General features: G+C 46.2%; 1 protein-coding gene and 1 non-coding gene across 2 annotated transcripts; both read left to right on the top strand.

Annotated features, from left to right (window-relative positions):
- The first annotated feature begins 47,595 nt into the window (after positions 1-47,595).
- EIF5 (eukaryotic translation initiation factor 5) lies at positions 47,596-54,961 on the top strand. The gene is made up of 12 exons (XM_032188470.1): positions 47,596-47,624; positions 47,820-48,015; positions 50,033-50,312; positions 50,574-50,655; positions 50,913-51,085; positions 51,449-51,560; positions 52,135-52,274; positions 52,730-52,888; positions 53,102-53,263; positions 53,567-53,731; positions 53,967-54,101; positions 54,566-54,961. The coding sequence occupies exons 3-12, from the start codon at positions 50,241-50,243 to the stop codon at positions 54,656-54,658; spliced, it is 1,293 nt and encodes a 430-aa protein (XP_032044361.1). The 5' UTR covers positions 47,596-47,624; positions 47,820-48,015; positions 50,033-50,240; the 3' UTR covers positions 54,659-54,961.
- Positions 51,802-51,925, top strand: LOC116490412. Its single transcript, XR_004253369.1, has one exon. It is a non-coding gene; the product is annotated as a small nucleolar RNA SNORA28 (small nucleolar RNA).
- Positions 54,962-71,611: the final 16,650 nt, after the last annotated feature.

Raw genomic sequence — 71,611 nt, 5'->3', positions numbered from 1 at the left:
CTAGCAGAAGACATCAGAGCTCAAGATGGATGTGATAAACAACAGAATTTGAAAGAAATGCAGTTAGCTAAAATCTCATCTTCCTAATAAAAGTTGGCTTTCATTTCTGTTAACAGTTTCCTGAGAGAAATGGCAGTGTGTATTCTTGCTGAATGCACCTAGGATTATGTGGAAATAGTAATAGCTAGAAGAGGACTGGTGAAGTGTTCAACCAAAAGCCAAGTGCTTGGAAGTTACTAGTTAAGGATGGTCCTGAAATCTAGATTTGGCCCACACGTGCCAGTGCTGTAAAATGCACCAATGCAGCCTGCAAATTGTCCATTCAGCTAGCATTTTTCACAGTGTTCCTGCTTTGTTGATAGAAATTTCATCCATACTTCATCCATACTTTAAGGATGGACATTCCAACTGCAGTGGTTAATGTCTGGCAAAATTAAAAACCATGTTGTTGCATCTGCAAATAGGGAGCATTGAGCTCATTCAAAGGTAAGCATTGTGCCTGGCCCCAGCACTCTGCAAAGAGAAAATTTCACAGGACTGATATTGCTATAGATCTTCTGGTGGCAAATAATAATTCATAAACAAAATTAACCAACCTGTAAAACACCTTACCTTAGGTCGGGAAATTCTTTGAGAATGGGCAGCAGGGCTATTTTCATCCCCTCAGCATCGTAAGTTTGAATAAGTTCTAAAATTGCTTTTATGGGATCCTTGAGGGCACCAGCTGCGGGACCCTGGGGTGAGAAGCAGAGGTGGGTTCAGGACAAGGGAAGCAAAATACAGTGTTAAAAGGTGGCCTCACATCAGACTTGGGATCTCACTCCATGGATTAGGAGCTTTGCAGGACTGTCTGTGCATGTTTTCCCTCCTGGTTAAGAGAAAAGAAACCATGGGCTGCTTCCAGGGTGGCTCAGTGACTACCTGCAGCAGCACAGGATTCCCTTCTGCAGTTCCTTTTCCAAAGCAGGCCTTTCCCTACATCTCCTGTCTTCTCTAAGCCTCTCTCACTCTTTGGGAAATGGTTTCCCTCCACAGATAAGTACAGCCCTGTAGCTGCATGACAACAAGCTCTGCTGGCCACCATCTGACAGTATTTCTGCTGCCCTGGAACAAGCCCAGGGGCAGAAAGTGACCTTGGTGAGTAGGTGAGGGGACACAGATCCTGTAGCAGAAAAACAACAGGAAGCAAGGCTGGACCCTGTGAGGGGTGTGAGCATGGACGGTAGATGCTGCACCTGGCCAGCTCCCTCTAACGCAGAGCACATGGAAGAAGAAAAAAGCCTCATAAATCTAGCAAGAAATGCACATCATTTTTAGTAAAGCTGGAGAAAACAGAACGTGGATGAACTGCCGAGAGAGAGCTTCAGGTCTTGTTCACATTTTTCATTGGTGTGGTAATGCAATTAAATTGCTTCTCTGAATTATTGATGCCGTCACATCAACAGAGACTCCGTGACAAAGCAAACCTGGAGAACAGGCTGCCAAACTAGGACAGAAGCAGCCCGGGTTGCCCTGATCTCCATGGGGCGTTAGAAACAGCAGGCTGGATTCTCCGTGCAGCTCATCTCTGCATTGAACATAAATCAAAAAAAAAAAAAAGCAACAGTAATATGTGAAGACAGCCCTCTCTCTCTTCCTCCGCACTGCAGGCACACAGCATGTCTAGCTCTGCACAGTGCACAGGCTGTACTCAGCTCCTCATGCACCAGTACTGTAAGGCTTCATACTTGGCAAGCTCACTATTACAAAATGCTAATTAATTAGAAGGTGTCAGATTTTGTTAAGCATGATATAGACAGGAATGGTCCGAGGTAACCAGCGTGCAATCTAAAAAGACAAAGACGAAGTGTCTTGTCAGCAGCGTTTAGGTGCCTTTGACATGCACTGCTCTTAGGAAAGAAGCAAAGTGTTTCCTAATGTGTTCTGAGGACGGAGTGGAAGGAAGAGCCTGAAGAGAGGGCAGAGCAGGGCAGGGAGCAGGTGCAGCCTGTGCAGCAACTGCACAACAAATTCAGCCTGCAGAAGAGCACAGATTTTGCATGCATAACCATGTACCTCATTTGACTGAGTATCAGGCTGTCCCCTGCAAATTGCTTAGGAATTTCCTCCTCGAGATTTTTAGTGCTTCTACATCAAGTAAGAAATGGGACAGAGCAGGGACACAAGGGGAACAGCACTAATGGAAGCAGACTTTTTTCACCAAAGCAGAACACGGGGTTTTCTTAGATAATTAGATTTCTCATATCTCGTTTACATTATAAAACCAGCTGTCCTTGCACATATCAACGACAGCTGATGCTGAGCACAACATTACTGGTAAACTTCAGAGTTAACATTAAAAAAATCCTCCTGCTGTTCCCAATGCCCTGATATCTCAAGGCACTGACGTGTCTGTGCTTGATCGCTCTAGGAAAGGCAGATTTGCAGCTAACAGCACCGGCAGCTTCCAGCTTTCTGCCATGAAACTAATGGATTAATTGTAATTAGCCTGAGAGTTTTTCAGAGGAGCCTACAAATTATCATTTTTATTTTATTTTATTACTTGGACAAAGTCAGAGTTTCTGACAGCTGACTTGCAGCAGGTCTCATATGGGAGAAAATCGATTTCTAGTCCCTAGCACTTGAATTCATAAATCATCAGAATGAGTCAGAATTTGTGGAATTATTAAAACCAATATAGCCGTGAGTTATTATTGGCTCTGTTACAACTAAGTCCTGTTACCAGACTGCCTTTGCAACCGTTACTGCAGTGCACAGTTCAGCTTTCCTATGAAGTGCCCGGGCACTCGCAGCCTGCACTTGCAGAAGAGCTGTGCCAGCGGGGTGCAGCCAGTCCTCCTGCTGGAGCAGCCGCAGAGCAGGCTGTTGGTGTTGCAGTGCCTGCCCTTGGAGAAGCAGGCAAAGCATGTGACAGCACGGTGTGCCAGCTACACAGGATTGTGAATTAAGTGAGGAGGCTTTCTTAGGCTTCCAAAATTGCTTCTGCAATTCAGACCTAGCGTTTTTTCCACATTTTTTCTTCAAAGGTGTGGATATGCTTTACACCCTATCTATCCTTTTTGCAACACATCTTTACCTCGCAATGATGCGAGGTGTTCACCTCAACATGAAGATTCACTTCTCCCTGCAACCATGACCAACCACAACAGCATCGTGTTTCTACCCTTGTGGAAGAAAAAAAAACAAAAACACACAGAAATAGCCATGCACTGATCAGCCCAGCTCTGCGAGGCTGGGCCAGAGGCTTCCATGGAAGGGCCTGCAGGGAGGAAGAGGCCAGAGGGACAGATAACAACACACATATCCCGTGTCCGAGGAGGGGTAGCCATATGGGGCAATCCACAGAGAAGGTGAAGCCCCAGAAGCTGTGGAGCAGCTGATTCAGTTCATCATCGCAGGCTCGAGGGAAAGCATGAGGGGGGAGCACAGCTCTTGGGATGTGCAGGCACATTGCTCTCCTGCATACACACGGCAAGGCACAAAGAGCTTGCCTGGGGGAGCTGACAGCTTTGGAGCTATCTTACCAGCTTAGAGGAATGTGGCTCATTCTTATTTCAGTGTCAGGAGTGTGAATCTTGCCTGCTCCAGTCACACATTTCAAAACTATAAACTAACAGCTTCTGGCAGATCGGAAGGGCTGTCTTCCAGCACATCTGACTTTCATTTCTGTGAAGCTAAATGCCATTGTGGTAAGACCTCTTAAGATTTTCTTTTGCCTTCAGAGCCTTTTCCTCTTCTGGTACTGATCTGCATGACAGAGAGCATACCCATAACCATATCAAAGACTTACTAAGCACTCTTTAAAGATGGTTTGCAGTGTCCTGTGATCTTCTTCTATCTTGCTGACAATCCTCTTCCTCTGCTCAGAAGATGGTTTCCTGGAAGTGGTCAGGAGGGCTTGCACATATTCTGTAATAATGATGATGTTCACGGACTTGACGAGGGCCTGTTCCAGAGCAAAGAAGCCCAAATTAACTTCCCTGTACTGAGCAGGACAGCGAGCAAGCAGCAGACCATACCTATAGGATTCTGACTAATGTAGACAGGTTGCCCATGTAGACGGCTGTCCTGTTTCACTGCTTAAGTGTCCTTTCAAAAAGCCTGGTCTAACACATGCAGTATGTGGATGACACTGGTGAGTGTGGAGACATCCAAACAAAAGCAATGGGACCAGGTGGCAGAGCCAGAGGTCACACTCATGCTCCAGAGCAGCAAATAACACTTAGCTTGGCCCCGAGCTAACCACCACATAGCTTTGGGATGGACTGCAAAGCAAGATCCAGCCTCCCTGGAGCATCCCTGCTGGACACATCTCGGGGCCATACCCCTGGGCACACAGCTGTGGTTGGGCACAGAGAAGTCCTGGGAGCACTTCTGAGCCACACACAACCTGCTAAGAAACCTCATTGCTAAGGCCGTGCAGTAACTGAAGAGGGAGGCAGAGCAAATGTCTCTAAGGGGAGATGGGCTGCTGCACAGAAAAGCCATTTTCATTAGCAGTGGAAATCAGACCAGTTTTAGGCTGCGGTCCAAGGGTACAGGAAATCCCCAGCCCTGCCCAAAACAGACAAAGCAAGGGACAGACAGCTCTGGTGTAGCGCTCCACCACTGAGCTGCTGCTTACCGCAGCACTAATGTGACACAACGTCCAGGGACAGGCCCTGAGCAACATCAGAATGGCTCCCAATTTTTCTGTTCCATTACATTTTTCAGCATTTCAAAATGTTAATTAAAATCAGCACTAACAAAAAGCCTGCAGACCTCAGAGGATAAAAGAAGGGGAGCCAATGCCTAGTGCTCCATATACAGCACAGCAGCAGTGAATTCAAACTCTGTGCACAAGGAGATACTCCAGGTACCAATCTTCCTAAGGGCCAGACTCTAGCATGTTGTGAGACACTAGACAAATTGTTTAGGCTACCATAAAAGTGAAAAATGTAGGTACTCTGTGCAGTTGTACTTTGCTAACCCTGACTGATTTACATGTAACTCTACCCGAGAGACTACATCCTCTGGGGATGTGGACTTTTCACCAATCCATGGGACCCTTCTACCAAAGGGATAAATGTGCCTTACTACCAAAGTTGAAGCACATTAAAAACTGTCAGGATTCCCAATATAATGCTACTGGGGCAATGGCAGTGTCAGGCAACCCGATGTTCCCACATTCCGTTTCCCCCTTCCTTCATGTCTTGGTTTCTCTGCTGAGATTACAGGAATGTCCTAGCTGTCCTGGTGAAGTAGATATCCAACCCTGAGGAACTGGACTTAGGCCACTAGATCTTGAAAAGCCCTTTTAATGATAGACAAAATGGTAGTTTGGATTAATGTGGAAATACTGTGTAATTTGGAGGTTCATGGACTAGTTTTAGTAATTTGCTGAATATTATCTCATTCCTACTTTCTTACTTATTTCTTTATTGTTATTTCCTACCTCATATATGTCTGTTTTTTTCTTCCCAAATGCCAAAAAGCTTTGCTTTAAGGATTCAAGGATGTGGTTGAAACCACTGTCACATTTTTTGAAGTGATTCTTCAGTGTTTCCTGAGGAAAAGGGACAGACAGAGTCAAAGAGTGCACATGTGGAGACACCACACAGGCTACAGACGTGGATTACTCTGCTTCCGCTCTTTCTGCTCTCAGAAGCAGACTCCTCCACAAGCTGTGGCATCCTGTTCCTTCATGTCAAAGAAAAGCAAAAACATGAAAGACAGCAACAATTCAAAATCAGGAAAGATGTATTAAATTCTCAAACCCAAACCTAGAAGATATAAAATCATGAAAAATGGGTAGCAGTAGCTCTAATCCTGGGTAAAACGTATCTGTGTGATATTAGCTCTGAATTATCGCTGCTCCAGGAAGACACCCAGCTGCAGGGGATGAATAGGCAACAAGTGGAGCTCAATCCTTGGGGTCTGGGTCCCCAGGGGAAGCATGGGGTACCTATTTCTAGCACAACAGTAAATACTACAAACAAGTGGAACTGGAAAAGATGAAGCTGTCAATATGCAGCTTCAGACAAGGCAGAGGAGGGTATTGGCCTGAAGATCAAACCATGTTTTAATCCTTTCCAAATCAGGGCACGAAAGTGAAGGGGATGCTTGCCCAGCAGTATGAAAATATTCAGTGCTGATATGGGTCTCCCATACCTTGACTTTAGAAGTGACTGTCTGCAGAAAATGCTCTGTAACCTCATCTTCCATCCTGTATAGAAATCCTTTCACCTTAGCATCCTGACCAGTGCTGGCACTGCAAATGTATGTTAGCTTACACCAGGCAGTTCTGTAGCAAAAACAAAAAGGGATATGGAAACAATTGATTACATCACATCAGGCTGTTCTCTCAGATCAAAACTCTTCCCACTACAACCATCGTGACTGTCTGGATGTTTGGATATTTGGCATGTGCTGGGGTGTAGGGCAAGCACAGGGTCTCAGTGACCCACAGATACCTACACGTAGTTTGGACAGCCCACATTAAGATGCTGTCACAAGGACATGAAAGCTCAAGTGCATAAAAATGCCACTTGTACCCATCACTAGTGAGCTTAGATGAGTAAAAGTGCTGGGATTTTCAAAAAATGAGAAGGCGTTAAGTGGCCTTGACAAAGAGAGGGTTGGTGAGCATCCTGTATGCCTTTGACACCCTTCAAATACAAGACGAACAATTACATCCCATCAGAACAGTCTTCAAGTCAGCAAAACCTTGCTAAAATGATCACCAGTTTGAAACCAGACATTTTACTTTCTGGAAAAGCTCATCGTGTAACTTCATTTTCAGTATCTCTGTGAAGAATTACATAAAAGAGTCTCATCAGTACTCAGTTAGGGATCCAGCAGCAGCAATGTGCACATACATCAAACAAAACAGCTACCGAGGCTCAAGGCAGCGTTCCAGTGTCGAGGAAGCGCTGTGCATATGGTGGATCTGGGTGTTTTGCTGACTCCAGAGATCCTCAGATAATTTTACACAGGAAGAACAGAAGCAACCTTGTTTTCTCCATTGCTGCAAGCACTTCTGAAATTAGCTTGTAGGTGCAAACAGCCTCCCCCAGCCTTCTGTGCTTTATTGCTTCCCTCCTTCCTAACAGCCCCGGGGAAAGCCTGGTGCGTTCGGCAGGGTTTCATTCAGCAAAGCACTTAAGACTGGGCTTACCTTGAAGTACGTAAACACAAGTCTCAGCGCAACATTTACGAGGCTTTCCTAACGAGGGAGAATCGGGCATGGGAAGGGAACCACAGCACAGCACCCGGTGGGGCTGGCCAGAATGATGTCCTCACAGAAAATTCAGAAAATTAACTTTGCCTCCTGTGGCACTGGGGTCTGGTTTCTAACCTGAGAATGCAGCAGTTCTCAAGGATCCGTAAACTGCTGGAGATCCCAGGGCAGTCATCAATCTGGAGAAAGTTTCTTACTTCATTTTCATAGCTAAATTAAAAAAGAAAGACATCTTTTTAAGCTGGTATGCTCTGTAACACATCTGGCAGCCAACAGGAGAAGTATTCTGTGGTTACTTGTATTTTTGCTGCACATGGTTTCAGTCCCTGAGGGGGGACCTCGAGCAGGACAAAGATGGTCTCTGTCCTGCCCAGCTGGTGAGGAAAGAGAGCACAGAGATGGGATGGGGACAGCCCTTGAGCTGCCTGGGTGCCACTTCTATGGATTAAGAAGCAGGAGATTTGTCTTATCATTGCTGTTGCTGCAACACTTGCTTCTGGGAAGCAACTCGGGCTTTGCTGATAAAGCTGCAGAACAGTAAAAGCCTCAGCGTGCATGCACAACCCACATCTATTGACCACTTCCTCACAGCCTCAGGCTCACAAACGGCTCCTGGACAATTCTGATTTACAGGAATTTCCTTCCCATTATAATGTGCAGAGCAAAGATCTTAAATCTCATCTCCTTCTGAAACGCTTCACCTACTACCAGCAGCATTTATTAGCATTTACTGCCTGGCATGGTACAAAGGGAGGGAGATACCTAAAACTAAAATGCAGACGAAGGGAGCCAAAAGAAATGGTGAGAAGGCAAGGGATGAAAACAAGGCGTGTGTCTTCTGAGAGCACAGCTCTCCCCCTTACAGGGAGCCAGGAGAAAACACCATGCCTGGGAAGCACAGGCAGGGTAGGAAGGGCCATGCCTGGCCATCGGGCATGTAAATAGCACCCCCTTACCTCTGCAGGAAGCTCAGGCACTCCTCCAGGCACACAGCTTCCACCTTCTCGCTTAGGCTCTCGCTGATGTGCTGGGCAGCCTCCATCTTCTCTCTGAATATCTGTGGATTCAAGGCAGGAGAGGAGAACGGGCCAAAGCTATTTTTTCCTTATACAGTGAGCAGGAATGCATCCCATTCTTTGCTCTGCTGCAAATCCCTCTGTCTGCTAGGGAACAACTTCTTTTTCAGTTTTGTGTGACTGGAAGTATTTTTAGGAGCCTGCTTTTAACGCCTGATCCTACAACTTTGCTACCACTGCTTTTGCTGCAGGGAGCAGGGTGGTGTAAAGTCCTGTGCTCAAAAGAAAGTCTATCCCTACAAACACTCTCTGCCATGTCCAGCATTGCAGCTCACAGCACACCAAGATCTGCTGCCCGTGGGGACACCTGTGGGTCTGTGCACCTCTCCCTCACAGATAAATTTGGGTGCAGCCACCAGAAAAGGTTAGGCAGCCCAAACGGTGTGCCCAGGGCCTCTGTGGGGGATGTCTGAACAAGGCAGGTGCCAGGTGCCCAGCTCCAGCCCTCAGGCCTGGCACAGCGCCGTGCTTTAAGCCCCACGGTGCCTGTCTCACCCCTCTGGCCCCATCCGGTGGCCCAGGTGCCTGCAGCATTGGGGCTGTGCCAGACAGCCCCAAACCCATCCCACGGCGGGCAGGCTCTAGCAGGTGGCAGCTTAACGCCATCCATTAGTTGCTCCGTGGAAACAAAAGCTTGCAAGGGGAAGAGAGCCAGATGGATAAAGGCAGCCAGATGGACTTGTGTGCCGTGCTCTCCCGATGCTCTGGGAAGCATCAGCGAGAGACAAAGGGTGGCTCACATTGGGAATGTATTTTTCCACTGCTCACAACAGATGTAAAAGTTCACCAAAAGGGACGGGATAAAACACAGCTCCCCAAAGTGTCAGGAAACCACGGATGATGAGTTTCCACATCACCTTGTTCGTTTGCTATCTGATCTTTAGGTGTCAGCCTGAGAAAATTGAGGAGGCGGTAATTTCATAATGGTTGCCAATTTATCCAAGCTTTTTCATGACCAGCTCCAGATCATTCGAAACTGCCAGCTACGTACACAACACAGCAAAGCCACCTGTGCTGAGACATGGCCAGATGTTGGAGATAGGATGATATCCATATAGGATGATATCCACAACATATCAGCCGATACGAGGGCCGTGTCAGCTGGCCCCGACCTCCATCTAGCATCACTTGAGTCCACACGTAAACTCCAGGATTTATCTGAAGCCTCCTGCAGGTCTTGATCCAAATGCCCCCTGTTCATAAATCTGCAGTATGCTTCTGCGATGCCCTTTGAGCAGCCAATTTCGTTATGCTCTGGAGTCATCCCTCGCACTGCCTAACCAGTCGGGGCAGCAGGGAACACACTGCCTGCCTTTGCACTGCCAGATGAGGGGATCTGCCACAACCCAGCAGCTCTCTCTTGTTTTATAAGAGCACTCTGCTGCAGTGCAGAACTCACAGAGGGTGGACTGGCTAACTTACACCACCATTTTCCTTAGGGGTAAGTGGAAATCCAGGTGTAAATGTAGCTTCAGCATGAACCAGCTAATCTCAGGTTCATCCTTTCTTTAGTTAGTTTAGGTTTCCTTACACGTACACAAGAGAAAAACAGGTTTGGGGGTAAAGAGATGGAGTTTAAATATGGCAGCTAACTTGCAAGGTTGTTACACACTGAGCTAAACCAGGACAAGCAAAACTGGATCTTGCCAAATACCTACAGAGTTGTGAGCAACAACGTGACTGCCCCAAAGGGTGTGAGCTTTTCAATTACCCCCCAGCTTACCTGAACAACTGCAGCATCTGCACAAGGGGTTTTCCCAATCTCAAAAGCTTCTTCCAGGGCTTTCCCTACTTCCTTCTAGATACATATATATATTAAAAAAAAAAAAAAAGTAGTTGAGATGTTGAGATACAATGGTATTTATAAAGAGTTAGGTTTCCCAGCCTCTCGTTATGCATTTGGACTAGATGAATTTCTGCCTCCGTTTTTTGGCCGTCTCATTTAACCCAAAGCTTGGCGATTTTCCAGCTGACCTAATAACATTGTTCTGCTTTGTTCTGTGTTGTTTGTTTGAGTTTAAAAGATTTGCAGCTTCCTTTCATCCCTGTGTCAGCTCGGGTTATCTACAGCTTTCCCTAGTTAGCTTAGCTCAAATGAAGGCACCCACACAGCAAAACAACATTTAGACACAGCGCTGCGCTGCCAGCTACTGCAGCTGAGATTTTCCACCCTTCCTAGCTCCAGCCAGCACCCACATGAACCAGCCAGTACTAATTAAAAGCATTCCTTCACTTGAGCCAGGGACGTGTGAGTGCAAATAGGAGTCGGGTTAGTGTTTAGAGCTACTGTCACAGAGAGATGAGCTCCATGAGGCTGCAGGATGGGAAATTTCCCAAGACTTGGCTGGCTTGTGTTATTTTGAATAGACTATAAAAACAAAACTAATGCTGCAGAGAAAGGGCTCATTGCTTAAAACACGATCTGACCTTCATAGAAGCTTTAAACTCAAAAGCCAGGCTCATTTACTCATTCATTTCTGCATCTTTTGCCAAAGAAATAGAAAGAATGTAAAGTCTGACATTCCCCTTGCGTCTTTGTTCTTTTCTGGCTGATGAATTAGGAAATTTGTGACTGTCACTTAAGAATTTCATCAAAAGTATATTCAAAACAACTGCTCTGCCATATTCATTGAAAAAGCATTAAACAAAGGCAAACAAGCAGTTGTAAACAACCGAAGGAAAATTCCTTTCTTCCCGAGCGCTGCTATCACCTGACTGTGGGCAATTGTGTCAACGCGATGTGCTGAGATAACAGATACCAGCCGGGCTGCACAAACATTTCTAGCCTGCCCCACTGCAAAGCGAAATGCGTCAGTTAAAGTCAACACGGAGGTCTTGTTCCATAAGGGGACAAAGCACACATTTAGTTAATCTCTGCAAGGCAATGACTTGTTGAGACAGATCAGGCCATGTCAGAATTAGCACAAGGTTGCCCATTTTTAGCCCTTGTGGTGAAACTGGTAACCCAGAGCTCCAGCATGGAGGGGACCAAAACTTCTAATGTAACAAGCAGGCCCATAAATAACCTCCAGCTTCTTCCTCGTCCTCCCTTTCTGACCAAGATGTGGTACCTCGTGGCGTAAAAGCTTCAGGTCCACGGACGGCCAGCCCATCAGTGTTAAAGGCCCAGCCAGCTGCTGCCTCTCGGAAAACACATGGGACTGGGTTGTAATTTCAGCATCTCTCATTTGTCAAATCACTACTTTTTTAAAAACATGCAAGAATTTAACATCCTTGTGACCTATGCCTCGTTACCAAATGTCAGAATTGGCTAAGATGTTCAACACGTGTGGGAGCACACCACTGACGAACCAGCAGGCAGAACTACTGCACAGCCTTGTTCATTTGGTCCTGCCATCTCTGCTTTTAGGCAGAACCAGTTTTGAGCTGAGGCCACAGAAGCAGGGGACAGAAGTTCATTTTCCACCTCTCAGTATTAAAATGAACCCTGATGTCTCACTGGAAGGTTTGCCCCTTGCTCATGCCACATTCCCCAACACATAAGGATGGGGCTGAACATCAACCCCGTCTATGGCACCGTAATTTTGGGTTCACCAGCTTTGCACCCTCGAAGGCATGCAGGCCCCTTGCCATAGAGGTGTCACTGCTGAGGTGACGCTGCCTGTACCCAGAGCTGGCCACGTTCCCCACGAGGAGGTTTGGAAGTTGTTTGGAAACCCACATGGCATTTGAGCAGCCAGCACCCTCTGATGTGGTCACAGCTTTCATCACTTCTGCTGAAAATGCTTTTAGTTTGCACAGGTCCGGGGCTGGCACTCCCCGTGACAAAGCCAGGTATTCACAGGCAAAGTAGGCTATTTCTTATTCTGCTCAGACTCTTCCCATTTAGAAAAATGTCATCCATTGAAGTGGCAAGCCCAGCATTGTATGATTTACAGTCACAGTTACACATTATGATCACTCAGAGATAACTCAGGGTATTTGCTCAATGTCAGCTCCCTATGCATTTGGAGTAATGAGGTGTCGAACTATCCTGGAAAAAGAAATTGAGGAATAAAGAAGGCTTTATAAGCGATGCCGCTGAGCCGAGAGAAAAGACAAGCACTGTTTTTCCATATGAAGTGAGCTCAGGTCCACAAAAGACTGAAATTCTTCATCAGTGTTAGTCAGTAGCTTGGAGGCTTTGTCAGTGACTCAGTGGTATGCTCTGAGATAACCTCACCAGCACTACCCCAGTGTAGTCATTTCCTTCACTGAAATACGTGCTAAAAACAGCCCTTGAGAACATGCGGTCTTCCCCCGGGGTAATAATTTGAAACAGCTCATGGATGCTTAATGTCAAACACTGAAAGCAGTAGGTTTTAAGCATATTGTCACCAGCTGGCGCCTCTACTCCCATGTTTATGAAAACCTTAGTGGGAAATAGACTTGAGGAGAATCTCTGCAGCTTAGAGCCTTCCCCCTCAGGTGATTCAGCAGTTTGCCATGGAGTTTCCCTTCCTTTGCTCAGGGAGGGGGGGGCAGGGAGGAATAGAAAGGGAAAGTGAAAGAGAAGATGCCTGTGGTAACTTCTGGTGTTGCATTTGTAGGCTTTGAATCTAAAAGGCCCTGCTGAAATTTCCAGACACCATGGTTTCCTCTGGAACTCCCCACGGTTGTAACACATCTCCCCTGCTTTGCTGGTGCACCACGTGCCTAGAGGCTCCTCAGAGGGGGAGATTTGCTGAGAAAAGGAGATGCTGCAGCCCCTGAACTGGGGTCATCTGTGGGACTGCAAGGCAGGATGCCTGGCTCAGCCCTTACAGAAGGTCTGTGCCCCCTGTGCACCAGCTGCATGTTTTTTTCTTGTGCTGGGCTCGGGAGATAATCTTTGTTATAACCTCAGTGGTGCCAGTCTAGCAGGCTGGAGAGGGCTGCGAGGGGGTGAGTACAGGCAGAGTGGGGTAAAACTACTGAGCTCTTACCCGGGTGACTGCAAGTAACTTTTCCTCTGTCTTCAAAATGATCCACATGAGACTCTGTACATCAAGGGCAAGGCTGTGCTGGGAGGTCTGCCTGGGTCTCAGGCACGTCCCGCTGCCGCTGCGTGCAGAAAACAAGAGCTCAGCTTCCCAGTGACTCGCAGCCCTTCTCCCACCTGGCACCCTGCTCTGTGCCCCTGGCTCACCCTGCACACAGCAAACATCCAGCAGTGTTTGCAGCACTGGAGCAGCCCCAACATGGCCGAACATCTCTTTCATACCCTTTTGCTGACTATGATTTTTTTGCTGTTTCTTTTCCTTCTTCCTATATTTGCTGCCCAAATTATGCTTTTTACCCTCTGTTTCCCTCTCTCCTTCCCTCTCCCGCTGCTGAATTCCTTCTTGGGCTTGGGCAGAGCTATGCAAGCCCACTTCCAGACATGCACAAATTTACAAGTGTAAGATATTCCACTTGAATAGAAAGTGGTCTATAGTAAAAAGCACCTATAGATGAGGATAATTGCATCTACACATGAGCATTTACTAAGGTTGTAACTGTATTCAGGAGAAGAGTCCAAATTGTTAAGACTGTTGTTATTTTTCCTAAAGTCAGTCTGGCATCTCTTCTCATTTCCATTTTCTTCACTGTCTTCTGACCCTAACACACTCACAGGCTGCTCTTGCCTTTTTTTTTTTTTTTTTCTTGAAGAAATCCAGCATTTGCATAACACATTTTTTCCTGTCTCTGAACCTTTCTTTATATATTTAAATTAATTAGTTATTCACCTCCAATTTCATGTAAGTTTTTGATATTTCATCAATCTGTTAATCTTATCCAAAGCCAAAATTTTACCATTTTAAACCCGTAAAAGTAGCAGTAGAAGGGATGCATCCTGGCCTCATGTCTCCCATGTCTCTAAGGACAACAAGCACCAATGTGTACCCATCACCTGTCCCAATCCTGCAGAAGCTGATTAGGGGAAGAGCCCATCTGATGAACTGATTATCTGCTGCCCAGGTGTTTATGGTGCAATTAATACAAGGAACAGAGAAGCTCTAGGTGGGGATGGAAGCAGCCAAACAAGCCAAAGCACTGAAAACTAGTAGGGAATCAGTATATCAGAGCTGTTAAGTAGCAAAGTAACCATGAACACAGAGAATGAAACACCTCATCTACCATTGCAAAACAAAAAGAAGTCACAAGAAAGCAAAGTAGCTCCAGGCTTCAATGACACCTGCAGGAATTCTCGGTGGAAAGCTTTGAATTTGCATTGGGCCAGAAGGTCCCAGATATGCTGCTTTTCAGATCACGGAGTAAGCCACAACCATTTTCCCAAACTTGGGTACGAATTAAATGATCTGCTGTATTCTTTCCTGTGGCCTGAGTGCAGGAAATGTGGAAAGAACTGGTCAGACTACAAGCCAGATAAAACAGCGAGTGAGCCAAGGAGACAACAAAAGAAGCCCACAGAGCATAATGCTGACATCAAGGCAAAAGTAAATTATTCTGGAGTAAATGGAGCATTCTGGAGCTTGCTAAAAAAGGCTTAATAGGAGAAAAGAAATTCCTGTCAGCTTGCTCAGGAAAGGAGGTCTCTGTGCACATGTCCAACAGAAGTCCAGCAGAGAAATTGTATCTGCATACATCAGGGAAACCCCTGCGTCCAGTACAAGGGATTTAGACAGAGGCAGCAGTACAACTAAAAAGCTTCTGGTTCTGAAAAAAAAAACAGGAGAAAGAACAGGCACTGGGCAAATCTAAACCCAGCAAGATCTGTCTGGTTTTATGCCCTGAAAATCACTGCATTAACAGGAAACAGGGATTGTGCTCAGAACTGAAGAATAGAGAGACACAGAAAACCTGTAAAGGAAAGATAGTCCTTCAGACATACCTTTTGTACATCTTACGGCACCATTCATAAACCACAAGACATTGGCTGAAGGTGCAGTGCTTATTGTCAGTAAGGGTGGACAGGTGAGAGGACAGAGAGGCATGGCAGCACTGGGCATAGGTGACAAGCAGTCCTGCTTCCCTGAAGAAACCGCTTTTGTGTTCCAGGTTGGGAAGAAATGTTGTTTCCAGCTGACTCAGGTGCTGCTTTAGTGCAGCCTCATCAGTGTTACTCATGGGAACAAAGCGGGGAATCTGGGCTGCCATGTACTGCGTCAGTTTCTCCTCCAGATCTTTCTTCCAGAAGTTTGGGTGCCAGGTGGAGACGGACTCCATCTCCTGGTCATGGCCAAGCCACTCCTCTTCCTTCTGCTTCTTCCACTCCAGCGATTCACCCACCGACTGCAGCGGCTCCAGGAGCACCCTGTCACTTCCAAGGAGGGTTTCTCCCACCACAGCCCACATTCGTTCAGCCAGCAGCATATAAAGTGACTCAGACTTCCCCACAGCATCGCTTCCAGAATGCTCCAGATCAGAAATACAATTACAAGCTTGAAAAAATTTTCCTTGCTCAATGAATTCACAGACGGTTTCCTCTGCAACAGAGAGAGCAACAGCTCAGCTTGATGTTTGTTCACTCCTCTATAGGACCCGTCGCTTTAATATCCATATATTGAAGTATATAGTTCACAGGTATCCCAGAAAGCCTCAGAATCTATAAAAAAATCACCTCCCTTACTTAAGGCTTAGCACTTGCACCTCTCACTTTCCTCAAGGCAAGCACTCTTTCTCTCTTCCTTTCTCCTTGGGGCTATCTAAGCCTGCAGACACATCTTCTGCATCTTTCTGTGACCATCCCAGATCCTCCTGTGGGCAATGCGGGTTTATGAACATCAGTCTTTCATTAAGGAAAGTACGTCTGGGCCAGAACAAAAGCATTACAGAAAGGACATCTTCTGAAGGAGCACACAGCTGAAAGTCAAGCCCAGCAGGAACCCTGGCAGGACAACGTGCTGCAAAGTCTCTTGTAAGGCCTCTCCCTCCTGCTCACAGCCTCCCACAGACGCACAACGTGTCACTTGTAGCAATGCAGACCAGGGCCCTCTCTTTACCAAGGCTCTTGAACTAGGCCAAATAGCTGCGTGCACTATTTTGTCCAAAGGTGAAAATCAAAATTTGGGCTGTCTGCACTGCATTAGCAATAGGAATTCACGACTTTGGTGTCTGCAAGAAGCCGTGGTGACCGAGCCACTGCTCTGATCACCAGGCACCCTGACAAGACAGTGAATCTTTAAAGTTCAGATGAAAGGAGAAGTTTTTCACTGCTGCTTGCTTCCAAAGCATTTAACCATCACACTCAATCCGCCACTAAGAGTTAAACTAATCTCATAACAGCTGCACAAGGCAGTAGTTTCTTTTCCTGTGCCTTTTACAGATGATGAAGCTGAGTAACAAAGTGTTAACAAGGTTTCCCAAAAGACAACTGGAGCAGAGCCCAGAAGAAAACTTAAATTTGATGAGGACCCATGGAAAGTTAAGCCAGGACAGAAGCAGTGAGACACTGCAATCAACTCAGGATACAGCTTTGGGTGTGCTTAAAGCAAAGCATGATAAAGCATTAGCTTCAATTATCTTTCACACGTATCCTAACTTTCTTCTGTGAAATAACATATCTGTGTAGTTAGAATTAAATTAAACAGGGCTGAAGGGAGGAACATGACACAAAACGGGGATGGGGTTAATGCAAGGATCTCCAGCAAATAAATGGGGAAGCTGCTCAGCAGGGGGCTTGCAAGCTGCACTCACCCTGCCTCAACACATGCAACACATGGAAAATGTTTTCTTGTACAATTAAGCCATGTACAACCCACCTCCCCCTGCCCATCTGTGGAAGAACAGCACAGTCACACCCTACAGGGTACAAGTCAGACATACATCATCCTTTTTAGAAGATGCATCAGGAGTCTTTGCATTCCTAATCTAGGAATGGCAAAGAGAAATACTCGTGAGGCAAAGGGGAAGAAACACAGAAATTTCAGAGGAAAAACCGTACAGCTGAAAAAGGACAACAAATTAGTTGAAGGATGGTTAGGAGAACACTTGTATCAGCTATTCCAGAAACTAAAGAAAACAAGAGTCTGCAGAGCTGGAGGAGGCTGAGAAGGTCTAGGACTGGAGACAGAGATATCTTCAAGGTTACCTGCAGGCGTCTCTCCCTCCGCTTCCTTCCTGTTTGTTCCCATCTTCAGCAAATTCCCAGCCACATGTTCACTTTCAGCCTTCTTTGCTGCTATCTCTTTCCCACTAGCCACAGCCTTTAGTAATTTGCCTGCCACAGTTTTTAGTTTTCTTTTTCTCTTTGTTTCCAGCTTCTTTCTTTCCTCATGCCCAGCCTTGGGAAGCATCCTTGCATTTTCACCTGCCCCTTTCTCCCACTTGTCTCTTCCTGTGAAGGTCCCCCAGGAATACATCATCTTCCTCATGATCCAAGCAGATCCAGATACTGAAAATACTGTCAGAGAAGAGCGTTAGCAACTCCCCTGTGCAAGGTGATGTTTCAGGTAAAAGTTTAGCAGCTACTTCCCAGAGAAGTCATTTATCCCCAGATTTTTTTCTCTGGGCGGCTACAACCTTCAACTGCCTTCTAAGAAAGCTAACCTGTTTCCTGCCCATGATGAGTGAGGAAATTTTTATAGGCTGCCAGCCCTGTTATGTAATCTTTCTGTTCTAGGAAAAGAATGTCAAAAACCTCATACACGATCTAACCACCAGCAATGGGGGAAAGCCAGTGGAATTTTAATCGTTGTATAATGACTAAAACACGTCGCCTGCTGCCAATTATTTCAAAGACAAGCCTATCGGTTTAAGAGAGTTTATTATTAATAGTTTCTGTGAAGCACACGTCACACTCCGCACACACCATGTGTGCCAACTGTAGGTGAGCTGTTCCCCTGCGAGGACATCACTCCTTGCTCTGGAGCCAGGTTTTTCCCCACCTCTCAGAAAGCCAGGTGTTAGCCGAGAGGGAAGCGAACCTGCAGAGGAGAGGAGATGTGTTGGGTTTCGTGTTCAGCAGCACCCTTCAGAGGAGATAAGGGTGATCTCAAGTTTATGGATTTAACAATTTTCTAGCAACTACACACAGTATTATTTTATATTTATATATACATAACTTGCATACCGTTACAGCAATCCATAGTGAAAGACAAAGGAGATTAATGCCCACCCAGTACAAGGATCGTATCATTAAGTCCTGAGCTGTTAAAGGTTCTGATCCATAATCCTCAGAAAAGATTCCTGTACAGAGGATGTCATTTAAGCCCAGGAGCTCAAATTTAAAACATATTTTTAAAAGCCTCAGCACTACTGTAAGAAAGACAATACACGAACAGGTAAGATGAAATGCTATCCTTACCATGCTGCTTGCTAGACAGTTGCAAACAGGTGGTTGGGTTTTTGTTCATTTATTTGTTTGTTTTTATTTTTCCTTTCCATTACTACAAAAATAGCATCAAGAATGTCAGGATCTTCATTAGCTGAGGACAGAGTCTTGTATTAGCCATTACAAGCTGTACTTACTCAAAGCCATACAGTATTCAAGAATGATTTGGGGCAGTATGAATTTAAGGGTTAATTTTTCTACAGAGCATCTAGATTAATGAGAATATGTGCAGTCATGTTTCTGGGTTTAATGCCTGCAGTTCCTTCCAAGACTTTCTACATTTTCATGACAGTAAAATTCCACTGGTTTCCTACTTGGAAACCAAGTAAATATTATGGTGTTCTGTCTCTTTTACCCAGTGCTTAATTTCAGCAGCATGTTATCGCCGAGTCATTAGATTCATTAGTAACATTAGGAAGGAGGAAATAAATACCTTAGATTTAGAAGGATAAACAGAAATTCCAGTAGTGGTCATATGGTTGAGCTGCTGCCAGTAGGAAATATTGAGGTTGCGAAACACAGTGCTTTCCCTGATCGTGGAAAAGTCACAAACACAAAAGTTTTTATGTACATTCTGATTTAACCTTACTGTTTATTTGCATAAAGCTAAAATGTTTCCTTTGGAATATTATAGCTGCTATATATATCAATACACGACCGAGTCCCTGTTAGTGCAGAACAGAAGCATTCCGAGCATGCTGAAACCCTTCAGCAATATTTTCCCATGGAAATTCCAACACATTGTGTTTGTGTTTCACTTCATCAGCATTTTCGAACAAGGCCAGCTCTAACAAAAATCATCGCCCTAGACTTCTCTCTGGAAGAAAATTGAATGTCAAAGTGCCAGTCCTGCAGGCATGATTCTTTGCAGTATACAAATACGGACTACAGCACAATTGCAGATCGTGCCATAAACTGGGGCAACATGATCTATGGGAATTGCTGCATTTTCCCAGAAATGTTCTTTCAAGGGAGTGAAACATGAGCCTGTGGAAAGCGGGGAGCTCCTGGGCAGAGATGGATAGATTTACTGAGGTTAGGATGATCTCTCAGTCCATAGCCCACTGGATCCACTGGGTCAAAGCTAGGGCAGCCACCCTCCAGGACAAGAGTGCTCTTGGTGCACCCCAGCTGAGCAATGCAACACCAACAACCCAGACAGCTCAGCTGCTCTACCTTTACCTGCTTCACCACCCAGGGGTGATGTGTGTTTAGGCAAAGACACCAGTTTCCTAATGGAACAGGCAGCAATGAGCACCCTACAAAGGCACAGCACGTTGGGGATGGCCCTTCTGACTGCGGGTGCTGAGTCTCATCCATCCTGCTGCAGCAGGAGCAGCAATATTTATCTGCTCTGGGTACAACCCTTGTTGTTGCCTTGCCTGCAACTCCTTTCCAAAGGCGAGGGTTGAAGAATGGTCTCACCAAGCAGGAATGCACTGCCCTGGGAGAGTAGATGCTGCCAAGAGGCCACCAGCAGCTTGCTTTTCTGTAGCTGTGTGCAGCACAGAAATCTCCCCTCCGTTTCTAATGCTATTTTGCTGCTCAGACTAAAGTTCTGCAGCTAAAAGATGAGGATTTGAAGCCTGAACCTTTGGGAATATCCTCTGCTGCAGTGCTCACACAAGTGGCTTTATGCCTAGGCAAGCAAAGCCCCCAGGAAGGCTATACCTTTACCACAGAGGAGCTGACACACGTCAAGATAACACCAGAACAAAGGCCTTTCACCAAGAGTTAACACAACGCAGAGGAATTGTCTGCTGTCCAAAGCCATTGTTTTGACAGGGGAATTAGGGCAATCTACCTTCCACCTGCCCCTTCCCTCTACATTTCATGAGCTCCACACCCAAGGGGAGTCCTTCAAAGCAGAAAGCAAGGTAGCAGGAACCACAAGGACACAGCACCGCAACAAGCACAGTTCTGCTTCTGAACAATCTCCTTTGTTAGGCGTACCAAGTGACCTTCTTCTTCCTCAAAATGCACTACCTGGAAGCCCAGCAGCCCCACTCCTTGTTCCTGGTGTTTCAATGCCTGTTTATCTACAGTGTGACGTTCTCTGTGGGGTCATTCTTCTTTCTGCCCTTACCCTTGCCATGCTCACTGTTGAAGAAGGGGAATTTGTCTTCTGGGAACATCCCCAGCACCCAGGAGTTTCCCCTGTTGCCTGGAGGTCGTGGAAAAGCCCACACCCTCCCCACATCACTGACACTGCCTGTCTTGTAAAATCTGTAACTTCTTTGTCTTTGAGAGCTTCCACTAAACAAGTCAATATCTCAGATACTTTTTATATTGATTCTCGCTTGACTTAACTCCTTATCTTTCTACTTCCCATTTCTTTTGCCTACAAAGAAAAATCCTCCTCATAATACGTGGGTTGTGCGCCTGACTTGAACAATGGGTGTTTGGTCTGGATGCTAATTGGATGAAGTCAGACCATTAGCACTTCAAACAAAATTACTGTGCAATGACACTAATATTCCAGTTCCAGCAGTGTAATGATGCTCCTGCTTGCTTTGTAGGGATTCTTCAGGAACACAGCGAGCATATACAATGGAAACTCTGTGCTCAGGAGCATCTGTTATATAAAGTACACTCAAGTCCTAACAGGAGAGCTGGATCTGCAATATCTGCAAAGAGAGAGAAGGAATGAGCAAAAGAAATATCTTTTTTATTTCCATCTTTTTTTTTTCTTGAACATGCTGGTACTCTCCACCATTCTGAAGCAAAGGCATTAAAGTTGGCAGAAAAGAATATTAATTGCAGTAATAAAACACACAGAGTGTGGCACAGAAACATGGTGGTTCCCTAGGATATAAATTCACACAAAAGCACTTTCTGAAGCCATGCTGTATCCTGACAGTGTGTTCCCCCACCCACACACACCATCTTTGATTTCATCAGCAATCACAGAACAGCCAGCCGGTGGTATAATCAAGGTAAGTTTTGTTTGGAGAGAGAGAGAATCAAGCAAATAAACAAGAATCTCCCCCTCTAGTCTGACATTGCAGCTGGCATTGCCACCATGGTCTTACGCAAGAGCCAGCTTTGTTAATTGTGCAAAATTAGCGGTTAATCATTCCATGGAAAGCACACACTTATTATTATTTCCTAAGGATATCCTTATTTCCTAAAGAAATGACATTATGCAGCCACAGGTTGCGTGCTTCTCTGTGTTGGTCTGATCCCTTGCTCAAACATACTCGTGTGGGTACGTCATTGTTAACAAAGCTGACAGAGGGTGGCTGGCACGAATACATCCTTACACACTTCATGCAAATGCATTGCTGAGGGGAGAAGAGAGGCTCTCACTGCTCCTGCTAAGGAGCAAAACGCAGCAGGAACTCAGCCTTTACTAGACATCAGAGACTCTACCCAGGCAGCTCCATCTTAAGCACACAGACTCGGTTTCCTTGCCGTGCTTTCCCAAATTCCCTGTTTACTCTCTGCCTAACTTGTAGGCGTGCTAGAGCAAACAAAGCAACACAAATATTTAACACAAGCAACCTTTCCCAGAGCAGCAGACACGATGGAGCTGCTTCCCTGCAGTGCCCCCTCCCTGCGGGCTGGACCCCGTCTCCTCCAGAAGGTTTGCATTACCCCAAGCAGGCACAAGAGCTGCAGCCAGTTTGGAGCTGCTGCTGCTGCCCGGCTGGCCAAGGGGCAGTGCTGGGTAGCCACGGTCAGAGGAAAAGGGAAATGGCAAACTTTATTCATTTCTCTTACTGAGAGCATTCACTTGACTATCTCTTCCCGGCTCAGCCACCGATTTTCATCACCTTTTTCAGAAGTCAATCTAAGGCTTCTCCCCAGCTCCGAATCTGCCTGAAATTGGATGAATTCAATTTATCAGGAGGGAACAGACAGATGGACCGACAGGCAAACAGGCCAGCAGCATGGTCCCAGTAGTTTCGTGCTCTTATAAAATAACACTGAACTCCTGAGAATAAATTCAATCCAGAGAATTGAAAACTGCCCCTTCCCTTGCCCTGAGTGCTGAAACATAACAAGTTTGGACTTGATGTACAATTTGCACTGCCTGTATTTTCCTCATTATTGAGAGGACCTGGTTCCAAACTGACCTCAATTTTCACTTAATTAGTAACCTAGTTTGCTGTTCCTTTGAAACATTTTTAGCTAATTCCTGGGGACTTTGCCTCATTCTGCTTTGGTTTGTTTAGGTGTGTTTTTTGTTGTTGTTGTTTGTTTGTTTGTTTGTTTGTTTTGTTTGTTTTTTTTGGGGTGGGGTTGTTTGTGGGGTTGTTTTTTGTTTTTTTTTCCAGAATCAAACAGGCATGGTTTTAAGGAAGATGTTTCCCCTTTTGACAGTAATAATAATAGTAAATAAGTAAATAAATAAATCGTGCAATCCCCAAAATTTTAAAGATCACTGTAGAACACCTAGTAATAGGGATGTTCAAACTAACCCTAACAATTCCTGCATTGCAAATACCCTGTCCACATAGCAAGAGAATAAAGCAATACTTCCAGGAGCAGTAGTTTAGTCTTCAGTAAAGAAACTGGTACCAGCTGTGAAATCCCATACCCTGATTTATCCCTACAGACCTCCAGCAAGGACTGAAGATACTGCAGTGATTGCAGCTTCCTTCTGCTTCCCTTCAGTGGAAGAGGGAGAAAGATTTACCCACAGAAGAATACAGAGCATACAACACACGCTAGGTAAAAAAAAAAAAAAAAAAAAAAAAGTTTATTCAGACCACAAAAATGAGTGGCTAGGTTCAACCAAATGCTGGGATAATAAAATATTCAAAGCAAACCTTTTAAGTTTCATACACTGAGATAGACCTCGAGGGCCTGTTCGGAGTTAGGCTATATTTAGCTGTGGGGAGGTGCAGAAATAGCAGACGCAAGGAGGAGCACAGGGTGGTTTCCATGCTCCCTCACACCTCTGTACAGAGGCCAGTGGCTGGTTTTGCATTACTGGTGTGGGAGGACGGAGGGCTGCAGCCCTTAGAGTGGCACAAGCACCTGCAGGGGACATGGGGAGAGGAGAGGGCCAGCAGCCCTGGGTCAGAGAGGGGCCAGAGCCAGTGTCATGCTGAAGGGCAGAAACACACCTCAGCCTGTGCAGGTCTGCAGGTTTAGGGCATGTGGTGGCTTAAAGACCCGTGAATAAAAGCCTCCTCCTCGACTTTGGGTTTTCTTGTCTCCCTTGATGCACAGACCCCTCTGGGCAGCCCGATTCGGTAAAAGCCCTGTGCTGCTTGCTGCAGCGTTGGCTGAGCACAATGTCATTTCTGTAAAGTTTTGAGGGCTTGTGTCCAGTACAGGGCTATTTCCCAAGCTCTATAGATGATAATTATCAGGAAAAGCAACAGGAAAAACATCAGGACCATAATGTGAGGCAGACTGATGCAGTCTCTGTTTCCCCATAGTCCTGCGGTAAGCAGAGACAAGATACTGTCTGACCTTGTCCTCCTACCATACATACCTCTATATAAACAATATATACAGTACATACTACATGTCAAATTGCAAATTATAAATGCTTTGCAGGAGAAACCAAGGAGAGGTTTGAAGGGCAGGCAAACTGGCCTCGCTGCCTAAGACAGCACCAGGACAACATGAAGGAATAATACCCACGGGTGTCAGCTCACCCCTTATCTCCTAATATTCAGAGTCCAACCTTGTTATTTCAGTACTTGCAAAGCCCAGGTCCTGAATGGTCTTGTAACAGTAGTTTAGGAAAATACTTCTGCGACAGAAGTAACTGCAGGGCTGTCAGTCTGATCACATCCCCAGAAAACCAGCTACCCAATTTGGTTTCTAATCCCAGCCTCAGAAAAGTGCCATCCTAAGAGCCAGCCAAAGAGTTATCCAAGGAATGCTCCAGGGGCAGGTCTGAGAGAGAAAAACTACAACATAAATGCTACTTGGAAAGAGCTTTTCTAAAAAATAAATTATGGATATTGTTTGCTAGCATGATAAAGAATGCATCATCTCAGCCACCATCATGTCTCTTTTCAAGACGTTCCATGATTTTATCCAGAGGTGTTTCTCTTTTTAGAAGCTTGTGTTATGAATATTCCATCTCCATTTGGACAAAGACAAACCTAAAATGATTTTATTCAAATCTTTTATTTTGGCTTAGATTGACAGGCTTCCTCTGTGCATTTTTTTTCTCATAGATCCAAGCCAGTGGTGAATAATTTAGGTTCAATTTTGCAGGAAACTTCCTACGCATGGCTACACCCACAGCCCTATATGGAGCAGCATATGCAGAGATTTGGAACTGAAAATTCACTTTACACACTTCAAAATCATTTGCATGTTTTTCCTGCTGCCACAAGAGGCCAGTGATTCTATAATTTCTAGTCTCCAGTGTTTCACCAACACCGTACTGACATGGCTCCACAGGCACATATGTTAGACACCATCTGGAGGCTAAAAATCATAACTACAGACTGGTTTCCTGAACATCCTGAAACCTGTCAGATAGGAGCTGTGCACAGCTTAATAGTAACTTAAGATCAAGACTCAACCATCTCTTCACTCATCGTTTGTGAATGCACCATTCACGAGGTATCTCTGGCTACAGAAGCAGGGAGGAACAGCCCACACACCCGCAGTAATGGCAGAATGTGGAAATCTCCATCTTGCCACAGATGTTGTATTTTCACATTTTCAGAAACGCTCAGCATCCAGCATTTCCCACTGTCACTTACAGACAGTCTAAGAATCCCACTCCCATCCAACAGTAAACATGGAGCTGGTTTATCTGCTAGCCCTGATAAAGCTCAGGATATAAAACAAGATGTCATGTCACACTGCAAAAAGGTCAGTTTAAAAATATTTTTGCAATCTCTGTTTTCCGTATTCTCTCATCTCTAAACTATTGGACTTAAGCAAGATACTGTGATGGTTTGCTACAGGAACCCAAAACGGTCCTAAGAGAGAGCTAATCATCCTCTGAAACCACTGCAGAGAAAGTCTGTGTGATCACAATGAGAAGCATTAAATTTTTATCAGCAGGAGTTCAGGCTGAATAAAGCAGGCTTCCCAAATGCATGGCGATAAAACATTTACACTACACCACTGTGTTTTCTTCCACAATCAGAAAAGCATTTAGAGGAGATGTGGCATTAGAATATTCAGCACTGCTACACGATGTGGAAGCTCTGTGAGAGTCTTCAACTTTTTCTGACCCCTTCTTCTCTTGCAGGAAAGAAATAAATAACAAGAGGTTGGCAAAACTTTTGGGCTATGAGGAGGCATCAGATACAGGCAAGGTGAAGGAAAGGAAATGTGTCAGAATGTATCCCATCTTTCTGTTACTTCCTACTTCTCCACAAAGCACAGAGTGCTGTATAAAGACTCAGGAACACTAACCCAGCTCCCAGGATCTGCACAGCACTGACTGTCAGCACATGAGCAGTGTTCATCAGCCGTGCTCATCACAACACCACCACCGGCATTCATCACCCACAGCAAGCTCTCCCCTGCAATGGAGAAAGATGTGGTCCTCAAGGAACAAAGATTAGAAAACTTTTTTAAGGATGTTTCTAAATTATCAAGAAAATAAAAATAAAAAGAATTTTTAATCCATCCTACACAAGCATGTTATCCGTCATGTTGTTGTGACCTGAGATCTCCAGCACATGTTATTTGACTCTTGAAATTCAATTAATAAAAGCGCACTAAGGCCACATTCCAACAAAGGATTTAAGTGCACGACTGTTTCCTTTGGTTTCAAAGAGAACGTTCAGCCTTTTAGCTGTCCACATCTGTTTAATGAGCAGGAAGTCAGGCTGGAGTGCTGTTTATGTGCTCCATGGCTACATAACAATAACTATCTCAGAGACATTGAAAGTTACACAAATTGCAAACCAATTTAATATATCCGATCTTGATACAGCACAAAATCGCTGTATTTTAAGGCATCTGTCTGGAGCTTGATTGCTTGAATGATTGGGGTTTTACTGGAATTTTCTGCACACATTTTTAATGTTGAGGTTCCAGGCACAGTAGTGGTTACGTGTTCACTAAGGTCTCCTTCACTGTTACCACACTGTTCACAGTTAAATACAACTTTGGTGGAAAAAGCAGCAGAAAAATTTAAGATTTCATGCTCAAAACCTTTTTTACATCAGGAAAAAGATGATTTTGTTGATGAGGATAAGAAGATGAACTGGGCTCTCCCTAGACCAGAATCCTACTAACCTTACCATGGGTAACCATTTAGGTCTATGCAAAGGGAAAGTCAAAAAACTGTAAAATATCTTCTGGATCAAAGCAGCTATGGATCACACTTTGTACAGAGGCTAATGGGGCCTGAGTCCTTCGTGTCAGCAATTGCCTCCCCGCACCCTTGCATGACCAAGAAAAAAAAACATATTAACATTTTCTTTCTCCTTGCTTCACAGTTTCAGGAGGGTCATCACACACATATATCAGGAACTCCAAGCTGGACCGTAGTCTTAGACAAAATATATAGCACAACAGATCTGCCTTGGTACAACTTGTTCCAGGAAGCAGATGTACCTTGTGATATTAATTTATTCTAACAGTATTGGAAGGGAAGAGTTGGAGAGAAATATTGGTTTGTATAGCAGGTACTGACTGATATTTAAAACCTTTGGCATTACCATATGTGCCTGGAAATAATTGCCAGTGTTATTAGTTGCTGTCATTAATGACAGCATGCAAATGACTATCTAATCTGCATATGCAATTACATAATTAGATGCCATATGTAAGAGCATATGTTATTTATAGGTGCAGAATCAGAGGCAAAATTTAAGCCCAGTCCTCATAATGTATTGTCTCATGAATCAGATCCTCCTGAAAATAGGTAGAGATCTTCATTACTGAGTGCCCCATCTTAGGTCAAAAGAAAAAAAAAAATCACAATTAATATTTCATATTATTGATTTTCCACTGTGATGCCCTGAATCAGTAATGGTGGCATCTAACCCGCTGACAGGAAGCTATAGCTACTGTCCACAAAATGCCTGTCTACTTTAGAGGCTTGTTATGAACAAAACAAGCCAGGAAAAAAAATCTAGTCCTGCTGGAGACCCATCCACCCCGCTCAATGAAGGCTTGATCTATTCTTATGAACAGCTGACCTAGATTCTCTGCCTGAATGAGAGCATTTCCCAGCACTGAGGCTGCTCAGAGAGTCAGAAATTCATGTACCACTTATCATGAGAGAGGAAAAAAATAAAAAGGATATCATCTTAAGGGAAAGCAGCCGCACCAGTTAGTCATAAAAGAGCTTTATCCACATCCGCACAAAGCACTACCCAACATGCTTCTGCTCTCATTTTGGAGTCTGGAAAGGACCACAGCCTTATTTCAGCACATGCAGCAGGCTAGGCAGCCGCCAGCTCCTCAGAGAGGCTGGGATGTGCCAAAGCCATAGAGGACAGGACTGCACAGGCCAGCTTGCTGTTCCTGAGCCACCCGCAGCTTTCCGGCAGCTCAGAGGCAGCCCCTGGGCTGGCAGCTCGAGGACTGCTGGTTCATGCTGTGCCAAGAGGAAATAACCCGGCAAGATCTGCTGAGCCCAACACTGCCAGATCCTGATGGGATCCAGCTGCGCACGCAGCACACCTCCATCACCCCCTGGAAGCCAGGGAGGCCTTGATAAGACAAAGCTCTGTCATACCTACACAGTCCATGGGACAGGTTTCCACCTCCCAATTCTCCAAGAGAAGGGGAGCAGGTCGTGTGGCACTCAGTAATGTGATAATGGTGGCATGTGGCTCAGAGGGACAGAAAGGATGGGCAATCCCAGAGTAAGGACCTTAGGAGTCCTTTTCTTCCTGCTTCTGCCCCTCCTCTCACTGAGATCCCAATAACCTTTCATAGTAACCAATAATACCCACAAGACTGGTATTCAGGGGACCCAAAGAGTGTCTCTTGCCACAAGAGTTGGCAGCTCGATGCCAGCCCTCGATGGCTGCCGTCACTGATGCTGAGCTGCCCACAGGGAGCAGCACCCCTGGCTAGGGTGAGAAGGAGCCAGCAGCACAGTGCAGGCCTCTCGCAGCCCCACAGGGTCCAGCTCCCACCCCAGGGCCCTGCTGCAGTGCTGGCCACGGGGACAAGGGCTGCAGCATGGACCGAGTCCCCAGGCTAGGAGCTGGGCAGTCAAAGAACACCTCTGATACCAAAATGTTTCCATCTGGCTCTGCCTCATGGATGGAGATATAAAGCTAATTTCAAATACATAGTGCCCTCTGACCACAGACATGTTCTGCCTGTTCTCCAGCTCTGAACATCCTGGGCTGTGTCTGCAGAAGAGGATTTCTGCTCACATAGACCCTCAATGACTATAGCACACAGCACCCCACTGCTCTTGGAGCCAGGCACAATACCTACCTATAGCCCATGACCAAGGAAAGCGACTGCTCTGGGCCATCCTGTCAGCAATCACCCCCCCTTCCCCTCTTCCCTAAAGCCTCCAGAGGGGCCACCATATGAGAATATAACATCTAATTAACCACCTCTCAAATCAGATCTGGTTCAACAATTGCAAATATCACATCAGGCAATTGGGTTTTCCTCACTATCTTATCTTTTGCATGTGGTTAGCATGCAAAGTAGGTCAGTATTATTCCTACTGAAACACTCGCTATGGGTGTTATTTTTAGAAAACCATGTGATCGTCTGACTTTTATTTATGAGAGCACAGAAAGATCCACTGTATATTTTCCTGCCTGTCTTGTTTGGGGTGGTTTGTTTTTTCAGTTCTTTGGGTTTGTTGCTGAGATCTTTGGCCTCTTTTTAAAAGGCAAAGTCAGACTAAATCAAGAGACCAGGCAGTTACACATGCCTTAGTGGTCTATGAACACAGCGCACACAGCAGTGAGCAAAGCAAACCAGACAAGTGCACCGAGGGGCTATGAAAAGGCAAGGCAGTCGTGCAGGCAACGAGAGGTGAGGATATGGAGCAGAAAAGATGCCAGGGGATTTCAGGAGGTGGGGAATCAGGCAGAGTGAAAGATGACAGAAAGCATCGCGCTTAGATCTTTGTAACACCTGCAAGGATAGGCTCAAGATCTCAGCAGCCTGTGTAAAGTCAGCAGGAGATCCAAGCTTAACAACAGAAAACTCGTCCAGAGGTACAGATTTATTTTCCACAACTTCTTCTCATCTTCCTGCTGCAAGTGAAACAACTCAAGGCAACAAAACCCTACAGCAGTTTTGCATTCAGGAGGTGAGCAGTCACGACATCAACCAATACCCACAGAACAACCACCATGGGGTGGGAGGGATCAACCACGAGGGATCTGCCCTCAGGAGATCCCCATCCTGTGTTATATGGCCAGGGCCTAACAGGGACCTCTCTGGTCTCCACCTGGTTTTCACCTGGCCTATTGGGGAACCAGAGCCTTCATCCAGCGTGTGAGCTAACTCACAATTCACATCCTGGAGACACGAATCATTTCACTAACCTCATGTGGCCAGTGTGAAGAAGTCTGCATCATTACTGATAATCTAGTCTGCTTTTATAGCCAGCAAAAAGGTAGAGATTAGCCTGATAGCTAACGAGACTGAGCTCCTCAAGCTTCTTGTCAAGCCATTATGTTCCTGGGAGATCCCACTAAAATGTGCTTTCTTAATGATAGTTCATAATTTCTAATTGCATTTTGAGATAAAGTAGCCCAGTTGTATTCTATTTCAGAAATGCCATAATGATTTTAATACTTAGCATTCTTATTCTAAGTCAAATGCCCAGCAGAAAGTCTCTTGTGTCAACCTACTTATTGCTTTACCAACTGAACTTGCAGTTCCATATTAATTGGCATTGCTTCTGTCATGCTCTCCAGCTTTATTAATTGGCATTGGTTTTATCACACTCTAATTCTTTATTAATCAAGTGTGTATCATCTGCCTTACTATATTTGAGATCAAGCACCAAATTACCTCAGTGTCCTGTTAATGCTTTTAAAAATAATTCTCCAGCTCTGCAGAATTTGCAAGTTTCTCAAGATATTTTAAAAATCTGGCTCATCTGCTGAGAAGCTCAGCTAGTCTTCCGAAAATTGTTGATGTCATCTATTAGTTATTGGTAATTTAAAGCATCTGGTTTTAGCGGGTGTTATTTAGCATATCCTGAATTACTGTTAGATGGAGAGGACTTTAGTGTACTATTTTATGGTTGTGTTCTATGGCCTTTTCCCTCATTAGGAAATAGAAACTTTTATTGAAAACTTTTTTTTTTCTCTTTTTTTTTTTTTTTTCCTCCAATATTGAAGTATCCATTGACAATTTCCATCTGGTAATGGTATCCAGAATTTTCATCAGTTCTCAAAGCCTTTGCCTGTCTAATATACCTTGAACATTACCCTTATAGCTCCTAATTCTATGGACCAAACACTTCTTTGGAGGTCATTTGGTTTTCCTTACTGACTTTCTGCAGTTATAACAATTGGTTTTTATTCATTACTATCACCTTTTTTCCCATGTTTCATGTGTAAGAATTTGCCTTTATTTTATTTTTTATAACTTCTCTCCACTTAGCTTGCCTGGACTTAAATTAGCACAATCCTCTCTGCACTTTGTTGCTTTTTGATCATAAACTAAAATATTCTTAGTCAGCTCTCACTTTTCACGCTTATTTATTCTTTAAGGTCTTCCTGCCACCTGAACCACCTCATGCTTATTTTCATCATTATAAAAACAGCTAATTAAAACATCGAGACTATACAGTGCTGTCTGCTGTTCTTTGTTCACATGTAGTTTGTTTACGTGTAACCATAATAAGCACCTGCATCTAGGCAACCACCCATTCTTCAGCCATCAATGCCTCCTCATCAGCTTGAAGCCTGTGTAATACAGAACAGGTTATGACACATTTTCAGCTAGGAAATTCCTGTGTATACTGTTTTAGAACTCCCCAGGCCACTTCAGCAGCAGCAGTGGAGCTGTGGACACGTCACTTCAGGGGCAGATGCAGCAGGTACCAGTCACTGTGCCTCTTGCATTATATCTTAGACCATTCATCCATAAGCATTCAAAACTGCTTTCTTCCTTGGAAACAAGAGTCATGCTGATTTTGAACCTGTCTTTCTCAATCCTCCTTAATATTACCTCCAGTGACTTCTGCATTCACATCAAACAAATCTGCCCACCAGACTGCAAGAGTATGGCTAGCTCTAATGAACAACTCGAGCTCTTCCTCATCCTTTCCTGTTTGTGAACCAGACTCCCTGAATAAGCTTACAGATAATGCAGCTATGTTTTCTTTCAGAGTCCTCAGTTCATTTTGTCTTCCTCTCACTGAATTTTGCTGTAAAGTTCTTATTTGTTCCTTCTTTCCATTCTTCCTTTGATTAGTAACACAAGAGGAATCAAGCACTCCTGATATTTTTCACTATAAGATTCCAAAAATCAACATGAAATGTTTGCCCACTTCCCCCCAGACAGCAGAATCAGCCCTCTCTCTGTATTGTCAAGAAGCCTGGGACTTTGAAGAATTATGTTGTATTTGGAATGAAAATGAGGGGAGCCAGGTAGCTATTTCTATTACCAGGATGTTTCCAACAGTGGGTTCAAACTTAAAGCTCTGAATTTCCCCAGCTTCTCTAAGTGAGGAATCATCATGCAGCAACCAGTCTGCACACACGCCTACAAAGCAGAAATCAAATGGTGAACATAACCAACAGAGCACTGCAAACCCCACAGTTAGACACTTCCACCAACATACTGTGTACACTTAAATTTGGAAAAACTGTTTTCTTCTGTCCTTATTAATTCATCTCAAGCTCTAAAGCTTGCATCACGGCCAGCCTGAGCTAACTGCTGGTACCGTCTAGGTGTCTACCCCCAGAAGAAACAACTCCAGAAGAAACAAGGTAGGCAGAGACAAAGATGACTGGAGCAGATCTAACTCAACTTCCAAGCTACAAATAACATTTCTTTCTCAAACAGAGACCAAGCTGTCATAGAGTGTTAGGTATGCACTGTAGCTAAAGCTGCACAAGCTGCATTCTCCACGCAGGGCAGGCAACTGTAGGTTTTCCTGCAAAGACAAGTGGTTCAAATGAATGAGGAATTGTAGGCTTCTGGCTAGGCGATCCTAAACACAGCACAGCTTGGGAACTCAACTCTGTGTTCCAGGGGTGAGTGGGAATCATATGCAGGGATGCTAAGAGGTGTTTTAAGAACGTGGGACATACCCTGCAAACTTGCTGGAATGGCCTGGGTGACACAAGCTGGCAGGATGGGCTAGTCATGCACTGCAGCAGCAGCACCAGGCATTGCTATGCCACATGATTCTAACATTGCTCCCAGGAAAACCAGTGTTTTGGGATAAAAATCATAAAGATGTCTAATTTTACCCCAGACTTTCCATCCTTTTTCCCTACACCCTCACACAGACTTGCACATGGGTCACTTCCCCTACCTATCACCTGCAACACATTGTACATGACATGGAGCCAGCAGCAGGCTGAATTGCTGAGCAGGACAGGAATCTGCTCAGAACTGCCTTCTGCATTGGACATTTCCGAAGTCTGGGCAGTAGGTCCTGTCTCCTCTTCCTGCAGCTGATTTTGACAAAATTTGTCAGAACTTTCATACTTTAGAGATTTTAACCCATCTGTCCAACCTGCCTGATACTGGCCAAAACACTGGAGGAAACAATCAGTTGGGGAGCTCAGATCTTTTTTCTTAAAGCCTTATGTTTTTCTGACTTAGCCAGAGCAACTGTGCTATCCAGGGAATAACCTTACAGGAGACAAACATGAGTTGCTTTGAATTTTCTGTAACTGTACTCTTTTGGGATCAATTCACACAAAAATAAAACATACTTTATCAGTCACTGACACATTCATTTTCCATCTTAATGTTAAAACCAGCAGATTAATCCTGCCTTGAAAAAGAACTGAAGGCAACAATAACTCACTGCATTCATTAATCGCAAAAACTGCTTTGCAGTTATTTCAGTTTCACCCTCCTGTAATTACACAGTTAGTTATTGGTGCCAGATTCCCATTTATCACAAGAACCTTTCATAACAGCAACAAACAATAGCTTCTTCTTAATCAGGTTTACCATGAAAGGAAGAACTCCTGTCACAAAGGAAGGGCCACATAATTGTTCCTCACTACCTCCAGGTACACGGGACTTTCACAAGCCCCTTAGAGATGCCAGTAATACACAATACCCAGGAAAGTTATGAACATCACAGGGAAAACTGTCTGAGCCTTGTAACAGAAGAAGTGCTAATGAGTGCAGGACAATAGGCACAGTCAGGCAAACAGAAAGCAGAAGCAGAAATGTAACATGAGCCATGTTATCAGCTGTCCTGTAACTAGAGAGCTGGGCCACTTCTGCTCAGCCATCCACCAGCATCACGCACTGTGTCACCGAAGTTCACATAGGTGCCTCAGAGGCTGTAGCTACTGCAGCGGTGAGAAATGCAACTCTTTTTTTCCTGCCTATCAAAAAGCATGAGTCCTCTTCTAAGCCAAAGTATTGTTTCCTCACTGCTGCATTTCCTACAGGCAACATGCATGGGTCATCCCAGTGCAAAAATACTGGGAGAGTAGATTTAGGGTCACACCAGACTGGCAAAGGACAGCCCTGGATTCCCTCATTCTTTAAACATCCTTTCTTTGCTTTTTTATAAGCACAAAATGAAGACTTCATGTCTTTTTCAGGGACGGTAATGTTTTATTTAAGATGCCCTACTAACACCATGAATTTTACATGACAGCAGCTCCATCCCACATCATCCTCCAGCCTCTCCATGTTAGTCGGCAGGGCTCTGATCCTGCAGCCACGAGACGTGGCATCTCCCACGGGGAGCCCTGGCACGGGGCTGGGTCATGTTGTTCACCAGCACATCCCTTCTCCTCACCAACCACCTCTGAAATTCAGCCCAAACTGAAGTGTTGCATTAGAGACCTTCAAGGGAGACAGATCTGCTGCATCAGCTCCCCCTGCCCATGTTTCCCACAGAAATCCCCCTTGCAGGCTGTTCTGGGGTGCACAGGTGGGAGCAGGCCTAGCGGAGCACCCTAACCACTGCGGGGCCTCTGGTGCTCACAGGCAAGGGCAATGAAAGGGCACAGATACCTAAGCAAACCAAGACAGACAGCAGATCAGACGTACCTTCCTACGATTCTGGATCTAGTGCAGGACTCTGATCACATCTGTGGAGATATGTCTGGTAATAAGTGCTCAGGGAGGTAAGCTTTTACGGTAAACCAACCATATTCATGGTTGAATACATGCGAAACGTGTGAAAGAACTTCTTCACGGTGAGGGTGACGGAGCACTGGGACAGGCTGCCCAGGGAGGTTGTGGGGTCTCCTTCTCTGGAAATATTCAAGGCCGGTTTGGACGCCTACCTGGGCAACCTGCTCTAGGGAACCTGCTTTGGCAGGGGTGTTGGACCCGATGATCTCTTGAGGTCCCTTCGAACCCCTACAATTCTGTGATTCTGTGATATTCAACTCTCAGTTAGCCATGGAAGATTAACTGGGTTTGGGATTAACTGCACACTTCCTCCCCAGATCATGGCTACAGCACAGTGCCATGGCATACGTGACACAAGGTACCCGAACCTCAGGGCCACGTCCCACTGGGGGACCAGCAGCCTAAAGCTGTCCCTGCTCAGCACAGAAACCAGCAAGTTCATTACGAGCCTTTTAAAGGTAGAATACCTGACAATGCTCTTTCACCTAGCAAATATAAAGCCTGTACTAGCCAGGATTTGGTTTTATCCAGGCTACCCACCCCACATTGTCTTTGATGGCTGAAAGCTGCCGGTTTCTAAGTGAACCAGCCAATACCACTACGCTAAAACAAGAACATGCTGTGTAGCCTGCAAAAACCTTCCCAAGTGCCAGGCAGCTGGTGTGCTGACACCATTGCCTGTGTGCTGAGTAATGGTGTCTCGCTGTTTCTTTGTGCTCTCTTATCTCACTCCTTCCATCTGTTGTTCCTCGTCTTCCATTCGGATTGTTAGTTGTTCAGAGCAGGGCTTTCTTCTAGCACCCACCACCTAGGAGCTAATCTGTGCCAGGGCACCACAAAACCAGTCTGATTAACTCACCTAAATAAGTAATTAGTGAATTGGAATTGATGTTCAGGAATGTGTATATGAATGGATTAAGCACAGTGCACCTGGATGAAAAGCATGACTCAGAAGTGTTACTAACGTTATTCTTTTTCATGTCCATAAACCTGAGAAATGGGAGAAATGTGGGAGGGGGTAGAAAAAGACAAAAAGGCAAAGAGACAGCAGGCTGGCAGGCAAGCATCTCTCAGATACAAGTGCACTAAATGACTGGAACACAGACCAGATGCCGAGAAGAGCTGAGCATTTTGCAACTCCTACTCATATTCTCGTTTCTTCTTTTATAGCTCTTAACTTTGCATGCTTCTCCATTTTCTTTTTGCTTCATCTCTCACACGTAGCCCAAGACTTGGATCTTATCTTCATGTATCCAAGCGACTTACTATCATATCATGTGCACACACAGCTACACCCACAGGTCAAGGCATCTTTTTTGCTGCCTCCTGTACATGATGATAGTGCAACTACTCTGGTCACCAGGACAACAGTCACAGCCTGTCAGACTGATAAGAAGTTGGTCGGCTGGGCTCATGCTCTGAAGGAAAGCACGGAGGAAATAAATGTAATACACAGCAATGAACTGCAAATGTCATTTGGTTTTCTCCTTAGGAAGCTGGAATGAGGACAAATGTGATGGCAACAAAGAAAGAAGAGGGCCTAAAGAGAAGAGACTGGTTTAATTTTTAAAGCCCCACAGTTAATGGGAAATGGGAAGTATTAAATTAAGGCACAAGATTGGAGCGAACTCTTGGGGCTTATCTCGGCCTTCCCATGCAAAGGGAGTGACTTTGAGCCCACAGAGTCCCAAATTTCCTCAAGTGACCAAAGGTACTGTCATCCCAATGGGCTCAGAGGTTGTCTCTGCTAGACACCAAGGTAAGGGGTAATGAAAGGAAATAAGTATTACATTCTAGGCACTCTCTGTTGCTACAACTGCCTCTCACTATCAGCAGCCAGGATGGCTAAAGGACTCTAGTACCTTATGCCAACACTCAGCACTCAGCTGGCTGGACCTGAATTCCCTGCAGGACCAGAAAACTACCGTTTCCCACAAAACAGCCCCAACAAATACAGTTGAATCAAGAATCAGGACCTGTCACCCTAGAAAACTGTTTTGTAAAGCTGACATTTGGTTGATATGGAGGTCAAGCTATGAATCCAGACTTTCCAGTGCTGTCAAAATTCAGGGAAATATAGAATGGGTGTCTCTAATGTTTAGTCGTACAGCTTCAAGACTCACAGTCTGATCACTTCACCATCACAGGAATAGATACAAAAGACAGTCAGAAAAGAAAACTACTTGTAAATGGAAGCCAAATCCATTTTATCAGGCCATCTGTAGCCCATGGGGTGGGTTGAGGGGATATGTCTTAGGCAAAATACATCAAAGTGGTAAAGCCTAGTCAGAACAAGAAAGGCTTGTGCAAATCCAGCTGAAGTCAGAGAACTCTGATAAGACCATTCCTTGTAAAACTGATAAGAAGTGATGTCTTTGAGGGGTACTCATGGACACAGCAGGGCTTCTGCTGAAGCAAGGCTTTCATCAGCGATGTTCAAAATAAAGTCTGGAAATGCAGGTCACACTGGGCAAGATCTAATCTAAACGGGAAGAGGACAGCAATACAAATAGCCTCGTGCTGTATGACACGGGATCAGGCAGCCACACCAGGCAGCACTAAAGGGGCAGGTGATGGTTAAAGGTCTCCTCCCCACCTCTGCTCCCAACCCCTTCCTAGACACAGACAAAGAATTTCAGTCTCTTTATTCTGTCTCCCAGCTGTGATTCAGCAGTGAATTCTCTTTTTAGGGAGGCACTGCAGCCTTCAGCCACCCTCTCTATCCTCTAGCCTGCACTTTAGAGCAGGGAACTGCAAAGTCAGCTGTACAACTCTCTCTGCTTGGCTGGAGCAGAGAGATACACAACAGCCTAACATATTCAAGGCCTTTCTGAGCACAACAAAGCAGTGCCAAGAAACAGAGAAAAATGTCATCAAGGCCACATCGGTGCATTTCTTGCATTTGTCCTGCATCCCAGACAAAACAGGCAGGCACAATGCACAGAGACAAAGAGGCCTTTCTCAGCAAGCAGTGCAGCGTGCGCTCCCGGGTCACACAAGCCGGCTGTGTGTCTGCCCAGTCCCCTTTCCCCTGTTTTGACTGTAGCTGCATCCTTTCTGTGTCAAGATGTGGATACTTAATGCGTTCTCACCTTTGCCCTCAGCTCCAAGCTGTTTCTGCTTAGCTAATGCTTTTCTTGGCAGGCTCAGCTAGGCAAGTCAGAGTTCAGTTTGCACCCTGATCAGCTGAAACACAGATGACTGGCTCTGGGAAATGCTGCAGAGATAGGGCCAAAACGAACCGGAGCCGCTTACATGTAGCTGCAAATTGCTCCGTGTTGGTTCCCAGCCAGCGAGATTCTGGGCAATGACCAGGCAGCCAGGCGCAGCCAAAGGACAAACGAAAATAAACAGAAAGGAGTTTCTTCCAGGGACATGTTACGAAGAGATTTTCAAAGCAGGATTTAACACAATCCTGTTGTTTGTCCTTAATGCCTTAGCACGGACTGTGGACGATGGCAGAGCCACTGAAAAGCTTTAGATGGTTAATGTAAGTGGGAAATGGGGAGGATATGAGGCACAGGATAAGAGGTAAGACAAGTAGGGCTTTTCACAGGTCTGGCACAGCTCTCATGTACAACTGATGCATGCCAAGCTTTCCAAAGTGGTCAGAATGAGTAGTTGAAGCTTAGCTGGTCCTGAGTAAAGACTTAAGAATTTGACTTCATTTCGTCCAATATTTTTGCTTATTTCTTGACAAGCTGCCATCCGTCAGCAATCCGTTAAAGAGACTGCTGTGGGAAACCCATGACTAATAACTCTCCTTTGATTCACTCATTTTTGTTAGCGGGTTTTGGGGGAAGAATGCCCATGTATGTACAGAGAATTTTCTCCACAATCCTGTTTTCCAAAGACCTCTCAGCAGCCCTGTATAGGTTAGAATCACTGTGGCAAACACAGCACTGCAGATCCAGATCACAACAAGCAAATCTGGCACAACCTGCAGTAAGCCACAGAGCTGCCTTCTTAAGACCTTTGCTAGGAAAAGAGAGAACGTTACTGAGCAGTTTACTCTGCAGCAGGGGATAAGGAGGTTCGGGCTGACTCTCAAGCAACCGAGCTAGCAGATTGTGACTTGGCAGCCCAGCGCTGCTTTGCCCCTTTCCCTGCTGCTCCAGGAATTGAGCAAACTGTGAGCGATCTGTCTGCACACGTCATAGCATATGGCTCCCCGTGCACCAGAATTAGCACCCTGCCGGACAAGCTGCACGGGCCAAATCGTTCACCCTCTCCTGCCCACCTGAACATCTTCCAGGGGGCAGAATGCGGTGGAACTGTCTGCACGGGACTGTCTGCAGGGAAAGCCATCCGAATCTTGCATCTGCAAGGGAAGATATTTAAAGCTTCGTCTGTATGAATCAGCTGCTCACTGCAGGCCTCTGTGGGAGCAGCACTGGCACTGAGATTCATAATGAGTTATCTGTAAAGCAAGAAGTTTTATCAAATGTATACGACTAAACATTATCCAGAGTGCGCTGACTCTCACAGAGGCTTGCCCTTGCAGCAGATAGACTGGACTATGAATAGTCCTTGTCACAGTACTCCTCGTCTCAGTGCACCCGAAAAACAAAACAAAACAACAACAACAAAAAAAAAAGAGTGAAAGAAAAAACAAGCAGGAAAAATAAGGGCCTTCTTTAGCCACAGCAGGTGCTAATAGTCAAAAGAACCAGTGAACCGGTTACTTAAAAGGTAAAAATAACCTTTTATAAATATACATCTCCAGATATACCAGAGTTATATCTACATGGCATAATCCAGGATAAGTGAACAAATTGACTGCCAGGAAGGACTACCCAGAAGTACAGTCTTCGAGTTAAGCGGGTCCATCATCCACTGGTATTAACTGGCGCATCTCTGTGGGCTTGAATGAGCACACAAACATTTACATGGGCCCTTAGAGATCCCACCTGCATCCACACACCCTCCCTAACTTAATCCTGAGTGGAGAAATATTCTGAACTGGGTATTCATCCATCACCCAGTCATCCATTAATCTGTCCACTGTGCAAACAATCAGATATGAGAGGAGCTGTGTATTTATTACACATTTCTGAATAAGTCATGCCCAATATCTAGGATAAACAATACATTAAGCCCTAAAGAACCCTTTGAAAGCCTTTTGCCTGCTGGAGACAACAATGAAAAAGTAACGTGATAGAAAGGGAACAGTAAATCATTCATGAGAATGATTAAAAACAAACTCTGGGTGAGGTGCAGCCAAACAACCCTGGAAACAGCTCGTGTGTTCTTCCTGAGTACCTCAGCATTTACAGAGGGCAGCGTGGCTGTGAGCAACCCCAACAAGTCCCACTTTGTGGCCCGTGCAGGGAAGATGTACGAGATACAAAATCCAGGGAGATCTGCACGACTGCAAGTTGCCATTAATTTACACCCCCCATGACTCCATCGGGCACCAATGCAGAAAAACTACCGTGCCTGAAATTGCTAATGCAAAAAGGGCTGAACTGGCACGTCAAGGGCACTAGAGAGAGAAGAACAAATTAGATTCCCTGGGGCTGAATAATGTTACACACTCGTGATCTCTCTAATATGCACGTGATCATTTTGGAATCCTTAAATCAGGCCCTGAAAGAGTTACTGCACCACAGCGTTCACAAACACCGCCTAATCTGAGCTGGTGATACTCTGCTTTCCCAGATGAGTGTGGACAGAGATACTAGTCACAAATCATGTTATTGCCATTTATTTTAGATCCCTTCAACTCTCTGAAAAGGCCTGTTTCAGGGAATGTTTTTGAAGTTTGTTTCCTACAACCATTTCAGGTAAAAAGCTCCAGAATGATCAATATGGACTAGATTTGTTTTCTAAAGAAACATAGAATAACATCCTACAGCTTCAAGACAAAATACAGACTCCATTATGCATTTGAACATTCATTGACCTAACTGTGTGTGTCAAGAGCTTTCAAAAACTGACTTGGAGAAACAGTTCAAGGCAGTAATATTCCTGTAAGAAACTTCTGCCTTCAGTGTGTCCCCTGGGTCATTCTCAAAAAGAAAAATCTACATAAGGTCAATAAAACCATTGACGTGGATTCACATTCAAGGGCATTTTCAGCCTGGTTTCTTAAATAAGGAAGATGTAAGTGACTGCATTCTGTGCCTGTGTTAGCAGGCGTGCACACACCTGCCTGTCTCTTCAGTCCCATCCACCCGTTCCTGAACCCACCGGGCACTTCCAGCCACGCTGACACCCAGGTATGTGAGGCATGGGGAGCTGGGTCCAGTGAGGCATCGTCGGTGCTTCAAGTCAGCTTTAATCAGCCGTCACAGAACCCAGATGGGCCGATGCCAGCCTTAATTCACTCCATCACTCTTGGAAACCGTGTGTGTTATCAGCTATATTCATATTGTCACTGGTTTGAGTAATAGCCTTAGCATACAGAACACTTGGCATGGGCAAACCGTAGAACTAAGTTGCTGTTTCTATTTTCTTCTTTTGAGTACCACTCCTTTTTTTTTTTTTTTCCAGTTTGGCAAATAATTTACATTAGTAATATAAATATTTGAGCTGCAAACCACCAGAGCATTCAAAGACTTTGGCACTGCATCGTAGCCATGTCTTATTTGCTTCATTACAAAAGGTAATCCCTGTATTTTTATTAAGCAGCTGCACCAGCTGTACTCAAGCTCAAGGCAAAACATATCAAACAAGCAGCAAATTCTAAATTACAGCCTACAAATTCAGCATTATCCGCCTAAAAGCCTGCAGTGCCCTGCAAAACACCTTTGATGTTGCAATACAGACAAGTCTGCAAGGGATATAAAATCAGACTTTAGAGACAAAACTTTTTCTGTTATCTCTCTAGCTGTCTGCTTCTAAATGCATGACTCTGCCCTCCTAGCCAAACAGCTCCTTTGAAGGTTTAGTTCTGGAGAACACAAAGATTCATCTTTGCCTTTAAAGCAGACCTTTCTTTGCTTTCAGCACGAGCATCAGGGGTATCTTCTCCTCTACCAGATCTGCCAGGAAAAGCATGAACATAATCACTAGCTGTTCCTCAGCACTGCCTCCAAACTCCAACTCTCCCAGCAACGTGATCGTATTATTTTAAAGCAGACGCTCCTCTGTGCCTGAATGAGCAGAACAGAACAGCAAAGGAAGATGTCATTTGTAGTGCAGACCCCTAAAAACTAGCTCTGCAGCCACATTTCTGCACATAAGGGAAAGGATTAATAGCATCTAAGATCTCTAAAGTGTCCCCAGACTGGGAAGAGTTTCTGGAGATATAGTCTCAAAATCAGAGGCAAAAAACACACTCCTCTTGGGAAAAATGGAAAGCCAATAGGTAACTCTAAGCACTTGTTACTCTTTTTCTACTACTTCAGAGTCAACATCTGCTGGGAAATCAATACTGATAATCACAGGACTGGTTGCCAGACCCTCAGAGACCAAAGGAAAAGGGTGGGAGAGGATCTATATGTGGAGGTGATGGCAAAGCACATGACAGCTGAGGAGGACCCGAGCAATTTGTTTAATGAAATGGAAATAAAAGTGTAAATGACTAAAATGCTACTGGGAGAGAGATTTAACTTAACTCACAAACACACAGATTTTGTTGTCTGAGACCCGACTATGACAAGCAGCGTGGAAATGTAAATGCAGTGGCTGCTAATGAGCATAACGAACAGGCAGGCAGCTCTGACAGCAGGTTCTCAGCTGGAAGCTATATTCCTCAAGGACTCCTTATCTTCCACATCCACTTCTTTCAGCAACCATATAAATGTTGCTGGCAGATTTGTCAACCACAAGCATGCAGCTGCTGGATAATGCTAGTATTTGCCAGGTGGGCCTGTAGCCAAAGCTGCTACCTGGACAAAGCAGGGATACTTGGCTTCTCTGACTCCTATCACTGACACTTCCACCGATTGCTGAGACACAGGGATAAAAGACGTCTCTCCTGGTCAGGGCATCCCTCTTTCACAGACTCCCAAACTGTGCTGAATTCACCTCCTAATTGAACTTCCACCCCATTTGCACTCCCCATTCATTTCTGTGAGTTTGCCTTTGTTTATTTGCCTCTTTAAACACAGCCTGGTTTTATTTGCTCAAAAGGATACCTTATTTTGTCCTGTCCTCCAAAGAACTACTGTCTGTAAAATTCCCAACAGACTCCTCCCCCAGACAAAGAACCAGCCAAGCGCAATGCCAAAGGTAAAGGTACACGACTGAAAAATCAGGAATGGTAAAAATAGCAAGTAAAGCAAAGCACGCATACACATGTTAACAAAAAAAAAAAAAAAAAAAAAAAAAAGGAATACCACGGTGAAAATCTATGTTATCCTAGCCAACACAGACAGCAAGACCACTCTGATAGCCATTGGGTACACATAGCCCGAAAGCTCAAACATCCACTTTTCTAATGCATTGCTGAAGGCATGTGCTGCTTAAAATCCAGAGACGTGTGCTTAACAACGTGGGGGAGCTGCCAGTCCCCAGGCACTGTATTATTGCTCATGGGTTTTGTTAGAAAATTCATACTTGCACAGAGAGCACCAGTGAGGAGTACCCAGTGGTCAGGAGTCCACAACCACCCCGTGACAGCCCTTAGCCCTTCTCTCAGCACACACAAATGGGTATTGCCCATCTTTTCAGGAAGCTTGCTAGTTTTCCAGATGCATCAGTTGGTCTAAGAAAAGATCCGTTAGGACTGTTATTTAGGAAAGGGCATTCCAGCAAACTAACATCCAGAGGGAGTCAGGATATTCTCTGCCTGATTTAGATTTAGATTGAGATTTAGAAACACTGGGATACCAAAAAAAAAAAAAAAAAGTCCATTTCCCTTAACATTTACAGCTCTCAAGCACTAACTTATATTCTGCAGAGAAAGCTGGCTGCTGAGGCGCCTCCCTTACACACACAGCCACACGCTACAAGAGAAAGAGGGAGGGCAGGAGAGAGCTTCATGGTGTCTGCTGAAATAATAACAACAGATTTGGGGCAGAGCCTGCCTCGTGCTGCCAGCTGAACACCGAGCCCTTCTAGTGCACTCAGACCCAAACACGAGCTGGGATATTTTAGCACTTCTGCATAGATATAGAAGCCACAAAAATAACTGCTGGAAAATAATGGCTATATGTGTATTTTGCTCTCATCTTTTTTTTTTTTTTCTTCTCTGTTTACTAATTCCTGATTTACTAATGCGAATAGCTAACCATAATGTTACAGAGCATGGAAAGGAAGGCATTTTATGAAGCAAGTCTGCACAAAAGAAGAACAGCATGCTTGCTGCAGGGCAGCAATTATTGCAGAGCTCCTGAGCAGCAAGAACAGAACAAACCTCTGCCCTTGCCACTGATCAGGGTCCAATTCTGCTCAAAAGCAGGAATGACTGCTGAACAGTAAGGTCACAGCTATTCAATGTATTTATCTTCCAAATACCGATCCTGAAGGAATTTGGACTTGTGATTCCACAGAGGTTGCATATTCAAATCTGGCATGTAAATAATTAAACATTCTCTGCACATTTCCAAGACAGGCAGAAGAAATGGTATTGCTATTCAGGGTTCAGCACAATGTACATGATCTTGGCCTTCCATCTTCTGAAATTCCTAGAGATACAGCAGAAGCACGTCTGAGTGGCTTCCACGTATCAGCCTCCTCACTGTCAGAAATCAGCCACGTTTGAAGGCAGCCTCATCACCCTGACGGGCTGCATTTCAGTGCCTCCCAGGGCCCTGCTGCAGGAGCACGAGGAGCCCAGAGACACGGGGCACAGGAGAACCTGCAGCAGAGGCAGCACCGTGTGCCCGGGCACCCTGCAGCAGCAAAAGCTGCAAAGATGGCACAACGAGGAATCACCTCCTCAGCTGCTAGGGGTTCCTGCCGACCCTGGAAAAAATATCGGCTCTGAACCAGCCACTGGAAGAGAACGTACACAGCTTACAGCAGAGAAAAAATATTTTTCAAGAGCAAGGTTACCAGCTGAGTATTGAAAGGGGGTAATGTTTACAGCCAACCTCATCACAATGACAAACTAGCTGAAGAACAAACTGCAGAACAATGCACGGTTGTCTGTGTGAAAATATAAACACCTGTGATTAAATGACAATTTCTGAAGATTTACATTTTAAATATAGACATATTAATTCTTGAATGTTGGTTTTGCTGCCTTATCGCAGACATTAACTCTTTGGTATTTTTTAATAAAAACTAAGGCAACATAGAAAGAACGTGAATAGCCCAAGGCTGAACTGAACCATAATAAAGCATTCCTGTGATACGGAAACACACCATAAGATCCACTGCCGAAAACTTCCTGTTCTCAAACATTAGTCCACTTCCAAAACCTGACTTACTCATGCCATTTAAAATGTCTTTACAAGGGAGGATTATATACAAAAACTGCTTCGTTTACATCTGTGAAATGCAAAGCACACAAGTGGTTGTATCTTGAAGGTCACAAAAGCAATGCGAACTATGAACTTCAGGATTCATGAAACCATGACATTTTACAGTGGGAGGAGGATATTTTGTCCTGTCCAAGCCACCAGATACTAAAGTGAACAAACCATAAATATTATGATTCAGTAAAAGTATCTGGGATTCAACAGCAACTATCAATGAATTTTTCTGGTGAGAAAAACAGCAACTAGGGACTAAAGAGACAATAATCCACAAGTTTAGTCTATTTTGTATAATGTGAGAGAATATCTTCTGACTTCGTCTGTATGGGACTTGTTGTCTGAAGAAGGAAGACTATCTAAAAAGGTTACTCTTAATGTCAATTTATATACTATAAAATTTTTAAAAAATCCTTCTCTATACTACTAATCATAAATCTTCAGAGTTACTCATTATGTCAAATAGCACCAAATCCAGGGGCTTGTTTCCCTTTTGCTGTTCAATAAAGTGGTGTTGGCAGTGGTATGCTTTAACACTTGTAATTTATTAACCTCAGAGGTGTTGTAGCATGAAACTAAAGCCACAGAAAGGAGGCATTTAGCAAATTATACATGCTGCATATTTTTACAGCAAAGGAGTTCCTGCTGTGCTTTGCTTGCCTCCCACTTTTTTATGATTATTTTTTCTCCCTCATGATAACTTCCAAGCATCATATACTTTGGGGAGATACTTCCTTATTTTGTGCTTACACTCTTTCTCAGGTTTAAAAAAGTGTTGCTGTGTATTTATCAATCACAGAATCAGAGAACGGTGTGGGTTGGAAGGGACCTTAAAGATCACCCAGTTCCAACCCCCTGCCATGGGCAGGGATGCCACCCACTAGATCAGGTTGCACAGGGCCTTGAAGGAGGCAAGGAGGCATTTAAAGTATCCTGATTTTTTTTTTTAACTTTTTCAAATGCAGATAGTGAAGCCTAAAACAGACTTAACATAATGTTTTACAAGATGATATCCTGGCTGCAAAGACTTGTTATTCCATGGGCTGAAGGGAAACATACAACTAGGGCCATGATGTAGAGTGTCTTGTTAGAAAACATTGATGGATATGCACATTTATTTCTTCCAGGTCTGTTGCTCTGCTGCTCTAGCTGAAAGAGTAAGTTTTTTATTATTGTGTGTCCATAACAATAGCCCAGCTTTTCTTTTGAGATTTCTAGGAAAATCTCATTTATCAGTCACCTTACTATTTAAATGACGTATTTTTGCATATCAGACCAAAAATGTTCAAGGTATACTTAAGGCTCTATATGAGGGGTTTCCTCTGACCATGCCAACATGTTATCGAGTCAGATGGGAAAACTATGTTTCAAAACTAACTTAGGGAGAAATTTAGAGTATATGACAGTATATAATGTCACTACTCATTTTTATCTTCGTTACCTCTTTCTCCCTATACACCCATGTAGCCATCAAGAGGCTTCCCAATGTTGTTCACTAAGCCAGTGACAGGAACCGGAGTCTTCTTGTTCTGCCTGGCGGCATGGAAACAGGCAAGAGCATTGATTGATCGCTTGATAGGTAAAGTTTAAAAAAGCTCTTTGCCAACATTATTTATGTTCAGAAACACCCAAAATATGTAATCGTATCATACTGGAGGGCTGAAGATGGAGGACGTGGAGAGAAAAGAGCACAAAAAAGGACCCATGTTCCTGCTTTTAAGACATATAAATCCAAAGTTGCTTTATCTAGGGTGCCGATTACGCTAAGGAGGGCTGGCAACGTTTTATATTGAGAGCTGAAGGTAGGTACACACAGGATTTGAAGTATTCTTTGTAAGAGCCAAAGGTACCCCGGACACTCAGAGGTATGCAAAGCTGAGTTGCTGTGACAGGGACAATAAATAGGCCTTTTCCTGCACACGAAAGCAGGCCGTGCAGGAAAAAACACAACGCATTCAGCATTTTAATTGTTTAGAAGCGTTTGTAACACCAATTAGCTGCCGCGATGCCAAGCTGCACCCCCCCAAATTGTCATTCCTCCAGCATTGCGGGTCGCGCTTCCCAACAAACCACGGCCTGCCCAGAGCACCCTCCCACGAGGGCCGGGGGAGTTTTTGTGTGGAAACAGAGCCGGGAGAGGGACCAGAGCCCTTCCACGGGGGTCTGTGTGTTTTTGGGGGTGTTTTTGGGGGTGCTTGTGGGGGACACGGGTGAGGGGGAAGGGGCCGCGGGAGGCGCGCAGCCCCCGCCTCAGCCCGCCGCCTCTCAGGGCGGTCTCGCGAGAGCCGCCCGCGTAGACGCGATGTCCTTTGGGGCACTGGCGGGGGGGAGGGCGGGGGGAGGGCAGCGAAGCGAGGGGCGGTTTGATTGACGGCGAGATGAACCAGTGAGAAAAGGGCACGGCGAGCCAAGAGCCAATAGTTTCTCCCCGGGGCGAGCGGCGAGCCAATGGGGGGGCAGGAGGGGCGGGGCGCGCCGCTGGCTGATTGATCCCAGCTTTGGCGTTGTTCAGTCAGAGCGAGAACATTCTAGAGGTGAGTACGGGGCAGCCATTGCCGGGGTCCCGTCAGCCGCCCCCTCCTGCCTGAGCTGCGCGCCGCCGGCCGCCGCAGCTCCCTCCCCCCTTCCCTCTTCTCCCCCCTCCTCCTCCTCTTCCTCCTCCTCCTCCTCCCCCCCTCTCCTCACAGGTGCCGCCGCTAACGATGCCCCTGGTTGTGTCTTGCCCGCAGATCGCCCGGCACTGCTGTCCCTGCTGAGCACGCCCGCCTCAGGACGCCCGGACCCGGAGGCTGCGGAGTCCGCCTCCGCCTCCTCCTCCTCCGGCTGGATATAAGCGCCCCCACGGCCTCGTTCTCCTCGCACAATCGGCTTCGTCGCAGCCCGGGGCGAGCAGCGTTGGGTTTATGTCTTTATTGGACGAAAACGGTGAGCGCTGGGGGGCGAGGAGGAGCCGGGGAGGGCGGCTGGAAGGGACGGGGTCGGTGCGGGGCTGGGGGCGCCGCGTTGTTGACGGGGCGGGGGGCGGATTTATTTAACAAAACACCCAGGATCTTCCTAGAAATGAAGATATAGATACCTCAAACAACGATTTATCACCCTTTATATTTTTTAATCGCTATTTTTTTAATTTTGGGCGCGGATTATTCCTTTGATCGTGCCCCCCCCCCCCTCAGCTCCCCGCGCCATGCGACGAGACAAAATGGCCGCGGCTGGGCCGCGCCTCCCCGGGCTGGGGGGGTTGGGGCTGGGGCTGGGGCGGGGGGGCTCGTTTTGGGGGGGCTGTGCCGCAGTCACAGCCCCTCGGAGGGGGCGGGGGGCGCCCGATCGGCAAGGGTAAGCCCCGAGGAAGGGGAAGGGAGGCTTTGGGGGCGGCCGGGGAGCTTCCCCCCTTGGTAGGGAGCGCATGCGTGGCTGGAGGTGACACCCACACCTCCCCCCCGGTTTTCTCCGGGGCTGACTCAGTGCTTAATTGCTGCATTTATGAGTCATCGCAGGCCTGAGCGGGGCGGGGAAACGGGGCTTTGAAGCTGGGAGGCTGTCTGCCTTCCCGCTTCTTGGGCTCTGCACAATAAATACGGGGGGTGTGTGCTTGGGATGAGGTGGCTTAGAGACCAGGAGAGGGAGCTTTAGTCTACAGCAGACAGACAAAAGCTGTAATATGGAAGGAGGGGAAACCACGCATTCTAAAAAGCTCATGCTTGGTCACCAAGATACCTGCTTCCTCAGTGCCGCTGCAAGCACGCGGTCAGATCACATGGTGGCTCTTTTTTAGACATCCTGGGGAAGGAAGCCTCGTGCTTGGAACAAAATCCGCGGTGCAGTTTTTGCTGAAGGGTAAAACTGCATCGGGGCTAATGTAGAATACATGGCATATGCAAAACACGCTTCTCGTGAAAGGATTTGTAAACCTGACCAGAGGGACTCGGACTGTGTGGAATTGATAGGCACGCTCTTACACATTAAATACTAAGGAGGCTATTTTCATGTGTCAACACATCTGCCATTAACGATAACGTGATGACGTGTCAGAATAGCCATGCTGTAGTCAGGGCTGCCTGTCTAGTCAACTTAACCAGTTGTGGTTTACGTAATGTTAGATCTGATTATAGGGACACGTGTTAATTTAAATATGTAAATACTGCTTAAGGCAACTTTAATAATAGGATTCATCCTCCTTCCCCTTCCTCCTCCCCCTTCCCCAAGAAAAAAAAACAACTGGAAAAGCTGCTGCACTGCTCTGTACCTCTGCATTGCTAGGCTTTCTACAGTGAAGCAACTTATGTCAGACTTTATCAGGCTTATTATTAAGTCAAAACTCAACAGAAGCTGCTATGAGAATCCATAAGTGAGAGGGAGAATTACCTAATTTTCAACTCTTTTCTACTCCGATCCAAAAAACTGGTAAGCCACGTAAAAATTATATTGGGCTAGAGATTGCTGCTGCTTCATCTTACTGACATTTCTCAACGTTCTGACGGGCTTCGGTTTATGTAATAGGCTCATGCTATGATGTGAAATCTGAAACCGTTCCAGATTTTTCTCCCACTTCTCTCTCCCCTGCAGCCAGAAACACACCACGTGACCCTCTCAGTGCGAGAGCCATTGGTCTTCCTAAATTGAGCAGTGTTCTTTCCCTTCCTTATTGATCACGGCACTCCTTCAGGAGTTAATTGTGCAGACAGTATTCTTAAGCTGTTCAATGGTTTGGGGGTTGTAAGAAAGGAGAGGGTGGAAAGCCTTGTGGTGTAGGTGAGGCAGAGTTCCTCAGCAGTACAATTCAAGGCTATTGTCTTATGTTTCACAAGTTCATGAAAGCCACAGCATAACGAGGTTTACTTCCCCTTCCCAGAAATAGAGTCCCAGATATAGCTTTATAATAAGATTTCATTGGTGTACATAAAGATAAATTTCTCTTTTTTTTTCTGTTTATTAACACTTGCAGAGCTGTTGCGCAGCCACTGGTACCTGTATTGGGGAAACATAGCATACAAGCAAGAACCTTACAGCCTCAGTGGCGAAAATTTTTTCATGTCAGAGACCGAGAACTCTTGCAGTCGTTTATGTCATCCCGTCTTCTCCAGACAGAAGATACCAAAAAACTGCAATCAAAGATCTCTTCATCTTATTGATAAAGCTACTAATAAGGCAAAATGTCTGTCAACGTCAACCGCAGTGTTTCAGATCAGTTCTATCGCTACAAAATGCCCCGTCTGATTGCCAAGGTAACTTACTAACTAACCATTGGTCGTGAGTAGGCAGGGTGTCAGGTTAGTTGCTCTTCATGTAGCAGAACAGAGACAATGACACCGAGCTTAGCCAATGGTAGGGAGGGGGTGACTGCATTTTTCTGTCCAGAGTAAGCGCGCGTTAACTCGTCTTAAGAAGACACTTCAAAGCAGAACGTAGATGTAGCTAAATTAGAAGTATACGTGGGGTTGGGCTGTTGCGGTCATTTAAACTTAAAAGACTTTTTTTTTTTTTAGGTTGAGGGCAAAGGAAATGGAATAAAGACGGTTATAGTCAACATGGTTGACGTTGCAAAGGCGCTTAATCGGCCTCCAACGTGTAAGTAGTCTGCAGTGACACAGCATTTTTTTTTTTTTCTTAAGGCTTTCACTTTCGTTTGAAGTGATAAATAGGTAATAAAGTACTAATATTCTTTCAAGATTTTTAAGAAAAAGCGATTAAGGAAGAAGTAATGATCAGGAAGGAGCAATGGCTCCTAGAGTAGATATACTTGCAGTTCAATCAACAATAAAGACCCAAGGACTCCATTGATTATTATGATTTTTGTTTATTATTATTTTTTTTTTTTTTTGCAGATCCTACCAAATTTTTTGGTTGTGAGCTGGGAGCACAGACCCAGTTTGATGTTAAGAATGACCGTTACATTGTCAATGGATCTCATGAGGCGAATAAGCTGCAAGACATGTTGGATGGATTCATTAAAAAATTTGTTCTCTGTCCTGAGTGTGAGAATCCTGAAACTGATCTGGTGAGTGCTCTGTATTAATGGTGACAGTACAGAAACGCTGCATTGATGTTTGTGAAGGTGGTGCAGTGTTAAAAGCTGATTAAGATAACAATTAAGAGAAATCCAGTGACTTCTCTTTGTTAGTTTAGTTAATTTCTAATTTCTAGTGAAATTAAGAAATCTAAAACCCTCTCCCTCCAGGTTTTAGATTTACAGTCCTGAGCTAAATTGCTGTGTTTAAACTCAGATTTGTTAGGGCTGATTAAAAGCATGTAAATCTCTGGCTTAATGGTATGGAGATGATAAAGTAAATAGCAGGTCTAGTCTTTAATGTATATCTGTTCTCTAAATAGTATTTTAACTGGAGCTTATTCTCTCTTACAGCATGTCAATCCTAAGAAACAAACTATAGGTAACTCTTGCAAAGCCTGTGGCTATCGAGGCATGCTTGACACAAACCATAAACTCTGCACGTTCATTCTCAAAAACCCACCTGGTAAGTGTGTTCCTTTCTTTGTGGGGGTGGTAAAGGGAACATTTTTGGTGTGAGTGCTGTTAAGTAGAAGAGCAAATGGTTGGGGTCTAACAACTGTAAAACTGCTGTGGTGTACTGCTAGTGTACGTTTGTGGGTTGGGATGAAGTATATCAGCAGGTGCTCACTGCAGGTTTCCATTTAAGACCACACAAAGTGGAAGGCTAGTGTAGTTAACGTGAACTGTAATGGAGTTGTTTTTGCAAGCAACACTCTGTGGTAAGCATTTGGTTGCCTGCTGCAATTTAAGCTTGCTAAATTAGAAAAGTCTAACCTATTCCGGGGATCTCTGCTTTGTGAGGTCACTTGTTATATGGACTTGGACAGCCTTACACCAGGATGAGAAACAAGACTTCCACTAGAACCATGGCTTTAAGAGCTGTGTAGATTATCTTGTGAGTGCACTTGGAGACAGGCACTGTGCATCACCTGCTGTGAATAAAAGAATCTGAATCAGTTTACCTGCGAATTAGCAGAGGTGCTGTTGCAGGGTATCTGTGAAATCGAGAAAGCTAATACACTAATGTTCACTTTCAGAAAGTGGCGACACTAGTACAGGGAAGAAAGAAAAGGAGAAGAAGAATAGAAAAGGCAAGGACAAAGAGAATGGTTCTGTGTCCAGCAATGAGACACCTCCACCCCCACCACCAGAGGAGATTACTCCTCCACAGGTTGTGGTAAGTAGAAGGGAATGTGGGCAGATGAGGGTGTATGGTGTCAGCATCATATCAAAGTGGTACTATAATAAGAAGCCAACTGCTGCAATAGAAGTATCCCTGCACATCTGTTACAGTAGCTTTACCAACTTTTCAGTATACATGCTCCTTGCTGAGTGACAGCTGCATACTTTTTACTCCTCACAAGATTTGGATTGTATCTAAATGATGGTAGGAGAGAGTAGTGAGGCATGGCACAGTAACTACAGATGTCTACAAATGCACACCTAGTCCCCTGTTAGTCTCCTCTATCAATTCTTTCTCCCTCTCTGACTAGCTGATCATTGTGTAACGTTCTCCTTCTGTAGAGAAGAGTCAGAAATACTCCTAAAAATGCTCTCAGATCTGTATCTAGAGAAAACTCAACTGATCAATAAGTTCGTAGTAACACTGTGTGAATCTTGTTTTGTTTTTAGGAGGAGGAAGATGATGATGATTGGGGTGAAGACACAACAGAAGAAGCCCAGAGGCGTAGAATGGATGAAATCAGTGACCATGCAAAGAACCTCACACTTAGTGAAGACCTGGAAAGAACAGTGGAGGAGAGAGTCAACATACTGTTTGATTTTGTGAAGGTGAATATTTTATTTATTCACTGTTCAGCTGTAGCTGTGTAGAACACTAATAAGGAGATGAAGAGCAAGCTGCTTTTACACACACGCAGTGGAGTTTTAGGGCTTAAACTCATACAAAAGTACTGGTTAGACCATTGGTCAGGAGGCGGAGTTCATTCGAGTGTTAATGCAAGCTCCAGTGGCTTTAAAATATGTATTTGTTCTATCTTCTAGAAAAAGAAGGAAGAAGGTGTCATTGATTCTTCTGACAAAGACATTGTAGCAGAAGCAGAGAGACTGGATGTGAAGGCCATGGGCCCTCTAGTTCTCACTGAAGTCCTTTTCGACGAAAAAATTCGTGAACAGATAAGGAAATACAGACGTCACTTCCTTCGTGTAAGCAACCTCTTGCTCTGCACTGAGTTTATTAACTTGTGTGTTTGGGATAACTACTGGAGTCAGTTCTGGATTGCTTTACTAGGGGAGGGATGGCTTTATTGCAGTTCTTAAACCAGTACTTCCCAGCTTGGGAAAAGTGCTGGGAGGAATAATAAAAGTTGTAGGTTTTGCTGCCTCATTGAGCTGTAAGCAGAAGCAGCAACTCATTTTAGAGAAGAAGGCTGTAAGCAGAAGCAGCAACTCATTTTAGAGAAGAAGGCTAACTTACCTGCTCTTGCTTTTCTCTCCTCATGATTGTAGTTCTGCCACAATAACAAGAAAGCTCAGAGGTACCTCCTCCATGGCTTTGAGTGTGTGGTAGCCATGCATCAGTCTCAGCTTATTTCTAAGATACCACATATTTTGAAGGAAATGTATGATGCAGATCTTCTGGAAGAAGAAGTCATCCTTGGCTGGGCAGAAAAGGTGAGTGGTGGTACGTAATGTACCGTGTGTGTTTTGCACCTGCTTCTGCCATTCTGGTCAAGTCTTTTGGGCAGATGTCTTCAGTCACCTACTTTAGCATGATTATCTGGGAGAAATGTCTTTAAAAAATGGCTTGTTCAAGGTAGCGGGGTGAGGTTAGGCTTGGTGTATTTCAGTGTGATCTGGTACAGATTGGGCTTAAATACTAAAGGGATTTGTATACTTGATCTTTCAGGCCTCAAAGAAATATGTCTCAAAGGAGCTTGCCAAAGAAATCCGTGTCAAAGCAGAACCATTTATTAAATGGCTAAAGGAAGCTGAAGAAGAATCTTCCGGTAATGAAGAAGAGGATGAAGATGAAAACATAGAGGTAGGAAAGGCTCACCTCCTGTAATTCTGGAATTACACCGCTCTGTATAGTTCTGGGCGCTTTCTTTTAGTACGCTGTAAAATAGCTCACTTAAAGTATTGCTCTGCATGTTCACAAGTATGAAACCTTGAGTTTTAGAAGAGCCTGGGGGGAGGTGTTAGAAAAGCTGATTAAGGAAGAAATGGCTGTTTTTCTTTCAGTTTAGACCTAGGTTAAACTTGGTAGCTATATGCATGCATGTTTGTTTTTCTCTGTATTGCTTGCTCCTGGTTGAAACCCTGCTTCTTAAAGACGTGAGTATGCACCTCTAGTTGCTAAAGACAGGTGTGTTTGGGAGGGCTCACTAAGAATTCCTGACAGACAAGGGCAACAAAGGATGTTAGCAACTCGTGATATTAAAGCAAAAGTATTCCCTAGCACCCCCTGCCATTAAGTGCTAACAGGTAAATCTCTTGTCTTCACAGGTGGTGTACTCTACAACTGCCAGTGTCCCTAAAGTTGAAACTGTGAAGCCTGCAAACAGTAAAGATGATGACATTGATATTGATGCCATTTAAAGTGATGCAACATAGCTTCCAGCATAATCAAACTTCTCTGCGTTTTCTGCCAGAAGTGTGACTTGTATGTGCGCAAGCTGAAATGGCTTAACATCCTGCTACTCTTTGTACTCTAAAATGTATCTTTTTACTGTGACTGGTCTTGTGTAACTAAGCCTAATACCAAGGAGTCAGCACGTCGGTGAACGGCTCTAGTTTGCAAATGGCATGTTCTATTTTGTTTTTCTAACTTGTGTTGGACACATACTTGGAGCACATTTATACAGTTGTGGAAATAAAGGATTTGGTTTTGGTCAATCTTCACTCAGGGCTCCAAGCTTTGTTTCTTTTCCAAGTAAGTATACGACCTGGTGCAACTTACGTCATGGAATCAACCCTGCAATGGGGCTAGGTGTGACAGCTCTGCCTTGGACTGAAAAAGTGAAGTTTAAGAGGAATGTTACTTTAAAAATACATGTTTGGCACAGGTGTTTGTTTAATATGTAAATAATTCATTAAACACAGGTTTCAGTAGTTTGACTAGTTACATCACTGCCATTGCTCACTGAATTCAGTGCATGAATACCTAGCCCCTTCCTGAAGTGATTTGACGATGAGGAAAGGAAGGTGAGATCAGTTTCCTTGAACACAAGAAGCTGCAATGTTGACCTGCACGGCACTGGGCATGACCTTTGCAGTTCTAAAAGAACTGCCTAACTGAGGATTAGCGTTTAGGAATAGACTAACTTGTGTACCTTTTTAAGTAAGGAAACAAACGACTGAGCAGAAGCTTTTGACCTGGGAGAAGCATAGGCCAAGGCATGCCTGTTAAACACAGATAAACAAGTCACAGAGCCTGAATGTTTCTTGTAGCTAGGTCTTGGTGTGCCCAGACAGTGTAATTTTTGTCATCCACAACTCTGTTCTGGAAAGCAGAACCTCAACTTTTTTTTTTTTTTCTCCTTGGTGAGACTGTTGTGGCAGTCCAAGGCTCCAGAACACTGAGCTGCTTTTCCTACTAGCTTTAGCAGAGTTCAGGATCAGATGAAGAAAAAGGTGTTTGCTGGCTACAACAGCTGGAAGAGCTTTGACTTTTCCTCTCTAGGACTGTCAATACTATTGTATTGTATGGAATCTGGGAATCTAATTACATTTTTGTGCTAGCATATCTGGTAAATCATGTTACAAAGCTGGGATGAAGGTGCAATAGATGTTCTTCCTTTAGACAGCTATTTTGTTGCAGTTGTACAAAACATGACTAAATTTAAATGAGAAATTCTAAGAGCAAACTTGTTCTTTGTGTTTAAACAGGGCTTGTATTTCAAAAATATTGCTAATATTGGCTGGATTTGAAGAGGTATAGTAAATGGGGTTACTTAGAAACAGGCAGGTTTCCATGTACTAGAGTTCTCCAGGGCAAGTTCTCTTCAGTGTTTTCATAAATGATGCTAAGACGGGGAGGCCTGGTAGAGAGATCTTGACAAATAAAGAGGGCTGGGCCAAGGGGCTCCCTCACGAGAGGAGCGGAGGGGCAGGCGCTGAACTCTGCTCTCTGGGGACAGCGACAGGACCCAAGGGGACAGCATGGAGCTGGGACAGGGGAGGGTCAGGCTGGGGGTTAGGGACAGGTTCTGCACCCAGAGGTGCCTGGAGTTGGACTCTGTCTGGATATTCTGTGATCTATGATACTTTGCAGTGGAGTTTCAGCCATGGTCTTCATGCTAGCTTATATCAATAGACTTAATGGGCCTAAGTAATGCTCAGAAAGTGAAATTCACAATTACCTCCCAGTCAGGTTGGTGAAACAGGCATAGGACTTCTTTTTTTTTCCTGAAGTTCCCCCTAGTAGTCACTTAAATGTCCCAGTGGGAGGTGGATGCTTGTACATTGGCAAATTCCTTGGGCAGAGGTTTGAGCGTTCTTTGCCTTTCTGAGCAGGATTTCTGCTTGTGAAGGAAATGAGAAGCCTTGTGCATTCCTAGGGCCACTTGTCATCCCTAGTGCTGAGAAATGCTGAGGTCCCTTAATTGAGACCGCACACGAGTTCTCTGCAGGACGGGCAGTGCCATCTCGGAGTTCATCAAGCCTGATTCCTAGTGAGCATAAGTCAGTGCTGTTTCCCAAAAATAATCTCTCATTCCACGCTGATGATTTGAGATGAGGCTTTGCAGATCCGGGTCAACTCCCCATGTAGAACATGACTGGGAGACGTTTGAGGCATGGCTGATGTGGAGTTGGGTGTTATCAGCTGTGACACCCTGAAGTCTCAGGGTGGTGGTAGTTTCGTTTTGGAACAGATTTGATTCTAATTGCAGGCTGCCACCGAAGGGGATTATCTGTTTTTTCCACCCCAGGCTCAGTGACCAGCAAGCTAGACCTGTTCCCTTCAGCAGGGAAATTGGGAAATACTTTTCTGTGGGATTAGCAAATTGATGAAATCATAGCAAAGCTACATGAGGTAGGCTTGGTGCCAACAGGGTGGGAGCGTACAGCTCTGTAGTAGCCCACGGTCAGATTAAGTGTTCACTAAAGCTGTACCCTCACATACAACATGTAGTTCTACAAACGATGCCCCCTTCACTAGCAGAGGGCAAAACTGCTGGCTCTGTGCTGCATTTCACGCCCTATCCTCACAAACGTATCAATGTTTCCATCTCAGAGGGTTAACTGGGGATTCCACCAGCTAATAAACGCGGGGGTTCAGTTTGTTAGCATTCCTTTAGGGAAGGAAAAAGTCTGACTTGGGAGGTTCCTAAATTTATTGCTGCTGCTATCTGATTACAAGCAACAAGTACAAATTCAAAATGCAGCTTGGGATTTAGATGCAATCTTCTCGAAACTTCAAAGAAACTCCCGGTACCTGGAAAGGAAACCGTAGGTGTTGGGTGACCTCCCTCGCTCTGTACCATAGTGAACGCACTGATTTCACAGGTGGAAGGTGTAGCAGCAGGTCTATTAGCTTGGCTTTACAAACCTACATCCTCCTCCAGGAGCCTGCGAGCTGGAGCTTTAGCGCACCTCAACAGCCTTCAGCAGCAGCCAGCACAACGGGAGTGGCTTGGGCACACTTGGGGCAGCACAAACAGGTGAAAGGAGCTCAGAGGGTGTGAAATCCTGATGGCTGTTGTGTGTATAAGAAGTCGAATTGCCTGCTTTTACTTTTAGCAGCTAGAGTTTAACATTTTTCATTAGAGGTCAGGGCCTCGCTCAGCCAGATACGGCAGACGTATGCCAGGATGCTCTTTGCTCCCAAGAGTGTGTAGCTCAAGGCTTGTATCGAGGCAGTGGCTAAAGATAAGGGAGAAGTGATTTGAGGTGGTTGCGGTGCCATAATAACCCGCTCAGTGCTTTTATTCACTCTTGCTGTGGTAGAGGCTGTCCCAGCCAGCACAGCCACAGTGCAAAGCTTCCAGAGAGGTCGTCTACAGACAGGGTGTAGCTCTCAGGAGGCATTAAAAAAGCATGCACAAGACTATCCTATATTTTCATGCACAAGACTATCCTTCCTCCCTGCTCAGAACTTCCTTGTTCTTTGGGCTGAGATGCTCACTAGGAGATCCTAATCTGCCGATGTCTCCAGCCCAGCTGATATGTTGCTGTCCCGATACGCCCCAGAGTTAAGCTGATTTATGTCCGATGGGGTAACGCTTAGCACAGGGGAGTGTTCCAGTTGTGCAAGTTCGACACCCTGATGTTTGAAAAGCAGAGGTATTAGAGGAAAGTAGTTGATGTGGTGATCTGCAACAGAGCTGCCTTCTCATCTGATGGCTGCCATGCAGCAATAATCACAGCAACCCTGCATTCCCAGGGAATGGAGGTGGCAAGGACAGAAAGAACAGAAGCAGCAGACCCACCAATTAGTTTGCCAAAGTGTGGCAGCTCTTTTTTTTCTCAAACACTACTCAGAAAGAGCCTTGGAGGCTTGTTGCTGAGAGTTGACTCCTCAGCGCTCAGTAACACCACAGAGCCACGAAGCTGTAGAACAGACAACCCAGAAGGAAAGGCAATAAAAAGCAGCTTGAAAACATTGCTCTTTAAAGCCTTACCTGTGAAACTGATTGTGTGCTTAACTTTCAGCTTAGGTTTTATAAATTTGGTGGTGTCATTGGGATTGATTACTTACAGCAGGCTGATTGTGTTTGAAGACACATTTTGAAGATTCTCACTTTATTCCATGGAGGTGCCGGACTCTGCTGGCCTGGAGCTGGTGAGGAGCAGTTGGAACAGAGTTGGCTGGTCACACAGCAGACCGAATTCTCCTTGAGGTGGCAGAGAAGTGTAAAATGGCAAGCTTCTGCAACTCCTTCATGTTTTTCAGAAGAAAAAAGCAACATCTTGGGTTAGGAACTCAAGAAAGAGAGGGTTGTCATTGCTAGTAAACAGGGAGCCATTCCTTCTGACGTCAGGGAAAAACATTTCATGTTAAACCATCTTTCTGGACACCAGTCTGTCTACTTGCACATGTTTCAGAACTGCTGTTAATTAAAGAGCTAAGTCTCTTTAGCCATTTGGCCTCGGCAAAAAGCCACCTGCTAGGTTTCTGTAAACAGGATGCCAGCAGCTTCCAGTGACGGCCCCACGGGTCCGCACAGAGGGAGCAGCGAGGTGCGGGGCTGGCACAGGCACACGCACAGGGGTCCAGCACTGCCACAGCTCTGCCAGCAAGGATGCTCGGCCCCAAGGTTACTTCGGTGCACGGTATCAGAGCTGGCCCTGAACACCAGCAGCCGAGCACCAGCGAGGTGAAGGGAGAGGCTGCAGAGCCTGTTCCTGCTCTCAGGGCCCCAGCGTTTCCTCAGGTTGCAGCAGGAGAGTGCTGTTTTTTCCACTTCTAATCTTGTCTCTTCACCCTGATGTTAGATGCATTTTGTGCGCGGTATTTTCTTTCTCAAGAGGGGAAGAGATGATGCAAAGGAGAGCTCTGGTTTGAGGCTGGGGTCTGGGCGCATAAGCAGCACGTTGCAAATGAGGGAAGCAGCAGCACCGGGAGCTCCTTGGTGGGAGGTCTGTGTGGGTGTTTGCATTATTGTCTCTGAATTTTTGCTTGATACCGATTTTCATATCGATCTGCTACTAATAAAACCCAGCTAACAGCATTGACGTCAATGGAGTTAGCCTGGATTTGTATCTGTGTCATTAAGGAAGATATCCGGCATCTTTAGGGGAAATGTGAAGAAACGTGTATATTATCCCATTCCTGCACTGACGGGGAACTGGTAGGTAAAGAATCACTCACAGGGACAAAATTGCAGGTGTATAAACTGTCAACAGAACTGAACCACACAGAAAAAAAAAAAAAAAAAAAAAAAAAAAGATTAAATAAAGAGGCTAAGGCTTTTTCACTTGATCTCTGCTGCTGGGAAAGCTGGATTTAAGGGCTTCTGCCTCCTGCCTCAGCCTGCCTGTGTCGGTATTCTGCACCACAAGCAGGTGAGCTCGGTGGTCCCAGCTGGAAATGCCTTGGCTCAGAGTGGCCACGATTGGTGGCCCAGCACGTGAGGGGTTGAAATGGAAAGCAGGAGCATGGCTGCAGTCACAAGAAAATACCACTCTGTGGGGGAAAGTCACAGGATTTTAAATAATCTCTTTTAGATTATTTTTTTATCACCTGATGCCTAATCCAGGAGTTTGCATTCTCCGTGTTTTCTCCAGTATCAGGATGGGTACATCTTATTTTCCATTTATTCTGGTGAAGGACTTACATGTAAGATCCACAATACAGAAGGAATGGTTTTAAAAGTTGTTGACTTTCAGTGCAATTTTGACAAAATCAGAAGGATCAGTTTAAACAAGGCAAATGCTGTTCATTCTGAGGCTGGACATGCATCCACTTGAGCTGCTGCCAGGAATCCAGGAATGCACCTCTTCCAGAGGAGTGGAGTCCCTGCCTGGGTGGAGCTGCACAGATAAAGGGAAAGGAAACCTTTCTGTAGCAAAAGCAGGCTGGATCCTACCTAACAAATGTCACAGAGGACCAACACCTTCATGCAGCCAAAAGGAGTAGCCAAAAATTAATTATTAAGTAGCATGTCTTGCTGAATTCAAGACACCGGAAATAAAAAATATATATGTATATAACTAAATAAAAGATAAAAAGTAGTAATATGTAAGCAGAACTAATCTTCTGTGCAGTTCTCAAGCTGATTAAAAATAAACGGGATGAGGGGGGGATGAGTCCACCTACTCAGCTCCTGGTCAGTCCTGATGCCAGAAGAGAGCAGCAATCCCTATGGCTTTGGCAAAACAAATGCCATATAAGAGAGAGGTGCCTACAAAGTCTCCGAAGGCTCTGGAGCTAAACAGCCGACCTTTCCCCAGTAAATGCTCTTGGCAAACATCCTCACTTGCATGGACCTGGAGGTGCCTCCAGTTGTACATGAGGGTGAAGCAGTGCTGGAGGGGTCAGGAGTGGAGGAGGCTCAGGGGCAGCACCATGGACACAGCCAGCTCCATCCTGGTCCAGTGTGGTGGAGGAATGAACGGTGACACTTCCCATTCTGTAACGCAAACAGGCTTGTCCCGGGCGAGGGGGTGGTTTTATCTGAATCACCGAGGGGGAACGGATTGTTCCTGGTGGGAGGAGATGTGTGAGAGCAGGTACCTGTCTGTTGTGCGAGCCTTTTCTGGGGGCGTTTGGTGATGCTCGCTGGGGAGCTGCGGTGCTTCGTGAGCGCAAGGTATTAACGACTAAGGATCTTTGTTAACGTAGTCTTTTATGATATTGTCGCCTCCTTTGTTCCTTTTTTTTTTTTTTTTTCAGTGGTGGGGGGGTTGGGAGTGGAAGCTAGAAGCAGTGGTATCATTAACAGCAGAAAACCTGTTCTTCAGGAAAGCCGGCAGCTGTGTGCTGGCTGGGGAAGGAGTGGCTGCGCTCATGACACAACCTGCCGTGCACATAGCTGCCCGGGAGGGTAATGCGGGATGGCAGTCGCCTTTCTCTGACCTCCCTTCCTTATCAGCGCACACCCGCCTTCAGCCTCGGATCAAAGCGGCCAGCTGCTGATCGGGGCCTGGCTCGGTGACCTGCGAGGAGCTGCTCATCTCAGAGCACAGTGCTCACACTGCAGGGACGGCTCCCTGTGGCCTGCTCTGCTGTTTCCCACCCCACAGGACTTGCTTTGCTGTTGGAGAAAAAAGTCTCTGTCTTGGTCCAGAGATGGGCAGCAGCAGGGATTTTGGTGTCTGTCAGTGGGATGCCCGTAGCTAGACGAGATGTCATGTTATGGAGGTCCATGCCTTGGGGAGGTACCTGGCCATCAGAGAAACCTTTAGTCCTGGGAGTTTTCCATGACCTGCTTTCCCTCCCTAAATGCTGACCATATCAGAGACCCACTTCCCATTAACGTCCCCCAGGCTGGAACACAGAACCCAGTGTGGGATCTCAGCCATCCACTCAAACCCACAAACACACGAGCCAGCACTGCCTCATCTTCTCTGACGTGCTGCGGGAAGCAGATCATGGTGGGCGACGGAAAGGGAACCAGAAAAGGGTCTGACACCGCTGTCCCCACGGCCACCCGTGTCCCCGAACCCCAGCAGCGGCACAAGGAAGCCCCGCGGCCGCCAGGGGGTGCCCGTGCCCCGGAGCCGCCGCCCCAAGCCCCCCCGGTAACCAGCGGCAACGGCGAGAGAAAAGCAAAATACATTGAAAATTAAAAAAAATAAATAAAAAAATCATTCCTCCATTCCTTCACAATTTTCTCACCCCTGAATATTTTCCGTCTCCAGAGCTACCGGGATCGGTTGCCTCCCTCCCAGCCCCCACCATTCGTTTCCTTTTCATGCCCCTTTTTAACCATCTGAGGAATAATTGCAAAATCTCTGCTAGATGGGGAAGGGGCTCCTGGCACCCGCTGGCAGCCTGCATGGGGAAGCAGGGTCACACCTGCAGCATGTCCCCGAGGGGTTTGGGGAGCCCGGGGACAGGAAGGTGGCACGGGTGCTGTGTCACCACCACCCCAAAACGCCTCACGGGGGAAAGCTGCAGGGAGTGGGGAGCTGCTTGTTCTGGCAGGCGGTGGTTGGAGATAGGGGTGGTGGAAATCAGCCTGTCCTGTCAGATGTGTCATGAAACCGCTCAAGGGATTCAGCTGCCTCTGCAGCACATGCAGACTGTACATCAGGAGGTGTTTTCCTTCTGGAAGGTATAAAGTGCTGAGTGCTCCGCCTGGGAAGAACTGCTCACTGAGCTCCAGCCTGTGTCCTGCAGGCAGCCTGGATGATCTTAAAACCCTGCTCTGTGTAATATTAGTTCACGTGCTCTGAGGGCAAAATGCTGCCCTTTCTGTGGGAGGACACTTTCAGGCTGTGCACAGCTGGCTTGTTCTTGGCAGGACACCGTCACGTCCCCACAGGGCTGAGTGGCTGCTGTGCTGTGGGTGCCCCAGCTCCCAAATCTTTTTCCAGGTGGCACAGAGAGGGAAGGAGCAGCTGCACCAGCAGCACTTGCTTGGATGCTTCCCCACACAGCTCTCCAGTGGAGGCAAGGGAGCCCCTATGAAACATTCGGGCACCTCATTGCTATGGGTGAGAACAGACGAGCATCCTCAGCCTGTCCCCAAAATGGGCTCAGATAAGCAGGAATCAGTCACCGTTGCTAGCTGGGCGAGGGGAGGGATTGTTCTGCACTGTGCTGGTGTGGCCTTGCTGGGTGCAGTTTTGGGCACTACAGTAGCAGGACAAAACTGTTAAAGAGTGCTTAAAGGTGGGCTAGAGAGATGGTGAAGGGCCTGGAGGGGAGGCTGTACGAGGAGCAGCTGAGGCCCCTTGGTTGTTCAGCCCTGAGCAGAGCAGGCTGAGGGGAGGCCTCATGGCGGCCTGCAGCTCCCTCACGAGGGGAGCGGAGGGGCAGGCGCTGAGCTCTGCTCTCTGGGGACAGCGACAGGACCCAAGGGGACAGCATGGAGCTGGGACAGGGGAGGGTCAGGCTGGGGGTTAGGGACAGGTTCTGCACCCAGAGGGTGGTCGGGCACTGGGACAGGCTCCCCAGGGTAGTGGTCACAGCACTGAGCCTGACAGAGCTCAAGCAGCGTTTGGACACCGCTCTCAGATATGTGGGCTGGTTTTGGGGCGGTGCTGTGTGGAGTCAGGAGTTGGACTTGATGACCCTTGTGGATCCCTTCCAACTCAGGACATCCTGTGACTCAGTGACCAGCAGCCCCAGGAGACACAGACAAGGGGCTCGCTCCTGCCTCGTCAGCGTGTGAGGAGCCCCCGGCTGCACCGCGGTGCCATGCGAGGCACAGGGCGAGGCTGGTGCCCTGCTGCTGCTGCTGCTGCTGCCGGAGCCTCCACACGCGGTCAGTAGGGACACGGGCAGCCAGCGAAGAGGGACAACCTTCAGGAGGCAGCTGGCGGTGTCTTTGTGGGGCTCTGAGAAACAGGAGAATAATCCTTCTTCATGATAAATGAGGATGGCAGGGTGGTTTGGGTTTTGTTTTGTTTTGTTTTATTTAAATATTTTTTTTTCTTTCTTCTTTTTCTCATATCTCTCTATCTTCTTCGAAAACATGCATAGCCTGCATTTCCTGGGAGGGCTTTTGGGTGACTGTCAGCCCACTGAATTTATGGCTCTGCAGGTGTCAGAGAAGCAAAACCTGATTGTCTGAATCTGATTCAGGGAATTTTAATGTATCTGAGTATCGCTGGATACCTGTGGGACCCGCTGTGTGGGAAGAGGCTGTTTTGCCCCCAGTTTCCCAGCCTTGCTCTCTGGCAGAGGTGGCTGCTCCCTGGACGCTGTGCTCCTCGGGGCCACCGTCTCAGCAGCTTCACCACACCCCTGCTCCTTTGCCTCTTGCTGCCCAAGAAACTCAATGCTTAAATTTGAAGGGAAAATAAACAAACACACAAAAATGCTAAAGCAGAGACCAGCTGGACACCAAAGTTGAGAGCTGGGTATCTAGATCCCTATTTTCTTGTTTCTCTCTGAAACATTAAACCCACGTGGGGACATCAACACCCCCTTTGTCTCGGTTCTCTCTGCTGCATGGGCTTTCTCCTCCCTCTCCCTCTGGGGGAGGCTGCTGCTGAAGATGGCGTGTTTCCCCCTGCCCACTCTGCCCCCACCTCCCCAGGCTTTGATCACAGCAGCTGTGGAAGCCAGACTTTGAAAATGCAGTGATTTCACAGACGTGTTGATTAGGAAATGAAATTCCAAGAAGCAAATGACAACCCAGCTGTACTGCCAGGGTCTGTGAGACTGGAGCTCCCCACCAGGAAATGTATTTTCATATTTTTTGACACATCCAGGGTGTTGTATTATTAATAAAAAATGCAGACAGAACTTCTTAAGAGAAAATGACTTCCAAAGAAATTGCTTTTTTTTCTTCTCCCCTGTGAATCTGTAGTCTTCCTTGAAGACAGCTCAGCCCTTTCTCTCTTCTGCAGAACAAAAATGCAGCATATGAACAAAAATGAAATGTACATTTATCCCAGAGCAGGGAGCATCTCTTGGGCGAGCAGAAAGACTCCAGTGATTTCTCTCCCCTAGCAGGTTGTTAATCAAGGTTTCCAATTTCATAGGAAAATGGATTTAATGGAGGACGGAAAGAGGGCTGGGGACCTTCGTGGTTAACTCTAAAGAAAAATAACCCCAGCCTTGCTATCCTATGAGGACCAGATTATGTCTAGTCCATCCACCTGGGGGGAAAAGGAGTATTTGATGTGGCTGCCCCCCATCAGCTGTAATGCCGGAAGAGGACTCTGAGACTTTCTGATTCAAAACCCTCCAAACCCAGTTCTGAAAAAACATTCTTTTGTTTTCCTCCCATTTGTATTAACAGCATTGTGCATTTCTGAGTGCCCCTGACGCTATTTGGAGTATATCAACCCAGGGGAGGGGTGTTTTGTGGCTGATTCTTCTCATTTTTGTTCTTGTGAAAGCAGTAATAGCCCTCAGTGGGGGATGAGCATGGGCAATGTTGCACTCCAGACCTAGGACAAGTGATGCCGAACCCACCCTGCCAAACCCACCCATCCGAGCAACAAGCCAGGCAAGGAGGCTTTGCAGTCGTGCTGTGAACAGGCTGTGGTGGGGCACATATCACAGCCAGAGAGGCTAAAGCATATAAAATGAGGGGTGATGCTGGTCCAGGCTTGAAGGATTTCATCCCAGGCTTCTCTAGCCATCATTCAGAGATACCCAAGCAGGCTGGGTCTGACCTCCAAACACAGCAGAGGAAGACTTTGTTCCCGTGGGCCTCCTTCCCCACCAGCACAGGAAGGGTGAAGCTATTTCTCTCCACTGGTTGCCTCCCTGCTCTTGGTACTGCTTGAAAATCATTCGACAAATTAAAGCCAGGGCTCAGCCCTTACAGCTGGAGCTTGTTCTGCATGAGGTGCCCCACTGGGAATGGATTTTTCACGAAGAGCTGCAAAAAGCCCATTTCGTGATCCCTGGTGCCCGTGCTGTGGCAGCCACCCCCCCCAAAATGTGGGCAGCTGGTCCCTCTGCAGCATTAGAAGCAGGACAGAAGTGACCTGGTCCCTGCAGAGAGTGGGTGACACTGCCGGCACCCCAGGTTCAGCTTAGCTTTTATGTGTGGGGCTCCTGAACCCTCTCTACAGTGAATGCTCCAACCCATGTACACCTGGGAGACTTTGACCCACAGGAGCAGGCATTACTGAGTTTTCCAGGGGCTGTCCCTTTCCCTGCTCCCATTGCCACCACCTAAGTCACCAGCCAGCGAGGAGGCGAAGGCACGTGCATGTTTCAGTGCGTGTATCATTTTTAATGCGGGTATTTTTAGCTTGTTTTTGCAGCCGGTAGAGGATTCCACAGGAAATCCTGCAGCCAGGGGATCACGAAAAGCTCAGGTTCCCGATTGTGTTACATACATTAACAGAGATGTGATCTATATGGTTTTTATAAAAGGCAGCTATAAATACTTCCTCCAGCTGCACCGATATCCCCTCGTCCCTCTTCCCTCCACGACACCTGTTGACACTCGTGTACCAAATTAAGATTTGCTGCTCCGAGGGGAAGGGACACCCTGGCTCCAGCCCTGCAGCGAGGCAAGCCGTGCCGCAGCAGCACCTGGGCTGTGAGGAGAGGCTTCTCTCATCTCCTCGCTGGTCCTGGGGTGCTGCCCAGGATGCACATGGTTGGAAAAGGCACTGCTGGGAAGCTGCCTGGGGGTTACAACCTCCGAGCTCCATCCCCAAACCCTCCGCATCACCCATGCCCAGCAAGAGCAGAGGGAGTGCTGTGGGGCCCCTGTGTTGACATTTTGCCTTTCACAAGTTAGGTGGTGAAAATCCCCCTGCCAAATGCACTGTAAGACAGAGAGCCTGGTGCAGGAGGATTATTTTAGAGATGCGTTCAGCTCAAAGTTAAAGGAATTAGCAGTTTGGCCCTTTGCTTGGCAGCTCAGAAACACGGGGCCTTCTGCGCCTGGAGGAGGTCTTGGCTGAGGGATCGGGCTTAAGGAGGGGGAAGGAAAAGCAGCATTTGCTTCCTCCTTTCTGTTCCTACTGTCGCCCCTGTCAGGACTCCCGGCAGCCCTTTCAGCTGCAGCATGCTCCAGAAATGCGTGCAGGTTTGTGTAAGACTGGCACCTTGCTGACTCACGCGCCGTGTCGCAGCACGCCGCTCCCCGCAGTCCTTGTGCAAGCTCCCCGGGGCGGCGGGCAGCCGCAGGAACCCTCTCTGCTTTGTGGGGTGAAGCTGCTGGAAGGACACAGGCCACGTCTGGGCGGCTCTGTTCCAGTGCTGTGCGTGGCTGCGGCTTGGTTTGGTTTTCCACCCTGCCCATATTTCAACGTGCATGCCACAAATGGAGCGTGGATGTTGCGGTCCCCCAGGGGAGAGGCAGATCTGGGCAGAGACTGGGCATCAGTGAGTCTATGGGGAACGTCTGCTCCCTTGGGGGCTTGGGCCCATCCTGCCTTGTGCTAGCATCTCAGAAAGAAACCAGAGGCACTGAGCAGCACGATTCAGCCTCAGGTGCTGCCTTGTGGCTTTGGGGCCAGATCATCGGCTGGGACAAGTTGCTGTAGCTGCACCAAAGGCAGCGAGGATGAGCAGGTATTTTCCTGGTGTCTTGCCAGTCCTTGACTCCTGTCCAGGGCTCCACACCTACCCCAGCCTACCTCCTGGTGCAAAAGTGCTCGGTTTGAGTCATCCGGAGGATCCGCAGCCTGGCTCATTAGCTGTAATGAAAAACAAAGTTAATAAAACTCTTCTCGTTTGCGCCTGCCACGGATCCGTCTCCCGGCGTTTAGCTGCTCTGTGGCGGAGTGACAACATATTGGGGCTGACTCTCAGCTCCAGGACTCCGCATTTAGACTAGTGTAAAATCACAGTAACACAGGCATCAGACTCATTATTTATGATGCAGTTTTAAATTATACAGTTTTGCCCCCTCAGTCCGTAGCTAGAAATCACCACTTCCCACATGCGGCATATGCAAAGTTTTATTTTTAAAAGCGTACTTCCATCTTTTGAAAGAGTAAAGGCAGAGCACCAAAAAAAAAAAAAAAAAAAAAAAAAAAAAAAAAAAAAAAGATGAATTAATACGACCTGTTATTAAGTTATGAAACACTTACAAGCCCACAAAACCATTCAGCTCCCTTAGGAAAGAAGCGAATTGCGGGGCCGTGCGGCAAGTGGCGCAGGTGCCAGCACCCACCTGCAGGTAGCCAGGAGCGTCTCAGCGTGGAGCCAGCACAGGGAATGTCAGGAGAAGCTCAGGAGGAGGCAGCCAACTGTTTGCTGGGACCAACGGGGCAGAACGACCCACACGAGGTGTTCTTGCAGCTACAGCAGCACGGTCACAAGGAATGAAGCTGAGCGAGAACGCCCTGGCCTTTGGGGAGAGCTGTGGGATGAAGAGAGAAAGAGAAGCGGGTGTCCAAGGACAGAGGAGGAAGGTCTGGGATGTGGGTGGGAGGGACGAGGAGGAGGAATTCGGGGTAAGGAGGTGGGTGGGAGGAAGAGGTGGGCCTCAGAGGATGTAGGACAGATGGAGGGCACCTTGTCCCCGTTAGGAAGCGTCTCCTGCAACAGCCAAACAAGCTCTTCCCATCTGCACTTCCCTGCCGTCAGCTGAAGCCTGCTGGTCCCGAATCCCGTGTTGGTCCGCAACCCAAGAATCTTGCATTGGGCCCCAGCTCTGCCCCGGCCCCATCACCACGCTCAGTTTGCTCCCCTGCAGCCCAGGATTGCCCCCGCAGACGTGCAGGCAGCCTAGAGGAGGCTGAGGTTACCGAGTCAGCCGCTCCGGAGTTAGGAAACGCAGGCGGAAGGCTGCCTCTGCACGTTTCTCATTTCGTTATTTCCCCAAGGCTCCCCACCCAGGCTCCTTGCCACGCTCCAAATGGACGGCTCCCACCTGCGGAGCCACAGCTAAGCAAAAATCCTGCTCGGAGAGAGACCTGAAGTAGCCCCGTGTGAGCCCTAAAGCAGTTTCACTGCTGAGCTCGGGGTAAATCAGCGCACTCCAGTGCACTAACGCGTGCACATTGCTCCTGGTAGAGGCACCAGCTCCGGCGTATCCCAATGCACAGCTCCATGACTCTCCAAGCTGGCCAGAGTGCTGGCTCTGCCCTGCATTTACAGCTGGTTGCACAAACTTCCCCTGGGCTTCAGTGCCCCAGAGCTGCACAGGCACTGCTGGGCTGAGCCTGGCTGCGGCTGGGGGAGGCAGCACAGCCAGGAACAGGAATAAAGCGAGATTTGGGTCAAAAAGTGTCCCTGCACCCTGGGGTCAGGCTGCAGTCCCCTGCGCACCCCCCCTCCCCTGCTCCCTGGCCTCACTAACTCCCGCAGCAAAGCAAAGGGGATTCCTCTGGAAATGCAGTGGGATCTGTAATTAAAGCCTGGATCCTTATGCGCGAGCACAGCGAGGCCACATGCCGGCTGATTTACTTTGTAGCTTGAAGAGCGCTCCTTTCATGTAGGAGGGTTGTTGTTGGTTTGGTGGTTTTTTGTTTTTTTTTTTTGTTTTGTTTTGTTTTGTTTTTTTTTTTACCATGCACAAGCAACATAAATAGGACTTCATCTTTTATGTATTTCCTTGTGCCTTGCAGACCCAGAGCTCCTCTACATCACTCTCTGTTTTGATAGATGCACTTACTAGAAAAAGATGTAAGGATATTTTCATTGCAGTACATCATGCATCACATGCATAAAATATTAAGAGCAGTAGAGCTGAGCCCAAAAACAATGCGGTACTTTAGAAAATAGTATTAGTCTTCTCCTCAGGTATTAGAGAAGGTGATAAATCCTCCTCCGTTATGCATTACAGCCTCCACGGGTCCCCAAGGGGTGTGTGTGTGACACGGGTAGCAGGAGGGTCTGTTGTAAAGGCAACAAGAAGGTTATATATGCACACAGAGAGGGATGTAAATATATTTGTGTGTGTACAGGTTCTTGCATGGTGTTTGTCAGCAGTGCTGCTCTCTGCAGAGCACAGCACGCATTGCCAAAGTCCTGCCCCAGTCTGCGCTGCGTCTTCCCATGGAGGATGTGGGAACCTGGAGGACACGTGGGGCTACAGGACACGGCGGTGTATGGCGCACGCACACAGCAAATGTATGGAAAGAGCACGTTTCTCTGCCTTGGAGCAAATATTTTGAGGTTTAGTTTAAGCTCCCTTCTTCTCTACCGAAGGGCTTACAGCCCAGGCCCTTGAATGTCCTCCAAGTGTCCCCTCTCCTCTCACTGCGGTTGGACTTGGGCCCCAGGTGAGCTCAGGCTTGGTCTCAGGTGGTTGCAGCTGATGCCTCGGTCCTTCAGCAACATCCCCTGAGGCCAAGCACCCTGGCAGGTCATCTGAAGGTTGCTGAGGCAGTCAGTACTAGAAAATAAGAACTCAAAGGTAAAACGTCAAGGATCATACCCAATGTACCCTCTCAGTTCACTCTTCCTTATAAGAGAACTTACTAAAAAAGGAAAATCCTCCCAGGATTAGTGTCTGGGTGTTTTTCCATCCACCAGCTCTTTCCCTGTTCCTCAGGTCCGTGTGCTTTTCCAGCCTGTCAGATCTTCCCTCATGTCCCTCAGGTTCCTTCCCTCCCTGCTCCCCCCCAGCCGGTCCCTGTGCCGCTGAAGCTGTGCTGCAGCGAGCACCGCGCGGGGCAGGCGATGCCCATCGCCCACCTCCTTGGGGCTGGAACCCTTCCACCTGCTATTGTAGAGGCACAAAAGTGCTTTCAGCGGGAGTTGTTTGAAAAATCGGAACAAACATTTGCTGAATCTTCAAAAATCTGCAAGTCCTTTTCATCCTGCTGACTTCCAGAGAGAGGAACCTCTCCTTTGTTCAGAAAGTCTTACAAAAGGCTTATATGAAAAATCACGGGTGGCTCTTCTTTGTGGGTGTTTTCTTCCTCTCTTCTTCCTTTTCTCCACCTTGCTCCCAAAAAAAAAGAAAGGTAACTATAAAAGGTTTCTAAAGCATTAAAAGTCATACCCCTGAATTTCTCACCAACATTACTTCCCTTTCCAAAAGCAGCTTGAAAAATGTAAAACTCTTATGAAAGTTTTTAGCCAAATTTAAAAGGACGACTCCTTGACATCCAGGTGGCTCGAGCTACAGTAGGCACAGAAGAAAGTCAAACCAGAACCAACTGAAAATACAAAAACTCGTTTATAGCCAGAGAATGTTAGTGGGAAAAAACATTAAGGGTGTTAATAGTCGTATTAACGCCATGTGCAGCATCTCCTATAAATGGGTAGGGGAATGTTGCTGTTGGCAGTCTTGGGCAATGCTGGGAAGTATTTATGGGCTCAAGGGGATCCTGTACTTGTAAGGGTAAGTCCTGTTGGCAAGACTTATTGCTTTGTTGTAGAGAGAGAAGGTAGGTGGCAAAGGGGACATAAAAGCGCCCCCGTAACAGCCTTTGTGGGGTGCAGGAAGGCTGCAGCACCCCGGGGCTCCCCAGCCCTGCCTCCAGCAGCCTGTGGCTGCTCCTGCGGGAGAGGGGTTTTTGTGAATGGTGAAAGGAGACTTTGGTCAAGAAAGTCCCAGGGGA

This window comes from Aythya fuligula, chromosome 5, assembly GCF_009819795.1.
Source record: "Aythya fuligula isolate bAytFul2 chromosome 5, bAytFul2.pri, whole genome shotgun sequence".
Taxonomy (NCBI): Eukaryota; Metazoa; Chordata; class Aves; order Anseriformes; family Anatidae; genus Aythya; species Aythya fuligula.
This window is presented reverse-complemented; position numbering and strand designations above follow the sequence as displayed.

Bases quoted from the DNA above. Each gene is read 5' to 3' on its own strand.
- EIF5 (XM_032188470.1), top strand. From the start codon at position 50,241: ATGTCTGTCAACGTCAACCGCAGTGTTTCAGATCAGTTCTATCGCTAC. The intron at 53,732-53,966 runs GTGAGTGGTGGT...TTGATCTTTCAG, and splicing joins TCCTTGGCTGGGCAGAAAAG to GCCTCAAAGAAATATGTCTC. The intron at 54,102-54,565 runs GTAGGAAAGGCT...TTGTCTTCACAG, and splicing joins ATGAAGATGAAAACATAGAG to GTGGTGTACTCTACAACTGC.